The sequence below is a fragment of the Lasioglossum baleicum genome, unplaced genomic scaffold, assembly GCF_051020765.1.
Source record: "Lasioglossum baleicum unplaced genomic scaffold, iyLasBale1 scaffold0039, whole genome shotgun sequence".
NCBI classification, from domain to species: Eukaryota; Metazoa; Arthropoda; class Insecta; order Hymenoptera; family Halictidae; genus Lasioglossum; species Lasioglossum baleicum.
In genome coordinates, this window is record NW_027469099.1 from 767,521 (window position 1) to 839,609 (window position 72,089).

Sequence of the window (72,089 nt, forward strand, 5' to 3'; positions counted from 1 at the left end):
CCTTGTCCTCACTGGAATTTATTTGATTTGTTGTGGTAGTGATTGAATTTAATTGCGGATGTAAATTTCCGAAATTGATTTCAAATCCCGCTGCCGGTTTTGATTGTGTATTATTGCATCTGATTATTCGATTGGATTCATTTATTATATGATACTTGAAATATTTTTTTTGCTGTGTAATTTTGCTGTGGAACGCACCTCGAGCTGAGAATAACTAGCAACGCGATCAGTTGTCTCATGCGCAATTCTGCTCAAGGAGAATGGTAAACTGTTCTCTGTAAGAGGAGATTGGGCATGCGATTTCGGTGAGAGGTTTCTAGTAGATTCCATGATGTTCGGGGTGGAAATGAACAATTTTGACTTCATTGATTACACTGTCCAACACCAAATTTTATTTCAATATACTGTTGGGTCCTTCTTATAGAGTTTTTTGCGCTGATTCCGAATCTGGTTTTAATTTTTTTCCTATACGTCCAGTTTTTGAGAAAATGGAGTTTTAAAAAAAGACATATTTTTCAACTTTAAACAAATATTGCGATGTTATTATAAAAGATATTGAATTGTTGTTTACGACGAGCCTGCGTACAATTTTTGTCCCGGGTGGACCACGTTTCGCGCGGCCGAGCGTGGCCCGGCGGTATCGCTTGTAAATACCCGGAGTCGCTATCGTTTCGCTAAGAAACGAGAAACGACGTGACACTGCATACCGCCGTTTCCTCAAACTGTGTGTTCATAACTGGCACTGGGAGGATCGCAGTGCCACCACTGCGAGGAGGCCCAGGACTCTGCGCGGCATACGCTGGAAGAATGTCCAGCGTGGTCGGCGCCGGGCAGAGACCTAAGGGGCGTTATTGGGATGGACCTCTTGTTGCCGGTCGTGGTCGAACACATGATCGGCAGCGGGAGGTCAAGAGCAGCGTTTGCCTCCTTCTGCGAGATTGTGATAACGCAGAAGGAGGCAGCGGGGAGGGAGAGGGAATCCGACCCCCTCTCCGCCAGGAGGCTAACATCGGCGGGGCAACCCCGACGAGGCCGACGGCCCCTGTAAGGGGCCGCAGACGTAATGGCGGCGGTGGGACTACTTAGTACTTCCACCGCCGCCAAGGGGGGCTGGCCGTTAAGGCGCCCCCGGGGTGGGCAGGTCGCGGGGGGCGAGGTGGAGCAATAATCCCCTTCCCCCCTCTACAAAGATGCGACCTGCCGGTCGACCCCCCTCCTTTTATTTTATAATATTTCATTTTATTCTATATATATTTTATATTCTATATTATAAATTTTATCTTTATCTTTTATTCCCCTTTATTTTGCCCCCCTTCTTATGTTTGTTGTGTTTTGTCCATTGTATTTATTCACTTATTATTATTTATTTATTTATTGACTTTTATTTTATCTATTTTATCTATACACGTTTTCATTTATTGATTTTATCTTTTATTTTATCGTATTTTAAGTTTTATGCGATTCGACCAGGGGGGTGGGACGGGAGGAGGGGACAGACGCGAGCTGGAACTCGCCTCTGTCCCCTCCTTGTCGCGTGAGGAAAAAAATACAATGCAGCGTGTACGAGTATTTGCACATGTATACAAATCGGATGGCGCGGTAACAAAAATTCTAAATTATACAGCACTAGTTGCAGCAATGCATGCGCATAAGTTAAATTACCTGCATACCGCCGTTTCCTCAAACTGTGTGTTCATAACTGGCACTGGGAGGATCGCAGTGCCACCACTGCGAGGAGGCCCAGGACTCTGCCCTGCATACGCTGGAAGAATGTCCAGCGTGGTCGGCACCGCGCAGAGACCTAAGGGGCGTTATTGGGATGGACGTCTCGTTGCCGGTCGTGGTCGACCACATGATCGGCAGCGAGAGGTCAAGAGCAGCGTTTGCCTCCTTCTGCGAGATTGTGATAACGCAGAAGGAGGCAGCGGAGAGGGAGAGGAAAGCCGACCCCCTCTCCGCCAGGAGGCTAGCATCGGCGGGGCAACCCCGACGAGTCCGACGGCCCCCTGTAAGGGGCCGCAGACGTAATGGCGGCGGTGGGACTACTTAGTACTTCCACCGCCGCCAAGGAGGGCTGGCCGTTAAGGCGCCCCCGGGGTGGGCAGGTCGCGGGGGGCGAGGTGGAGCAATAATCCCCTCCCCCCCTCTACAAAGATGCGACCTGCCGGTCGACCCCCCTCCTTTTATTTTATAATATTTCATTTTATTCTATATATATTTTATATTCTATATTATAAATTTTATCTTTATCTTTTATTCCCCTTTCTTTTGCCCCCCTTCTTATGTTTGTTGTGTTTTGTCCATTGTATTTATTTACTTATTATTATTTATTTATTGACTTTTATTTTATCTATTTTATCTATACACGTTTTCATTTATTGATTTTATCTTTTATTTTATCGTATTTTAAGTTTTATGCGATTCGACCAGGGGGTGGGACGGGGGGAGGGGACAGACGCGAGCCGGAACTCGCCTCTGTCCCCTCCTTGTCGCGTGCGGAAAAAAAACAATGCAGCGTGTACGAGTATTGGCACATGTATACAAATCGGATGGCGCGGTAACAAAAATTCTAAATTATACAGCACTAGTTGCAGCAATGCATGCTCATAAGTTAAATTACCTGCATACCGCCGTTTCCTCAAACTGTGTGTTCATAACTGGCACTGGGAGGATCGCAGTGCCACCACTGCGAGGAGGCCCAGGACTCTGCGCGGCATACGCTGGAAGAATGTCCAGCGTGGTCGGCACCGCGCAGAGACCTAAGGGGCGTTATTGGGATGGACCTCTCGTTGCCGTTCGTGGTCGACCACATGATCGGCAGCGAGAGGTCAAGAGCAGCGTTTGCCTCCTTCTGCGAGATTGTGATAACGCAGAAGGAGGCAGCGGAGAGGGAGAGGAAAGCCAACCCCCTCTCCGCCAGGAGGCTAGCATCGGCGGGGCAACCCCGACGAGGCCGACGGCCCCCTGTAAGGGGCCGCAGACGTAATGGCGGCGGTGGGACTACTTAGTACTTCCACCGCCGCCAAGGGGGACTGGCCGTTAAGGCGCCACCGAGGTGGGCAGGTCGCGGGGGGTGAGGTGGAGCAATAATCCCCTCCCCACCTCTATAAAGATGCGACCTGCCGGTCGACCCCCCTCCTTTTATTTTATAATATTTCATTTTATTCTATATATATTTTATATTCTATATTATAAATTTTATCTTTATCTTTTATTCCCCTTTATTTTGCCCCCCCTTGTTATGTTTGTTGTGTTTTGTACATTGTATTTATTTACTTATTATTATTTATTTATTTATTGACTTTTATTTTATCTATTTTATCTATACACGTTTTCATTTATTGATTATATCTTTTATTTTATCGTATTTTAAGTTTTATGCGATTCGACCAGGGGGGCGGGACGGTGGGAGGGGACAGACGCGAGCCGGAACTCGCCTCTATCCCCTCCTTGTCGCGTGCGGAAAAAAATACAATGCAGCGTGTACGAGTATTTGCACATGTATAAAAGTCGGATGGCGCGGTAACAAAAATTCTAAATTATACAGCACAAGTTGCAGCAATGCATGCGCATAAGTTAAATTACCTGCATACCGCCGTTTCCTCAAACTGTGTGTTCATAACTGGCACTGGGAGGATCGCAGTGCCACCACTGCGAGGAGGCCCAGGACTCTGCGCGGCATACGCTGGAAGAATGTCCAGCGTGGTCGGCACCGCGCAGAGACCTAAGGGACGTTATTGGGATGGACCTCTCGTTGCCGGTCGTGGTCGACCACATGATCAGCAGCGAGAGGTCAAGAGCAGAGTTTGCCTCCTTCTGCGAGATTGTGATAACGCAGAAGGAGGCAGCGGAGAGGGAGAGGAAAGCCGACCCCCTCTCCGCCAGGAGGCTAGCATCGGCGGGGCAACCCCGACGAGTCCGACGGCCCCCTGTAAGGGGCCGCAGACGTAATTGCGGCGGTGGGACTACTTAGTACTTCCACCGCCGCCAAGGAGGGCTGGCCGTTAAGGCGCCCCCGGGGTGGGCAGGTCGCGGGGGGCGAGGTGGAGCAATAATCCCCTCCCCCCCTCTACAAAGATGCGACCTGCCGGTCGACCCCCCTCCTTTTATTTTATAATATTTCATTTTATTCTATATATATTTTATATTCTATATTATAAATTTTATCTTTATCTTTTATTCCCCTTTATTTTGCCCCCCTTCTTGTGTTTGTTGTGTTTTGTCCATTGTATTTATTTACTTATTATTATTTATTTATTTATTGACTTTTATTTTATCTATTTTATCTATACACGTTTTCATTTATTGATTTTATCTTTTATTTTATCGTATTTTAAGTTTTATGCGATTCGACCAGGGGGTGGGACGGGGGGAGGGGACAGACGCGAGCCGGAACTCGCCTCTGTCCCCTCCTTGTCGCGTGCGGAAAAAAAACAGTGCAGCGTGTACGAGTATTGGCACATGTATACAAATCGGATGGCGCGGTAACAAAAATTCTAAATTATACAGCACTAGTTGCAGCAATGCATGCGCATAAGTTAAATTACCTGCATACCGCCGTTTCCTCAAACTGTGTGTTCATAACTGGCACTGGGAGGATCGCAGTGCCACCACTGCGAGGAGGCCCAGGACTCTGCGCGGCATACGCTGGAAGAATGTCCAGCGTGGTCGGCACCGCGCAGAGACCTAAGGGGCGTTATTGGGATGGACCTCTCGTTGCCGTTCGTGGTCGACCACATGATCGGCAGCGAGAGGTCAAGAGCAGCGTTTGCCTCCTTCTGCGAGATTGTGATAACGCAGAAGGAGGCAGCGGAGAGGGAGAGGGAAGCCGACCCCCTCTCCGCCAGGAGGCTAACATCGGCGGGGCAACCCCGACGAGGCCGACGGCCCCCTGTAAGGGGCCGCAGACGTAATGGCGGCGGTGGGACTACTTAGTACTTCCACCGCCGCCAGGGGGGGCTGGCCGTTAAGGCGCCCCCGAGGTGGGCAGGTCGCGGGGGGCGAGGTGGAGCAATAATCCCCTCCCCCCCCTCTACAAAGATGCGACCTGCCGGTCGACCCCCCTCCTTTTATTTTATAATATTTCATTTTATTCTATATACATTTTATATTCTATATTATAAACTTTATCTTTATCTTTTATTCCTCTTTATTTTGCCACCCCTTCTTATGTTTGTTGTGTTTTGTACATTGTATTTATTTCTTATTATTATTTATTTATTTATTGTCATTTATTTTATCTATTTCATCTATACACGTTTTAATTTATTGATTTTATCTTTTATTTTATCATATTTTTAAGTTTTATGCTGGTCGACCAGGGGGGCGGGACGATGGGAGGGGAGAGACGCGAGCCGGAACTCGCCTCTGTCCCCTCCTTGACGCGTGCGGAAAAAAATACAATGCAGCGTGTACGAGTATGTGCTGTGACGTGGCAAGATTGCCTACGTCACTCGAACTTCCATAACGGAAGACCGGGCCACCCTTTGGTCATGCATCGCGATAAGGGCCGCTGCGAGCGCTCTCCCTGGGCACGAGTGAGACCCAAAAAGGCGCATTCTAATGTTTTGAATGTCGCGCCAAATTGCGCGACGGGAGTTTACAGGACCATATCCGGGTCCCAGGCGGGATCCGGAAATTCTACTTTCATCGCAGAAGCAACGAGCCTCGAGGATGAGCACCTCGAGGCAGGCGGAAGGCAGGATCCCGAAAGGAAATAACGAGAGATCGTCAAGGCCCAGGACTGTCAACCTGGAGGCGCCGACGAGGGCATCCGCTGCTGAGACGATCAACTACTCTGCCCTGTCGTCGCCTCGTCCGGGAAGAAGCAGCAGAGCAACCGGATTGGCTGACGCCGATCGTCTCCTCGGGAAGCGGCCAATCGGAAGACAGCGCTGCCGGATATGCCGTGAGACGCCGGAAGCCGAACGCCGTCGTCTGGGATTCGTCAACGCGAAATTCCGCATTAGCGATAGGTCGAGACGTTGCGCGAAGGAAGTAGAATCGAAAAGTGGGGGACGCCCTGCTTCCGCGTACCCGAGCTGCCGCGTGAACGATCACTGCGTCTTTGGAATCGTTAACGGACAGTTGTCGCTTTGAACGATTGCTTATCATTCTTGTATTTTGCGCCTGCTGAGACCAAGGGACCTAGAGATTCGCTGCCGCTCAGCTATCGCTGAATTACCAGTGGTAAGCGCCGATCAGGCTTTCGATATTAATTAGTCGTGAATTTCGTGTTGGCTCGGGTAGCGCGGCGAGGTTAGGTATTCGTGTCGCGAGAGTTAACGGCAAACGAGGCGGACGATATTTGGGTGACACTATTGGTGTCGAATCACGAATCCTTCGTATTGTGAAGGATATCGTTGTCGCGGTACGAATCCGGTCGGATAGCGGGGGGCCGCGTGGCCGCCTTATGGCGGTTGTACGACGCCGATCTAAACGCGAAGTCGCGGATTCGGGATACTATCGCCGCCGCCGTTAATTCTAATTAACCTGCGCTCGTTCCACGGTGTGAAGCCGTCGCGTGTTCGATTCGTGGTCGTAAATTCTGTTCGATCGACGCAAGTCCGAGAGAAATCGCGAATTCCATCTGAGTTCGGCCGGAAATCGGCCTTCGAGGCCTTCCGCGTCGCGAAGTTCCTATCGCTGCCGAATTCTTCGCGAGTTTGTAAAGTACGGGAGAAACAGCGCGTGCGATTTCCATCAGTCGCGATAATACGCGCCGGCTACTTTGTATTCGCTGCCGAGTCGTCGGCAGCCCAGTCGAATCGTTTAATAAACATCTTGCTAGCCGAAACATTGTTTATTCCTTGTGTGAAAACCTTCCCGTCGCGGGGAACGTCTCGTGTTCTCCCGACGTAGAATCCTGCGCCCTCGCGAGAGCTATTCAGAATTCGTTTGCTACGTCACAGTCTCGAGAGTCCAACCGCGTTACGCTTTCGTGTTTAGATTACGATTCTTTCGTGTGACACCTTCAGGTGTCTGGCGCCCGAAATTGCATCCGGTTTGATTTTCAAATAAAGAGACTGTGAGCGTATTTTGTCCCGAGAGGACCACGCATCGCGCGGCCGAGCGTGGCCCGGCGTCTCGCCTGTAAATTCTCGGTGTCGCTATTCATCGTTCGACCATCCATACGAAAAGTTAAGAAAGCGACGTGACAAATTTGGCGCCCGAACAGGGACCTCTCACAGTAAATTTAACCTGTGTGAGGGATTTTGGGATACTTTTGTGTTAGGGATACGTCGAAGACGCGAGGCTCGCACAAGGAAAGTTTATTTTCTCAATCGCTGCCGTTCGAGCAGATTTCGGACGCGATCGGTACCGAGACGGCGAACACGCGTTGAAAAACTTGTTTACGACAGCCACTAGCTATTACGAGCCAACGAGCATTGAATTGATTATTGTGTACTCTTGCCATTACTATTGTTTTGATTATTGTGTATTATTGCCATTTCGATTGTTCTAATTATGGTATGCCACTGAACAATCTTTCCGACAACCGAGATTGAATGTCGTTCCGATCACTGAATTCGAAGAAAGATTGTTGATTTTGAAAAGTTATGATTCTATTATATTTCATACGAGGCATTCAAGGGTATTTCCAAAGACATTGATTGAATTGTTGTGCCGATCAGTGATTCCGAGGAAGTATTCTTACTTTAATAAATTATTATTGAAAACTTTTTCATTGCTGCCTTCAAACCTTACCGAATTATTATTGGAAAATTTTTTTTTCTTTCTGTGGTTCTCAACAGTTGATGGAATTGAATGGCTCTGGTAAAATTTTGAACCGAGAACCCCCTAATATAAAATTTTGAACAGTGGCTTATAATTTTTTTTAATTGTTGCACTTGTGATATTTTTACTCTGGTTATTATTTATTGCTCTTTGATATTTATGAATTGTTATTGCTTTTATGTTTTTCTGTTGTTCTTCTCTCTGTTCTATTTATTCTGTCTGTTTTATTCTCGTTGTTACTTCTATTTATTCTCTAATTTATTGCAATTTCTTGTTTTTGCCGTCCTTCTGTTAATTTAATTCTTCTAGTCCTTTTGTTTTGTAGTCTCAGTGTGTCGAGTTTAAATTCAATTGTACAAATTAGTCTTATTATTTGTTATTGTTTATTTACTTTGTTGATTTTGAATTGTACATAATTTTTTTTTCTCGGATCGATTTTGAAATTTCTCCTTGCTACTCTCTGTTACTTCTTTTCCTAAGATTCGTCTTTTCCTTTTCTCTTCAATTTCGATGCTACATTTTTAAAGTTGTGCAACAATTGCTCGTCATTAATTTTTTTTTGCTGCCGAATACTAACTTTGGTTTCATTACTGATTTCTGATCATTTAAATTGTGTTCGGTGACTGCGGTACCAGCCCTGCGTTTACGCGTGGAGGGTGGTCCCAGGAACCATATTATTTATTGTTTGGTTGTCAATGGTGATGGAAGGTACCCTTTGAGTACTGGTGCTGTCGTACCCTGTCGTGTTGTTGAAACTACCTCCCCAAATTATTCGCTGCCTTGAATTATCGAAGCCGGTTGCGAAAATATTATTCGCTGCCCTGGCTTATTGTCGCTAGTTACGAAAAAGTATTTGCTGCCCTGATTTATTGTTGTATTTTCGCGAAGAATAAGTCGCTGCCTTGACGAAGGAGTGATTTAGCATACCGAGAGTCGCTTAAGGGCGATACGGGAAATAGGGTAGGCAATAACGGTAAAAGTTCGAAAGATTTCGTTGTTATTGTTTTGCGAGGGTCAAAAATTTATGACTGTACAAAAGCTGGGGACGGCTAAATTCCCAATAACGTTTCGCTGCCGGGAAAGCCAGGTCATTCGAGAGTCCCCGGCCGAGATAGGAGTTCCTTTGTTCGTTAGAGAGGTTTAGCGGGGCCATATGGTCGAGACACCCGGTCAGGGCCATAAGGGCTAACATAAACAGTTCGCGTTTACAATCTTAATAACGAAAAGAACTGAGTCGTATTTGGGAAGCTATGGATACTACGTTAAAACCAGACAGCGAAGATCAGTGGGACTACCATTCCCTTTTTGATGATGATACCGAGGAAAATGCCGTTAATTTGAATACGCCGGATTCGGAAGAAGAGGGGGCCGCGAGTGACCGATCACGTCCGCGTAACGTTAAACTCACGGTGCCCATGTTGAAGAACGGGAAACTCGCGCCACCCCCGCCTAATACAAAACGGAATTCTTCGCTGCCGGGCACCTCCAGAGGTTCTCAGGGTCCCCCTCAAACTCGGACATACCAGGAAATGTACTGTCGGGGCACACCGATTTCGGAAATAATTAGAAGATGGCAAATAAAGTTCAAAGGAGCGCCCGGAGAGGACTCGGAAGCCTTTCTGGAGCGACTCTCAAGACGTCGCCGGTATGGCAACATACCGGACGAATACTTGCTTCGCTGCCTGTTAGAATGTTTTGAAGGCACCGCGGCCCACTGGTACGAGGTGAGGGAGACCAAATTCCGAACTTGGAACGATTTTACCTCCGCGTTTCGAAAATTTTTCGGGGACCCGGAATACCCAGACACGCTGTTAAGAAATATTAAAGACCGCGCACAGGGCGAAAACGAGCCATTAAGGGACTATATAATCAGCATGCGCGGAATGTTCGAGCGATTAGATCCACCGTGGCGAGAGGAGAAAATGATTAGGAGAACGTATTGGGGCGCGAAACCTATTTTGCGACAAGCCATAGCTATTAGCACGATAGAGTCATTCGATCATTTGGAGGAAGCTTTAATTGAGGCCGAGAAAGAATCCGACGTAGAAAAACTAAAAAGAAATCCGAAACCCTCCGAAATGGCACATCCGACATTTGCCTATGATCCGAATCGGTATAGTTCCCAGAAACCGCAAGGGAGAGGGAAAACCGGAGACGTCGAATTCTTGAATGCAATTGCGCCCACAAGTGAAGGGGAGGGGCAAGATACCCGCAATCTCGCACCCCAAAATACTCACGCTGGGACAGCAAAACGGGACTTTTCAGCTTCGCGCGCGAATTATTCAGCTGCCGGGCGAAATAGGAACGATGCCTACCGCGTAGAAACGAGGGGAAGGTGGTCGCAACCCTCGCCTTCGCGCCAAACGACAACTCCAGCTACCGGAGACGGGCCAAAATCACCGTCACGCGACAAACAACGTGTGAGGGTGAAATCCGAAATGGAATGTTGGAATTGTCGAAAAATAGGGCATAGATCACGAGATTGCCGGGAGGAACCCCGGGTGCACTGTTATCAATGCGGAGCCCCGGAAGTAACGGTAAAAACCTGCCGAAGATGTAATCGATATTCGGGAAATGGATGGAGGGGTCGCTCAACAAGGCCGGAGAGACCACCCCCGAAATAGTATCGGCCCGCGTGAAAACAAACGAGGAAAGATCGAAACCGCCGTTATTAACCATTAAAGCTTCTATTGATTCGCTGCCGGTAGACGCCCTGATAGACTCGGGTTCGTCTATTACGTTCATTAGTCGAGAAGTAATAGAACAGCTTAATAGCGCTGCCGTCAAGGTGGAAAACACGGAAAAACCGTGTTACTTTCTCCTCGCCACGGGGACAATTGATAAGGCTCAAGAAAAAGCTCAATTTCGCGTAAGAATAGGAACCAAGGAACAGAAAATCTCGGCCAGAGTGTTAGATAATCTCGTGACTCCTCTCTTATTAGGAACGGATGCGATTGCATTATTTGGAATAGTCGCGGAATTTCACAATGCCACTTGGTATTTTGCGTCTAATCCGGAGGAAAAATTCCCCTTCGACGACCCAAACCCAACCACCGTATGCTGCGGCTTACAGACTTTGGTAGCTACTGAAAAACAACAATTGGAAACCTTCCTCCAGACTGAGTTGCCAGAATTCGAGAAAATGAAAGGCTTGACCGATTTGATCAGCCACAAAATAGACGTGGGGGACCACCCGCCAATTAAACAGAGATATTATGCCGTCTCTCCTAAAGTTCAGGAGGCAATTTATAAGGAGGTGGATACCCTATTGGCAGACGGCATAATTGAACCATCTAATAGTGGCTGGTCAAGTCCCATAGTCATGGTCAAGAAACCAAACGGAAAATACAGATTCTGCTTGGATTTTAGGAAAGTCAACGAAGTCTCGAGGAAGGATGCTTATCCGCTGCCGTTAATGACCCAGATCTTAGACAAACTGCGAACGGCAAGGTACATCTCAACCCTAGATTTGAGTCAAGCGTATTTTCAAATTCCACTCGAACAGAATAGTCGCGAAATCACAGCTTTCACAGTGCCCGGGAAAGGTCTGTTTCAATTTCGTCGCATGCCGTACGGTCTCACGGGAGCACCAGCAACCTTCCAACGGTTGCTGGATCGATTAATAGGGCCAGAGATGGAGCCCCACGTATTCGCGTATTTAGATGACATAATAATAGTAACGAAAACTTTTGACGAACATTTGGAATGGTTAAAACTCGTGCTGGATCGTATAAAGGCTGCCGGCCTTATAATAAACCCGGACAAATGTGAATTCTGCCGCACCGAGGTCCGTTACTTAGGGTTCGTAGTAAGCAAGGAAGGGTTGAAAGTAGATTCGGAAAAGATCCAACCTATTCTGACATATCCAGTGCCGAAAAACATTAAACAAGTGCGGCGATTCTTGGGCATGGCCTCCTGGTACAGGCGGTTTATTCCAGGATTCGCAACACTAGCAGAACCTTTAAACAACCTTTTGCGAAAGAATCGGGAATGGGTATGGAAGGACGGACAACAATCCGCCTTCGAAACCCTAAGGGATATGATCGCTGCCGCCCCAACTCTTTCTTGTCCGGATTTTTCGTTGCCGTTCACCTTGCAAACGGATGCAAGTACAGTCGGATTAGGTGCAGTCTTGACTCAAGAAATCGAGGGAATCGAGAAAGTAATTGCCTTCGCAAGTAGATCACTTACGCTGCCGGAAAGGAAATACTCAGCTACAGAGCTGGAGTGCCTTGCAATAGTCTGGTCAGTAGAGAAATTTAGAGCTTATCTAGAGGGTTATAAATTTACGGTAATAACAGATCATAATAGCCTGCGCTGGTTGAGGAAATTACAGAGCCCATCGGGTCGTTTAGCGAGATGGGCCTTGCAACTTTTAGAGTACGACTTTCAAGTCGTGTATCGGCAAGGTGCCCTAAATAGAGTGCCGGATGCACTATCACGTGCTTTCGAGGGTGTCGAAGGAGAATTAGAAGTCGCTGCCGTAATTAAACCAAAATGGTACGAAGGGAAATTCGCGGAAATAGAGAGCAACCCTGACAAATTTAGAGACTGGTGCATTAGAAGCGGGGAATTATATTATCGGAGGACAGACCCACTCATTGCGGAGACGTTGGGTCAAGATACCAATGAGTGGAAATTGGTGATCCCGGAGGAGCGCAGGACCGAGATTTTGCAAGAGGCCCATGACGGCCCACAAGCAGGACATTTGGGAATAGAGAAAACGTATCATAGAGTAGCGACTAGGTATTACTGGCCCGGCATGTATCGGACCACCGTGGAATATGTGAGACGCTGCACAACCTGTCAGCTAACGAAAGTGGAGCAAACACTCCCTTCCGGGCTGATGGGTCGGCGCCATATTAACATGCCGTGGTCAGTGGTCGCTGCCGATATAATGGGTCCTTTTCCGTCAAGCAAATCCGGTCATGCGTACCTCCTGGTGATGCAAGATCTGTTTACAAAATGGATCGAGTGCGCCCCGCTTCGACGTGCAACAGGACCAAAAATTGCAGAAGCTCTAGAAAATTTGATATTTGCGCGATGGGGTACACCCGATGTACTCCTGACAGATAACGGCACTGAGTTTGCTAACAAATGCCTACATCAGCTCGCCGAAGAGTATGGCATTCATATTACGACAACCCCTCCGTACCATCCGCAGGCAAATCCGGTGGAAAGAATAAATCGCATCCTAAAAACAATGATAGTTGCGTTCTTAGAGAGGGATCATAGAGAGTGGGATATCAATCTATCGAAATTCAGATTCGCGTATAATACGGCTTATCATTCCGTATTGCAAACGTCCCCAGCCTTTTTAAACTTCGGGCGAGATCCGCGACCATTTAGATGCGTGCGTGCGGACAACGAACCACCAGTAGAGATGTTAGTAGAACCGACCGATCATTGGAAGGGTAGGGTAGCTCAGCTACAAACCTTGCGAAATTGGGTGATAGAAAATTTAGAGAGTGCCTATAATACACAGGCAAAATATTATAATTCGCGGCATTTGGATAAAGAATTTGAGGTAGGAGATAAAGTAGTAAAACGACAGCGAGCACTTTCGTCAGCAGCTCAACATTTTGCGGCAAAACTGGTCCCCAAGTTCAGTGGACCAGTAATAATTACGAAAAAGATATCCCCAGTAGTATACTGCCTTGCTACCGAAGACGGCCGAGACTTGGGGAAAGTTCACATAAGTGACATAAAAGCGTACCTTCCATCACACGCCACAAGCACACAAGACTAATGTGCTCAAGTTTTCCCCTACAGAGTTAAAATCGCATTCGCTGCCGTAACGAGGAGCGGCAAAGTCAAGTTGCTGCCGAAGGAGAACGAAAATGGAGCTGCCGGACATCCTAAAAGAAGCCCTACAGCAACTGGAGGAGACCCAAGATACACAAGGGGTCAAACAGTTCCTGAGGAAGCATCTCGAGGGAACTAACACAAGATCGGTGGCTACTCAGACCAGGCAAAACTATTTAGTAATCCCGGGTAGAGCACGCAATTGCCCACCTGAAGAGGAGGTGTGCATATCACAAGAAGACAGCTCGAGCTCTTCGTTTTTCTCACTAGAAGAGCCACTAGAGACCGAACAAAAAGGTTTAGACGATACCCTCGATGACATCCCTGAGGATATACTAAGTGAATCGAAAGAAACAATCGTGATCGCTGCCGAATCCATCCAAGACGATCAGGAGGAAACAATTGCAAGTACGGCCGTAAAGCGGAATATAGCCGAAGAGGAAGCCACTGTACCAGCTGCCGGAGAGCATCAAACAAAAGAAGAAGATACCATCGTAATCGCTGCCGAAGAGTGGGACTCCACCAAGGAGGAGGCCACAATTATTATTGCCGAAGATGTAGACTCCACCAAGGAGGAGGCCACAATTGTTATTGCCGAAGATTTGGACTCCACCAAGGAGGAGGCCACAATTATTATTGCCGAAGATTTGGACTCCACCAAAGAGGAGGCCACAATTGGTACTGCCGAAGATTTGGACTCAACAGAGGAGGAGGTCACAATTATAGCTGCCGTAGAGGAAAACATAAATAATCAGCTAATAGGATTATGGACACCCGGACGGATGCTAGAGATCGGGGAGAAAAATGCAAAAGAAGCTAACGACTTTGAGTACGTGCACAGACATGGTATAGAAAGATTGAGACAAGAGGAGGAAGTAGAAAAAGAAAGGAAGCAGCTAGTAGAGCAAAACCGGCAAACATTTACAGGTATAAAAATAGTGAGCCCCATTATACCACGGAGGCCGAAGCAAGCAACTATACCAAATAAACAAGTACATTGGAAGGAAAGGACAGCCAACAGAGACCATTCGCCGCCGATAAGACCATTTAATTTAACCCCGCTGCCGAGATATGGAGAGCCACCCCTCTTAACGAGGGAACCACGATTGACAAGGGAACAGCCAAGAAAAGAAAGGGAAATCGAATTGATCGATAGACAGAGAGGCTGCTGGAGATGCGGAAGAAGAGGACATAGCCACAGGTATTGCAACGCACCAGCGTCGGAATACTGCTTCCGATGTGGCCGAGGAGGCTACACAATCAAAACTTGCCCAAAATGCGGCCCAGAATGGAAAGAAGGAGGCCCGCATCATCCTTGGGGGTATAAAGAATAAAGTCGATAAAGATAATGCGCTGCCGATAGTACAATGTTACTAATTTATTTAGAATACTGAGTCAATCCATAAAAAGTCAAGTTTAGTACGCTGCCGAGGTGATTTCCTCCGTCCATGGATTAGCCAGATAAGTTATATTAGAAAATGAAAGAGAATTAAAGTTTTTTTTGTTTTGTTTGTGTCGCTGCCGAGAAGGCAGACCTACACTCAACGTATTGTTATTGTATTAACATTTGCTGCCAAGAAAGGGGCGGTAAGATAATAAGTTCCTATGTTAGCACGTAATTTTGTATTAGCAACCGACCAAAGAGATTAGATTAAAGAATCGTTGCCGAAACAGGAGTACCAATTATTATAGGAACCCAATACCCATTCCAATAGTCGCGAATAACGGTCGTTTACGGAAAAATTTTGCGAGCCATTTGGTTAAAAGAAATACCGGTCGTCGAAGGATCCTCGCCCGCAATGGTGTACAACAATTAGTAAGTATTTCGTGTAACGGGGTAAGGTAGCGAATACATGTTGGGGTAAGGGGAAGTAGTTTTGTGATATTGGATGGAACGAGTCAAGGGAGAACGTCCGCTACCCAGCCCGCGAAAGCCTGATTGGTGGCTGCCACCGGTATGGCCCGGTCTCCCCGAGGGGGGGAGGAGTTGTGACGTGGCAAGATTGCCTACGTCACTCGAACTTCCATAACGGAAGACCGGGCCACCCTTTGGTCAAGCATCGCGATAAGGGCCGCTGCGAGCGCTCTCCCTGGGCACGAGTGAGACCCAAAAAGGCGCATTCTAATGTTTTGAATGTCGCGCCAAATTGCGCGACGGGAGTTTACAGGACCATATCCGGGTCCCAGGCGGGATCCGGAAATTCTACTTTCATCGCAGAAGCAACGAGCCTCGAGGATGAGCACCTCGAGGCAGGCGAAAGGCAGGATCCCGAAAGGAAATAACGAGAGATCGTCAAGGCCCAGGACTGTCAACCTGGAGGCGCCGACGAGGGCATCCGCTGCTGAGACGATCAACTACTCTGCCCTGTCGTCGCCTCGTCCGGGAAGAAGCAGCAGAGCAACCGGATTGGCTGACGCCGATCGTCTCCTCGGGAAGCGGCCAATCGGAAGACAGCGCTGCCGGATATGCCGTGAGACGCCGGAAGCCGAACGCCGTCGTCTGGGATTCGTCAACGCGAAATTCCGCATTAGCGATAGGTCGAGACGTTGCGCGAAGGAAGTAGAATCGAAAAGTGGGGGACGCCCTGCTTCCGCGTACCCGAGCTGCCGCGTGAACGATCACTGCGTCTTTGGAATCGTTAACGGACAGTTGTCGCTTTGAACGATTGCTTATCATTCTTGTATTTTGCGCCTGCTGAGACCAAGGGACCTAGAGATTCGCTGCCGCTCAGCTATCGCTGAATTACCAGTGGTAAGCGCCGATCAGGCTTTCGATATTAATTAGTCGTGAATTTCGTGTTGGCTCGGGTAGCGCGGCGAGGTTAGGTATTCGTGTCGCGAGAGTTAACGGCAAACGAGGCGGACGATATTTGGGTGACACTATTGGTGTCGAATCACGAATCCTTCGTATTGTGAAGGATATCGTTGTCGCGGTACGAATCCGGTCGGATAGCGGGGGGCCGCGTGGCCGCCTTATGGCGGTTGTACGACGCCGATCTAAACGCGAAGTCGCGGATTCGGGATACTATCGCCGCCGCCGTTAATTCTAATTAACCTGCGCTCGTTCCACGGTGTGAAGCCGTCGCGTGTTCGATTCGTGGTCGTAAATTCTGTTCGATCGACGCAAGTCCGAGAGAAATCGCGAATTCCATCTGAGTTCGGCCGGAAATCGGCCTTCGAGGCCTTCCGCGTCGCGAAGTTCCTATCGCTGCCGAATTCTTCGCGAGTTTGTAAAGTACGGGAGAAACAGCGCGTGCGATTTCCATCAGTCGCGATAATACGCGCCGGCTACTTTGTATTCGCTGCCGAGTCGTCGGCAGCCCAGTCGAATCGTTTAATAAACATCTTGCTAGCCGAAACATTGTTTATTCCTTGTGTGAAAACCTTCCCGTCGCGGGGAACGTCTCGTGTTCTCCCGACGTAGAATCCTGCGCCCTCGCGAGAGCTATTCAGAATTCGTTTGCTACGTCACAGTCTCGAGAGTCCAACCGCGTTACGCTTTCGTGTTTAGATTACGATTCTTTCGTGTGACACCTTCAGGTGTCTGGCGCCCGAAATTGCATCCGGTTTGATTTTCAAATAAAGAGACTGTGAGCGTATTTTGTCCCGAGAGGACCACGCATCGCGCGGCCGAGCGTGGCCCGGCGTCTCGCCTGTAAATTCTCGGTGTCGCTATTCATCGTTCGACCATCCATACGAAAAGTTAAGAAAGCGACGTGACAGTGCACATGTATAAAAATCGGATGGCGCGGTAACAAAAATTCTAAATCATACAGCACAAGTTGCAGCAATGCATGCGCATAAGTTAAATTACCTGCATACCGCCGTTTCCTCAAACTGTGTGTTCATAACTGGCACTGGGAGGATCGCAGTGCCACCACTGCGAGGAGGCCCAGGACTCTGCGCGGCATACGCTGGAAGAATGTCCAGCGTGGTCGGGGCCGCGCAGAGACCTAAGGGGCGTTATTGGGATGGACCTCTCGTTGCCGGTCGTGGTCGACCACATGATCGGCAGCGAGAGGTCAAGAGCAGCGTTTGCCTCCTTCTGCGAGATTGTGATAACGCAGAAGGAGGCAGCCGTCGAGGGAGAGGGAATCCGACCCCCTCTCCGCCAGGAGGCTAACATCGGCGGGGCAACCCCGACGAGGCTGACGGCCCCTGTAAGGGGCCGCAGACGTAATGGCGGCGGTGGGACTACTTAGTACTTCCACCGCCGCCAAGGGGGGCAAGCCGTGAAGGCGCCACCGAGGTGGGCAGGTCGCGGGGGGCGAGGTGGAGCAATAATCCCCCCCTCTACAAAGATGCGACCTGCCGGTCGACCGCCCTCCTTTTATTTTATAATATTTCATTTTATTCTATATATATTTTATATTCTATATTATAAATTTTATCTTTATCTTTTATTCCCCTTTATTTTGCCCCCCCTTCTTATGTTTGTTGTGTTTTGTCCATTGTATTTATTTACTTATTGTTATTTATTTATTTATTGACTTTTATTTTATCTATTTTATCTATAGACGTTTTCATTTATTGATTTTATCTTTTATTGTATCGTATTTTAAGTTTTATGCGGGTCGACCAGGGGGATGGGAAGGGGGGAGGGGACAGACGCTAGCCGGAACTCGCCTCTGTCCCCTCCTTGTCGCGTGCGGAAAAAAATACAATGCAGCATGTACGAGTATTTGCACATGTATAAAAATCGGATGGCGCGGTAACAAAAATTCTAAATTATACAGCACTAGTTGCAGCAGTGCATGCGCATAAGTTAAATTACCTGCATACCGCCGTTTCCTCAAACTGTGTGTTCATAACTGGCACTGGGAGGATCGCAGTGCCACCACTGCGAGGAGGCCCAGGACTCTGCGCGGCATACGCTGGAAGAATGTCCAGCGTGGTCGGCACCACGCAGAGACCTAAGGGGCGATATTGGGATGGACCTCTCGTTGCCGGTCGTGGTCGACCACATGATCGGCAGCGAGAGGTCAAGAGCAGCGTTTGCCTACTTCTGTGAGATTGTGATAACGCAGAAGGAGGCAGCGGAGAGGGAGAGGAAAGCCGACCCCCTCTCCGCCAGGAGGCTAGCATCGGCGGGGCAACCCCGACGAGTCCGACGGTCCCCTGTAAGGGGCCGCAGACGTAATGGCGGCGGTGGGACTACTTAGTACTTCCACCGCCGCCAAGGGGGGCTGGCCGTTAAGGCGCCCCCGAGGTGGGCAGCGCGCGGGGGGCGAGGTGGAGCAATAATCCCCTCCCCCCTCTACAAAGATGCGACCTGCCGGTCGACCCCCCCCTTTTATTTTATAATATTTCATTTTATTTTATATACATTTTATATTCTATATTATAAATTTTATCTTTATCTTTTATTCCCCTTTATTTTGCCCCCCCTTCTTATGTTTGTTGTGTTTTGTCCATTGTATTTATTTACTTATTGTTATTTATTTATTTATTGACTTTTATTTTATCTATTTTATCTATAGACGTTTTCATTTATTGATTTTATCTTTTATTGTATCGTATTTTAAGTTTTATGCGGGTCGACCAGGGGGGCGGGAAGGGGGGAGGGGACAGACGCGAGCCGGAATTCGCCTCTGTCCCCTCCTTGTCGCGTGCGGAAAAAAATACAATGCAGCGTGTACGAGTATTTGCACATGTATACAAATCGGATGGCGCGGTAACAAAAATTCTAAATTATACAGCACTAGTTGCAGCAATGCATCCGCATAAGTTAAATTACCTGCATACCGCCGTTTCCTCAAACTGTGTGTTCATAACTGGCACTGGGAGGATCGCAGTGCCACCACTGCGTGGAGGCCCAGGACTCTGCGCGGCATACGCTGGAAGAATGTCCAGCGTGGACGGCGCCGCGCAGAGACCTAAGGGGCGTTATTGGGATGGACCTCTCGTTGCCGGTCGTGGTTGAACACATGATCGGCAGCGAGAAGTCAAGAGCAGCGTTTGCCTCCTTCTGCGAGAGTGTGATAACGCAGAAGGAGGCAGCGGAGAGGGAGATTGAAGCCGACCCCCTCACCCCCAGGAGGCTAGCATCGGCGGGGCAACCCCGACGAGGCCGACGGCCCCCTGTAAGGGGCCGCAGACGTAATGGCGGCGGTGGGACTACTTAGTACTTCCACCGCCGCCAAGGGGGGCTGGCCGTTAAGGCCCCCCCGAGATGGGCAGGTCGCGGGGGGCGAGGTGGAGCAATAATCCCCTCCCCCCTCTACAAAGATGCGACCTGCCGGTCTACCCCCCTCCTTTTATTTTATAATATGTCATTTTATTCTATATATATTTAATATTCTATATTATAAATTTTATCTTTATCTTTTATTCCCCTTTATTTTGCCCCCCTTCTTATGTTTGTTGTGTTTGGTCCATTGTATTTATTTACTTATTATTATTTATTTATTTATTGACTTTTATTTTATCTATTTTATCTATACACGTTTTCATTTATTGATTTTATCTTTTATTTTATGGTATTTTTAAGTTTTATGCGGGTCGACCAGGGGGGTGGAACGGGGGGAGGGGATCGACGCGAGCCGGAACTCGCCTCTGTCCCCTCCTTGTCGCGTGCGGAAAAAAATACAATGCAGCGTGTACGAGTATTTGCACATATAAAAAAATCGGATGGCGCGGTAACAAAAATTCTAAATTATACAGCACAAGTTGCAGCAATGCATACGCATAAGTTAAATTACCTGCATACCGCCGTTTCCTCTAAGTGTGTGTTCAAAACTGGCACTGGGAGGATCGCAGTGCCACCACTGCGAGGAGGCCCAGGACTCTGCGCGGCATACGCTGGAAGAATGTCCAGCGTGGACGGCGCCGCGCAGAGACCTAAGGGGCGTTATTGGGATGGACCTCTCGTTGCCGGTCGTGGTTGAACACATGATCGGCAGCGAGAAGTCAAGAGCAGCGTTTGCCTCCTTCTGCGAGAGTGTGATAACGCAGAAGGAGGCAGCCGTGAGGGAGAGGGAAGCCGACCCCCTCACCCCCAGGAGGCTAGCATCGGCGGGGCAACCCCGACGAGGCCGACGGCCCCCTGTAAGGGGCCGCAGACGTAATGGCGGCGGTGGGACTACTTAGTACTTCCACCGCCGCCAAGGGGGGCTGGCCGTTAAGGCCCCCCCGAGATGGGCAGGTCGCGGGGGGCGAGGTGGAGCAATAATCCCCTCCCCCCTCTACAAAGATGCGACCTGCCGGTCTACCCCCCTCCTTTTATTTTATAATATGTCATTTTATTCTATATATATTTAATATTCTATATTATAAATTTTATCTTTATCTTTTATTCCCCTTTATTTTGCCCCCCTTCTTATGTTTGTTGTGTTTGGTCCATTGTATTTATTTACTTATTATTATTTATTTATTTATTGACTTTTATTTTATCTATTTTATCTATACACGTTTTCATTTATTGATTTTATCTTTTATTTTATGGTATTTTTAAGTTTTATGCGGGTCAACCAGGGTGGTGGAACGGGGGGAGGGGATCGACGCGAGCCGGAACTCGCCTCTGTCCCCTCCTTGTCGCGTGCGGAAAAAAATACAATGCAGCGTGTACGAGTATTTGCACATATAAAAAAATCGGATGGCGCGGTAACAAAAATTCTAAATTATACAGCACAAGTTGCAGCAATGCATACGCATAAGTTAAATTACCTGCATACCGCCGTTTCCTCAAAGTGTGTGTTCAAAACTGGCACTGGGAGGATCGCAGTGCCACCACTGCGAGGAGGCCCAGGACTCTGCGCGGCATACGCTGGAAGAATGTCCAGCGTGGACGGCGCCGCGCAGAGACCTAAGGGGCGTTATTGGGATGGACCTCTCGTTGCCGGTCGTGGTTGAACACATGATCGGCAGCGAGAAGTCAAGAGCAGCGTTTGCCTCCTTCTGCGAGAGTGTGATAACGCAGAAGGAGGCAGCGGAGAGGGAGAGGGAAGCCGACCCCCTCACCCCCAGGAGGCTAGCATCGGCGGGGCAACCCCGACGAGGCCGACGGCCCCCTGTAAGGGGCCGCAGACGTAATGGCGGCGGTGGGACTACTTAGTACTTCCACCGCCGCCAAGGGGGGCTGGCCGTTAAGGCCCCCCCGAGATGGGCAGGTCGCGGGGGGCGAGGTGGAGCAATAATCCCCTCCCCCCTCTACAAAGATGCGACCTGCCGGTCTACCCCCCTCCTTTTATTTTATAATATGTCATTTTATTCTATATATATTTAATATTCTATATTATAAATTTTATCTTTATCTTTTATTCCCCTTTATTTTGCCCCCCTTCTTATGTTTGTTGTGTTTGGTCCATTGTATTTATTTACTTATTATTATTTATTTATTTATTGACTTTTATTTTATCTATTTTATCTATACACGTTTTCATTTATTGATTTTATCTTTTATTTTATGGTATTTTTAAGTTTTATGCGGGTCGACCAGGGGGTTGAACGGGGGGAGGGGATCAACGCGAGCCGGAACTCGCCTCTGTCCCCTCCTTGTCGCGTGCGGAAAAAAATACAATGCAGCGTGTACGAGTATTTGAACATATAAAAAAATCGGATGGCGCGGTAACAAAAATTCTAAATTATACAGCACAAGTTGCAGCAATGCATACGCATAAGTTAAATTACCTGCATACCGCCGTTTCCTCAAAGTGTGTGTTCAAAACTGGCACTGGGAGGATCGCAGTGCCACCACTGCGAGGAGGCCCAGGACTCTGCGCGGCATACGCTGGAAGAATGTCCAGCGTGGACGGCGCCGCGCAGAGACCTAAGGGGCGTTATTGGGATGGACCTCTCGTTGCCGGTCGTGGTTGAACACATGATCGGCAGCGAGAAGTCAAGAGCAGCGTTTGCCTCCTTCTGCGAGAGTGTGATAACGCAGAAGGAGGCAGCGGAGAGGGAGAGGGAAGCCGACCCCCTCACCCCCAGGAGGCTAGCATCGGCGGGGCAACCCCGACGAGGCCGACGGCCCCCTGTAAGGGGCCGCAGACGTAATGGCGGCGGTGGGACTACTTAGTACTTCCACCGCCGCCAAGGGGGGCTGGCCGTTAAGGCCCCCCCGAGATGGGCAGGTCGCGGGGGGCGAGGTGGAGCAATAATCCCCTCCCCCCTCTACAAAGATGCGACCTGCCGGTCTACCCCCCTCCTTTTATTTTATAATATGTCATTTTATTCTATATATATTTAATATTCTATATTATAAATTTTATCTTTATCTTTTATTCCCCTTTATTTTGCCCCCCTTCTTATGTTTGTTGTGTTTGGTCCATTGTATTTATTTACTTATTATTATTTATTTATTTATTGACTTTTATTTTATCTATTTTATCTATACACGTTTTCATTTATTGATTTTATCTTTTATTTTATGGTATTTTTAAGTTTTATGCGGGTCGACCAGGGGGGTGGAACGGGGGGAGGGGATCGACGCGAGCCGGAACTCGCCTCTGTCCCCTCCTTGTCGCGTGCGGAAAAAAATACAATGCAGCGTGTACGAGTATTTGCACATATAAAAAAATCGGATGGCGCGGTAACAAAAATTCTAAATTATACAGCACAAGTTGCAGCAATGCATACGCATAAGTTAAATTACCTGCATACCGCCGTTTCCTCAAAGTGTGTGTTCAAAACTGGCACTGGGAGGATCGCAGTGCCACCACTGCGAGGAGGCCCAGGACTCTGCGCGGCATACGCTGGAAGAATGTCCAGCGTGGACGGCGCCGCGCAGAGACCTAAGGGGCGTTATTGGGATGGACCTCTCGTTGCCGGTCGTGGTTGAACACATGATCGGCAGCGAGAAGTCAAGAGCAGCGTTTGCCTCCTTCTGCGAGAGTGTGATAACGCAGAAGGAGGCAGCGGAGAGGGAGAGGGAAGCCGACCCCCTCACCCCCAGGAGGCTAGCATCGGCGGGGCAACCCCGACGAGGCCGACGGCCCCCTGTAAGGGGCCGCAGACGTAATGGCGGCGGTGGGACTACTTAGTACTTCCACCGCCGCCAAGGGGGGCTGGCCGTTAAGGCCCCCCCGAGATGGGCAGGTCGCGGGGGGCGAGGTGGAGCAATAATCCCCTCCCCCCTCTACAAAGATGCGACCTGCCGGTCTACCCCCCTCCTTTTATTTTATAATATGTCATTTTATTCTATATATATTTAATATTCTATATTATAAATTTTATCTTTATCTTTTATTCCCCTTTATTTTGCCCCCCTTCTTATGTTTGTTGTGTTTGGTCCATTGTATTTATTTACTTATTATTATTTATTTATTTATTGACTTTTATTTTATCTATTTTATCTATACACGTTTTCATTTATTGATTTTATCTTTTATTTTATGGTATTTTTAAGTTTTATGCGGGTCGACCAGGGGGGTGGAACGGGGGGAGGGGATCGACGCGAGCCGGAACTCGCCTCTGTCCCCTCCTTGTCGCGTGCGGAAAAAAATACAATGCAGCGTGTACGAGTATTTGCACATATAAAAAAATCGGATGGCGCGGTAACAAAAATTCTAAATTATACAGCACAAGTTGCAGCAATGCATACGCATAAGTTAAATTACCTGCATACCGCCGTTTCCTCAAAGTGTGTGTTCAAAACTGGCACTGGGAGGATCGCAGTGCCACCACTGCGAGGAGGCCCAGGACTCTGCGCGGCATACGCTGGAAGAATGTCCAGCGTGGACGGCGCCGCGCAGAGACCTAAGGGGCGTTATTGGGATGGACCTCTCGTTGCCGGTCGTGGTTGAACACATGATCGGCAGCGAGAAGTCAAGAGCAGCGTTTGCCTCCTTCTGCGAGAGTGTGATAACGCAGAAGGAGGCAGCGGAGAGGGAGAGGGAAGCCGACCCCCTCACCCCCAGGAGGCTAGCATCGGCGGGGCAACCCCGACGAGGCCGACGGCCCCCTGTAAGGGGCCGCAGACGTAATGGCGGCGGTGGGACTACTTAGTACTTCCACCGCCGCCAAGGGGGGCTGGCCGTTAAGGCCCCCCCGAGATGGGCAGGTCGCGGGGGGCGAGGTGGAGCAATAATCCCCTCCCCCCTCTACAAAGATGCGACCTGCCGGTCTACCCCCCTCCTTTTATTTTATAATATGTCATTTTATTCTATATATATTTAATATTCTATATTATAAATTTTATCTTTATCTTTTATTCCCCTTTATTTTGCCCCCCTTCTTATGTTTGTTGTGTTTGGTCCATTGTATTTATTTACTTATTATTATTTATTTATTTATTGACTTTTATTTTATCTATTTTATCTATACACGTTTTCATTTATTGATTTTATCTTTTATTTTATGGTATTTTTAAGTTTTATGCGGGTCGACCAGGGGGTTGAACGGGGGGAGGGGATCAACGCGAGCCGGAACTCGCCTCTGTCCCCTCCTTGTCGCGTGCGGAAAAAAATACAATGCAGCGTGTACGAGTATTTGCACATATAAAAAAATCGGATGGCGCGGTAACAAAAATTCTAAATTATACAGCACAAGTTGCAGCAATGCATACGCATAAGTTAAATTACCTGCATACCGCCGTTTCCTCAAAGTGTGTGTTCAAAACTGGCACTGGGAGGATCGCAGTGCCACCACTGCGAGGAGGCCCAGGACTCTGCGCGGCATACGCTGGAAGAATGTCCAGCGTGGACGGCGCCGCGCAGAGACCTAAGGGGCGTTATTGGGATGGACCTCTCGTTGCCGGTCGTGGTTGAACACATGATCGGCAGCGAGAAGTCAAGAGCAGCGTTTGCCTCCTTCTGCGAGAGTGTGATAACGCAGAAGGAGGCAGCGGAGAGGGAGAGGGAAGCCGACCCCCTCACCCCCAGGAGGCTAGCATCGGCGGGGCAACCCCGACGAGGCCGACGGCCCCCTGTAAGGGGCCGCAGACGTAATGGCGGCGGTGGGACTACTTAGTACTTCCACCGCCGCCAAGGGGGGCTGGCCGTTAAGGCCCCCCCGAGATGGGCAGGTCGCGGGGGGCGAGGTGGAGCAATAATCCCCTCCCCCCTCTACAAAGATGCGACCTGCCGGTCTACCCCCCTCCTTTTATTTTATAATATGTCATTTTATTCTATATATATTTAATATTCTATATTATAAATTTTATCTTTATCTTTTATTCCCCTTTATTTTGCCCCCCTTCTTATGTTTGTTGTGTTTGGTCCATTGTATTTATTTACTTATTATTATTTATTTATTTATTGACTTTTATTTTATCTATTTTATCTATACACGTTTTCATTTATTGATTTTATCTTTTATTTTATGGTATTTTTAAGTTTTATGCGGGTCGACCAGGGGGGTGGAACGGGGGGAGGGGATCGACGCGAGCCGGAACTCGCCTCTGTCCCCTCCTTGTCGCGTGCGGAAAAAAATACAATGCAGCGTGTACGAGTATTTGCACATATAAAAAAATCGGATGGCGCGGTAACAAAAATTCTAAATTATACAGCACAAGTTGCAGCAATGCATACGCATAAGTTAAATTACCTGCATACCGCCGTTTCCTCAAAGTGTGTGTTCAAAACTGGCACTGGGAGGATCGCAGTGCCACCACTGCGAGGAGGCCCAGGACTCTGCGCGGCATACGCTGGAAGAATGTCCAGCGTGGACGGCGCCGCGCAGAGACCTAAGGGGCGTTATTGGGATGGACCTCTCGTTGCCGGTCGTGGTTGAACACATGATCGGCAGCGAGAAGTCAAGAGCAGCGTTTGCCTCCTTCTGCGAGAGTGTGATAACGCAGAAGGAGGCAGCGGAGAGGGAGAGGGAAGCCGACCCCCTCACCCCCAGGAGGCTAGCATCGGCGGGGCAACCCCGACGAGGCCGACGGCCCCCTGTAAGGGGCCGCAGACGTAATGGCGGCGGTGGGACTACTTAGTACTTCCACCGCCGCCAAGGGGGGCTGGCCGTTAAGGCCCCCCCGAGATGGGCAGGTCGCGGGGGGCGAGGTGGAGCAATAATCCCCTCCCCCCTCTACAAAGATGCGACCTGCCGGTCTACCCCCCTCCTTTTATTTTATAATATGTCATTTTATTCTATATATATTTAATATTCTATATTATAAATTTTATCTTTATCTTTTATTCCCCTTTATTTTGCCCCCCTTCTTATGTTTGTTGTGTTTGGTCCATTGTATTTATTTACTTATTATTATTTATTTATTTATTGACTTTTATTTTATCTATTTTATCTATACACGTTTTCATTTATTGATTTTATCTTTTATTTTATGGTATTTTTAAGTTTTATGCGGGTCGACCAGGGGGGTGGAACGGGGGGAGGGGATCGACGCGAGCCGGAACTCGCCTCTGTCCCCTCCTTGTCGCGTGCGGAAAAAAATACAATGCAGCGTGTACGAGTATTTGCACATATAAAAAAATCGGATGGCGCGGTAACAAAAATTCTAAATTATACAGCACAAGTTGCAGCAATGCATACGCATAAGTTAAATTACCTGCATACCGCCGTTTCCTCAAAGTGTGTGTTCAAAACTGGCACTGGGAGGATCGCAGTGCCACCACTGCGAGGAGGCCCAGGACTCTGCGCGGCATACGCTGGAAGAATGTCCAGCGTGGACGGCGCCGCGCAGAGACCTAAGGGGCGTTATTGGGATGGACCTCTCGTTGCCGGTCGTGGTTGAACACATGATCGGCAGCGAGAAGTCAAGAGCAGCGTTTGCCTCCTTCTGCGAGAGTGTGATAACGCAGAAGGAGGCAGCGGAGAGGGAGAGGGAAGCCGACCCCCTCACCCCCAGGAGGCTAGCATCGGCGGGGCAACCCCGACGAGGCCGACGGCCCCCTGTAAGGGGCCGCAGACGTAATGGCGGCGGTGGGACTACTTAGTACTTCCACCGCCGCCAAGGGGGGCTGGCCGTTAAGGCGCCCCCGGGGTGGGCAGCGCGCGGGGGGCGAGGTGGAGCAATAATCCCCTCCCCCCTCTACAAAGATGCGACCTGCCGGCCGACCCCCCTCCTTTTATTTTATAATATTTCATTTTATTTTATATACATTTTATATTCTATATTATAAATTTTATCTTTATCTTTTATTCCCCTTTATTTTGCCCCCCCTTCTTATGTTTGTTGCGTTTTGTCCATTGTATTTATTCACTTAATATTATTTATTTATTGACTTTTATTTGATATATTTTATCTATACACGTTTTCATTTATTGATTTTATCTTTTATTTTATCGTATTTTAAGTTTTATGCGATTCGACCAGGGGGGTGGGACGGGGGGACGGGACAGACGCGAGCCAGAACTCGCCTCTGTCCCCTCCTTGTCGCGTGCGGAAAAAAATACAATGCAGCGTGTACGAGTATTTGCACATATATAAAAATCGGAAGGCGCGGTAACAAAAATTCTAAATTATACAGCACAAGTTGCAGCAATGCATGCGCATAAGTTAAATTACCTGCATACCGCCGTTTCCTCAAACTGTGTGTTCATAACTGGCACTGGGAGGATCGCAGTGCCACCACTGCGAGGAGGCCCAGGACTCTTCGCGGCAGACGCTGGAAGAATGTTCAGTGTGGTCAGCGCCGCGCAGAGACCTAAGGGGCGTTATTGGGATGGACGTCTCGTTGCCGGTCGTGGTCGACCACATGATCGGCAGCGAGAGGTCAAGAGCAGCGTTTGCCTCCTTCTGCGAGATTGTTATAACGCAGAAGGAGGCAGCAGGGAGGGAGAGGGAAGCCGACCCCCTCACCGCCAGGAGGCTAGCATCGGCGGGGCAACCCCGACGAGGCCGACGGCCCCCTGTAAGGGGCCGCAGACGTAATGGCGGCGGTGGGACTACTTAGTACTTCCACCGCCGCCAAGGGGGGCTGGCCGTTAAGGCGCCCCCGAGGTGGGCAGGTGGCGGGGGGCGAGGTGGAGCAATAATCCCCTCCCCCCCTCTATAAAGATGCGACCTGCCGGTCGACCCCCCTCCTTTTATTTTATAATATTTCATTTTATTCTATATATATTTTATATTCTATATTATAAATTTTATCTTTATCTTTTATTCCCCTTTATTTTGCCCCCCCTTCTTATGTTTGTTGTGTTTGGTCCATTGTATTTATTTACTTATTATTATTTATTTATTTATTGACTTTTATTTTCTCTATTTTATCTATACACGTTTTCATTTATTGATTTTATCTTTTATTTTATCGTATTTTAAGTTTTATGCGGGTCGACCAGGGGGGCGGGACGGTGGGAGGGGACAGACGCGAGCCGGAACTCGCCTCTGTCCCCTCCTTGACGCGTGCGGAAAAAAATACAATGCAGCGTGTACGAGTATTTGCACATGTATAAAAATCGGATGGCGCGGTAACAAAAATTCTAAATCATACAGCACAAGTTGCAGCAATGCATGCGCATAAGTTAAATTACCTGCATACCGCCGTTTCCTCAAACTGTGTGTTCATAACTGGCACTGGGAGGATCGCAGTGCCACCACTGCGAGGAGGCCCAGGACTCTGCGCGGCATATGCTGGAAGAATGTCCAGCGTGGTAGGCACAGCGCAGAGACCTAAGGGGCGTTATCGGGATGGACCTTTCGTTGCCGGTCGTGGTCGACCACATGATCGGCAGCGAGAGGTCAAGAGCAGCGTTTTGCCTCCTTCTGCGAGATTGTGATAACGTAGAAGGAGGCAGCGGAGAGGGAGAGGGAAGCCGACCCCCTCTCCGCCAGGAATCTAGCATCGGCGGGGCAACCCCGACGAGGCCGACGGCCCCCAGTAAGGGGCCGCAGACGTAATGGCGGCGGTGGGACTACTTAGTACTTCCACCGCCGCCAAGGGGGGCTGGCCGTTAAGGCGCCCCCGGGGTGGGCAGGTCGCGGGGGGTGAGGTGGAGCAATAATCCCCTCTCCGCCTCTACAAAGATGCGACCTGCCGGTCGACCCCCCTCCTTTTATTTTATATTTCATTTTGTGCTATATATATTTTATATTCTATATTATAAATTTTATCTTTATCTTTTATTCCCCTTTATTTTGCCACCCCTTCTTATGTTTGTTGTGTTTTGTCCATTGTATTTATTTACTTATTATTATTTATTTATTTATTGACTTATATTTTATCTATTTTATCTATACACGTTTTCATTTATTGATTTTATCTTTTATTTTATCGTATTTTTAAGTTTTATGCGGGTCGACCAGAGGGGTGGGACGGGGTGAGGGGACAGACGCGAGCCGGAATTCGCATCTGTCCCCTCCTTGTCGCGGGCGGAAAAAAATACAATGCAGGGTGTACGAGTATTTGCACATGTATAAAAATCGGATGGCGCGGTAACAAAAATTCTAAATTATACAGCACAAGTTGCAGCAATGCATACGCATAAGTTAAATTAAATGCATACCGCCGTTTCCTCAAAGTATGTGTTCAAAACTGGCACTGGGAGGATCGCAGTGCCACCACTGCGAGGAGGCCCAGGACTCTGCGCGGCATACGCTGGAAGAATGTCCAGCGTGGTAGGCACAGCGCAGAGACCTAACGGGCGTTATCGGGATGGACCTTTCGTTGCCGGTCGTGGTCGACCACATGATCGGCAGCGAGAGGTCAAGAGCAGCGTTTGCCTCCTTCTGCGAGATTGTGATAACGTAGAAGGAGGCAGCGGAGAGGGAGAGGGAAGCCGACCCCCTCACCGCCAGGAGTCTAGCATCGGCGGGGCAACCCCGACGAGGCCGACGGCCCCCAGTAAGGGGCCGCAGACGTAATGGCGGCGGTGGGACTACTTAGTACTTCCACCGCCGCCAAGGGGGGCTGGCCGTTAAGGCGCCCCCGGGGTGGGCAGGTCGCGGGGGGTGAGGTGGAGCAATACTCCCCTCTCCGCCTCTACAAAGATGCGACCTGCCGGTCGACCCCCCTCCTTTTATTTTATAATATTTCATTTTATTCTATATATATTTTATATTCTATATTATAAATTTTATCTTTATCTTTTATTCCCCTTTATTTTGCCACCCCTTCTTATGATTGTTGTGTTTTGTCCATTGTATTTATTTACTTATTATTATTTATTTATTTATTGACTTTTATTTTATCTATTTTATCTATACACGTTTTCATTTATTGATTTTATCTTTTATTTTATCGTATTTTTAAGTTTTATGCGGGTCGACCAGAGGGGTGGGACGGGGGGAGGGGACAGACACGAGCCGGAATTCGTCTCTGTCCCCTCCTTGTCGCGGGCGGAAAAAAATACAATGCAGCGTGTACGAGTATTTGCACATGTATAAAAATCGGATGGCGCGGTAACAAAAATTCTAAATTATACAGCACAAGTTGCAGCAATGCATACGCATAAGTTAAATTACCTGCATACCGCCGTTTCCTCAAACTGTGTGTTCATAACTGGCACTGGGAGGATCGCAGTGCCACCACTGCGAGGAGGCCCAGGACTCTGCGCGGCATACGCTGGAAGAATGTCCAGCGTGGTCGGCACCGCGCAGAGACCTAAGGGGCGTTATCGGGATGGACCTTTCGTTGCCGGTCGTGGTCGACCACATGATCGGCAGCGAGAGGTCAAGAGCAGCGTTTGCCTCCTTCTGCGAGATTGTGATAACGCAGAAGGAGGCAGCGGAGAGGGAGAGGGAAGCCGACCCCCTCTCCGCAAGGAGTCCAGCATCGGCGGGGCAACCCCGACGAGGCCGACGGCCCCCTGTAAGGGGCCACAGACGTAATGACGGCGGTGGGACTACTTAGTACTTCCACCGCCGCCAAGGGGGGCTGGCCGTTAAGGCGCCCCCGGGGTGGGCAGGTCGCCGGGGGCGAGGTGGAGCAATAATCCCCACTCCGCCTCTACACAGATGCGACCTGCCGGTCGACCCCCCTCCTTTTACTTTATAATATTTCATTTTATTCTATATATATTTTATATTCATTATTATAAATTTTATCTTTATCTTTTATTCCCCTTTATTTTGCCACCCCTTCTTATGTTTGTTGTGTTTTGTCCATTGTATTTATTTACTTATTATTATTTATTTATTTATTGACTTTTATTTTATCTATTATATCTATACACGTTTTCATTTATTGATTTTATCTTTTATTTTATGGTATTTTTGAGTTTTATGCGGGTCGACCAGAGGGGCGGAACGGGGGGAGGGGATCGACGCGAGCCGGAACTCGCCTCTGTCCCCTCCTTGTCGCGTGCGGAAAATAATACAATGCAGCGTGTACGAGTATTTGCACATATAAAAAAATCGGATGGCGCGGTAACAAAAATTCTAAATTATACAGCACAAGTTGCAGCAATGCATACGCATAAGTTAAATTACCTGCATACCGCCGTTTCCTCAAACTGTGTGTTCATAACTGGCACTGGGAGGATCGCAGTGCCACCACTGCGAGGAGGTCCAGGACTCTGCGCGGCATACGCTGGGAGAATGTCCAGCGTGGTAGGCACAGCGCAGAGACCTAACGGGCGTTATCGGGATGGACCTTTCGTTGCCGGTCGTGGTCGACCACATGATCGGCAGCGAGAGGTCAAGAGCAGCGTTTGCCTCCTTCTGCGAGATTGTGATAACGTAGAAGGAGGCAGCGGAGAGGGAGAGGGAAGCCGACCCCGTCACCGCCAGGAGTCTAGCATCGGCGGGGCAACCCCGACGAGGCCGACGGCCCCCAGTAAGGGGCCGCAGACGTAATGGCGGCGGTGGGACTACTTAGTACTTCCACCGCCGCCAAGGGGGGCTGGCCGTTAAGGCGCCCCCGGGGTGTGCAGGTCGCGGGGGGCGAGGTGGAGCAATGATCCCCTCCCCGCCTCTACAAAGATGCGACCTGCCGGTCGACCCCCCTCCTTTTATTTTATAATATTTCATTTTATTCTATATATATTTTATATTCTATATTATAAATTTTATCTTTATTTTTTATTCCCCTTTATTTTGCCACCCCTTCTTATGATTGTTGTGTTTTGTCCATTGTATTTATTTACTTATTATTATTTATTTATTTATTGACTTTTATTTTATCTATTTTATCTATACACGTTTTCATTTATTGATTTTATCTTTTATTTTATCGTATTTTTAAGTTTTATGCGGGTCGACCAGAGGGGTGGGACGGGGGGAGGGGCAGACACGAGCCGGAATTCGCCTCTGTCCCCTCCTTGTCGCGGGCGGAAAAAAATACAATGCAGCGTGTACGAGTATTTGCACATGTATAAAAATCGGATGGCGCGGTAACAAAAATTCTAAATTATACAGCACAAGTTGCAGCAATGCATACGCATAAGTTAAATTACCTGCATACCGCCGTTTCCTCAAAGTGTGTGTTCAAAACTGGCACTGGGAGGATCGCAGTGCCACCACTGCGAGGAGGCCCAGGACTCTGCGCGGCATACGCTGGAAGAATGTCCAGCGTGGTAGGCACAGCGCAGAGACCTAACGGGCGTTATCGGGATGGACCTTCCGTTGCCGGTCGTGGTCGACCACATGATCGGCAGCGAGAGGTCAAGAGCAGCGTTTGCCTCCTTCTGCGAGATTGTGATAACGCAGAAGGAGGCAGCGGAGAGGGAGAGGGAAGCCGACCCCCTCTCCGCCAGGAATCTAGCATCGGCGGGGCAACCCCGACGAGGCCGACGGCCCCCAGTAAGGGGCCGCAGACGTAATGGCGGCGGTGGGACTACTTAGTACTTCCACCGCCGCCAAGGGGGGCTGGCCGTTAAGGCGCCCCCGGGGTGGGCAGGTCGCGGGGGGTGAGGTGGAGCAATAATCCCCTCTCCGCCTCTACAAAGATGCGACCTGCCGGTCGACCCCCCTCCTTTTATTTTATAATATTTCATTTTATTCTATATATATTTTATATTCTATATTATAAATTTTATCTTTATCTTTTATTCCCCTTTATTTTGCCCCCCCTTCTTATGTTTGTTGTGTTTGGTCCATTGTATTTATTTACTTATTATTATTTATTTATTTATTGACTTTTATTTTATCTATTTTATCTATACACGTTTTCATTTATTGATTTTATCTTTTATTTTATCGTATTTTAAGTTTTATGCGGGTCGACCAGGGGGGCGGGACGGTGGGAGGGGACAGACGCGAGCCGGAACTCGCCTCTGTCCCCTCCTTGACGCGTGCGGAAAAAAATACAATGCAGCGTGCACGAGTATTTGCACATGTATCAAAATCGGATGGCGCGGTAACAAAAATTCTAAATTATACAGCACAAGTTGCAGCAATGCATGCGCATAAGTTAAATTACCTGCATACCGCCGTTTCCTCAAACTGTGTGTTCATAACTGGCACTGGGAGGATCGCAGTGCCACCACTGCGAGGAGGCCCAGGACTTTGAGCGGCATACCCTGGAAGAATGTCCAGCGTGGTCGGCACGGCGCAGAGACCTAAGGGGCGTTATTGGGATGGACCTCTCGTTGCCGGTACGTGGTCGACCACATGATCGGTAGCGAGGGGTCAAGAGCAGCGTTTGCCTCCTTCTGCGAGATTGTGATAACGCAGAAGGAGGCAGCGGAGAGGCAGAGGGAAGCGGACCCCCTCTCCGCCAGGAGTCTAGCATCGGCGGGGCAACCCCGACGAGGCCGACGGCCCCCTGTAAGGGGCCGCAGACGTAATGGCGGCGGTGGGACTACTTAGTACTTCCACCGCCGCCAAGGAGGGCTGGCCGTTAAGGCGCCCCCGGGGTGGGCAGGTCGCGGGGGGCGAGGTGGAGCAATAATCCCCTCTCCGCCTCTACAAAGATGCGACCTGCCGGTCGACCCCCCTCCTTTTATTTTATAATATTTCATTTTATTCTATATATATTTTATATTCTATATTATAAATTTTATCTTTATCTTTTATTCCCCTTTATTTTGCCACCCCTTCTTATGTTTGTTGTGTTTTGTCCATTGTATTTGTTTACTTATTATTATTTGTTTATTTATTGACTTTTATTTTATCTATTTTATCTATACACGTTTTCATTTATTGATTTTATCTTTTATTTTATCGTATTTTTAAGTTTTATGAGGGTGGACCAGGGGGGTAGGACGGGGGGAGGGGTCCGACACGAGCCGGAATTCGCCTCTGTCCCCTCCTTGTCGCGGGCGGAAAAAAATACAATGCAGCGTGTACGAGTATTTGCACATGTATAAAAATCGGATGGCGCGGTAACAAAAATTCTAAATTATACAGCACAAGTTGCAGCAATGCATACGCATAAGTTAAATTACCTGCATACCGCCGTTTCCTCAAACTGTGTGTTCATAACTGGCACTGGGAGGATCGCAGTGCCACCACTGCGAGGAGGCCCAGGACTTTGAGCGGCATACCCTGGAAGAATGTCCAGCGTGGTCGGCACGGCGCAGAGACCTAAGGGGCGTTATTGGGATGGACCTCTCGTTGCCGGTACGTGGTCGACCACATGATCCGCAGCGAGAGGTCAAGAGCAGCGTTTGCCTCCTTCTGCGAGATTGTGATAACGCAGAAGGAGGCAGCCGAGAGGGAGAGGGAAGCGGACCCCCTCTCCGCCAGGAGTCTAGCATCGGCGGGGCAACCCCGACGAGGCCGACGGCCCCCTGTAAGGGGCCGCAGACGTAATGACGGCGGTGGGACTACTTAGTACTTCCACCGCCGCCAAGGGGGGCTGGCCGTTAAGGCGCCCCCGGGGTGGGCAGGTCGCCGGGGGCGAGGTGGAGCAATAATCCCCACTCCGCCTCTACACAGATGCGACCTGCCGGTCGACCCCCCTCCTTTTACTTTATAATATTTCATTTTATTCTATATATATTTTATATTCATTATTATAAATTTTATCTTTATCTTTTATTCCCCTTTATTTTGCCACCCCTTCTTATGTTTGTTGTGTTTTGTCCATTGTATTTATTTACTTATTATTATTTATTTATTTATTGACTTTTATTTTATCTATTTTATCTATACACGTTTTCATTTATTGATTTTATCTTTTATTTTATGGTATTTTTAAGTTTTATGCGGGTCGACCAGGGGGGTGGAACGGGGGGAGGGGATCGACGCGAGCCGGAACTCGCCTCTGTCCCCTCCTTGTCGCGTGCGGAAAAAAATACAATGCAGCGTGTACGAGTATTTGCACATATAAAAAAATCGGATGGCGCGGTAACAAAAATTCAAAATTATACAGCACAAGTTGCAGCAATGCATGCGCATAAGTTAAATTACCTGCATACCGCCGTTTCCTCAAACTGTGTGTTCATAACTGGCACTGGGAGGATCGCAGTGCCACCACTGCGAGGAGGCCCAGGACTTTGAGCGGCATACCCTGGAAGAATGTCCAGCGTGGTCGGCACGGCGCAGAGACCTAAGGGGCGTTATTGGGATGGACCTCTCGTTGCCGGTACGTGGTCGACCACATGATCGGCAGCGAGAGGTCAAGAGCAGCGTTTGCCTCCTTCTGCGAGATTGTGATAACGCAGAAGGAGGCAGCGGAGAGGGAGAGGGAAGCCGACCCCCTCTCCGCCAGGAGGCTAACATCGGCGGGGCAACCCCGACGAGGCCAACGGCCCCCTGTAAGGGGCCGCAGACGTAATGGCGGCGGTGGGACTACTTAGTACTTCCACCGCCGCCAAGGAGGGCTGGCCGTTAAGGCGCCCCCGGGGTGGGCAGGTCGCGGGGGGCGAGGTGGAGCAATGATCCCCTCCCCGCCTCTACAAAGATGCGACCTGCCGGTCGACCCCCCTCCTTTTATTTTATAATATTTCATTTTATTCTATATATATTTTATATTCTATATTATAAATTTTATCTTTATTTTTTATTCCCCTTTATTTTGCCACCCCTTCTTATGATTGTTGTGTTTTGTCCATTGTATTTATTTACTTATTATTATTTATTTATTTATTGACTTTTATTTTATCTATTTTATCTATACACGTTTTCATTTATTTATTTTATCTTTTATTTTATCGTATTTTTAAGTTTTATGCGGGTCGACCAGAGGGGTGGGACGGGGGGAGGGGACAGACACGAGCCGGAATTCGCCTCTGTCCCCTCCTTGTCGCGGGCGGAAAAAAATACAATGCAGCGTGTACGAGTATTTGCACATGTATAAAAATCGGATGGCGCGGTAACAAAAATTCTAAATTATACAGCACAAGTTGCAGCAATGCATACGCATAAGTTAAATTACCTGCATACCGCCGTTTCCTCAAACTGTGTGTTCATAACTGGCACTGGGAGGATCGCAGTGCCACCACTGCGAGGAGGCCCAGGGCTTTGAGCGGCATACCCTGGAAGAATGTCCAGCGTGGTCGGCACGGCGCAGAGACCTAAGGGGCGTTATTGGGATGGACCTCTCGTTGCCGGTACGTGGTCGACCACATGATCGGTAGCGAGAGGTCAAGAGCAGCGTTTGCCTCCTTCTGCGAGATTGTGATAACGCAGAAGCAGGCAGCGGAGAGGCAGAGGGAAGCGGACCCCCTCTCCGCCAGGAGTCTAGCATCGGCGGGGCAACCCCGACGAGGCCGACGGCCCCCTGTAAGGGGCCGCAGACGTAATGGCGGCGGTGGGACTACTTAGTACTTCCACCGCCGCCAAGGAGGGCTGGCCGTTAAGGCGCCCCCGGGGTGGGCAGGTCGCGGGGGGCGAGGTGGAGCAATAATCCCCTCTCCGCCTCTACAAAGATGCGACCTGCCGGTCGACCCCCCTCCTTTTATTTTATAATATTTCATTTTATTCTATATATATTTTATATTCTATATTATAAATTTTATCTTTATCTTTTATTCCCCTTTATTTTGCCACCCCTTCTTATGTTTGTTGTGTTTTGTCCATTGTATTTGTTTACTTATTATTATTTGTTTATTTATTGACTTTTATTTTATCTATTTTATCTATACACGTTTTCATTTATTGATTTTATCTTTTATTTTATCGTATTTTTAAGTTTTATGAGGGTGGACCAGGGGGGTAGGACGGGGGGAGGGGTCCGACACGAGCCGGAATTCGCCTCTGTCCCCTCCTTGTCGCGGGCGGAAAGAAATACAATGCAGCGTGTACGAGTATTTGCACATGTATAAAAATCGGATGGCGCGGTAACAAAAATTTTAAATTATACAGCACAAGTTGCAGCAATGCATACGCATAAGTTAAATTACCTGCATACCGCCGTTTCCTCAAACTGTGTGTTCATAACTGGCACTGGGAGGATCGCAGTGCCACCACTGCGAGGAGGCCCAGGACTCTGCGCGGCATACGCTGGAAGAATGTCCAGCGTGGTCGGCACCGCGCAGAGACCTAAGGGGCGTTATCGGGATGGACCTTTCGTTGCCGGTCGTGGTCGACCACATGATCGGTAGCGAGAGGTCAAGAGCAGCGTTTGCCTCCTTCTGCGAGATTGTGATAACGCAGAAGGAGGCAGCGGAGAGGCAGAGGGAAGCGGACCCCCTCTCCGCCAGGAGTCTAGCATCGGCGGGGCAACCCCGACGAGGCCGACGGCCCCCTGTAAGGGGCCGCAGACGTAATGACGGCGGTGGGACTACTTAGTACTTCCACCGCCGCCAAGGGGGGCTGGCCGTTAAGGCGCCCCCGGGGTGGGCAGGTCGCCGGGGGCGAGGTGGAGCAATAATCCCCACTCCGCCTCTACACAGATGCGACCTGCCGGTCGACCCCCCTCCTTTTACTTTATAATATTTCATTTTATTCTATATATATTTTATATTCATTATTATAAATTTTATCTTTATCTTTTATTCCCCTTTATTTTGCCACCCCTTCTTATGTTTGTTGTGTTTTGTCCATTGTATTTATTTACTTATTATTATTTATTTATTTATTGACTTTTATTTTATCTATTTTATCTATACACGTTTTCATTTATTGATTTTATCTTTTATTTTATGGTATTTTTAAGTTTTATGCGGGTCGACCAGGGGGGTGGAACGGGGGGAGGGGATAGACGCGAGCCGGAACTCGCCTCTGTCCCCTCCTTGTCGCGTGCGGAAAAAAATACAATGCAGCGTGTACGAGTATTTGCACATATAAAAAAATCGGATGGCGCGGTAACAAAAATTCTAAATTATACAGCACAAGTTGCAGCAATGCATGCGCATAAGTTAAATTACCTGCATACCGCCGTTTCCTCAAACTGTGTGTTCATAACTGGCACTGGGAGGATCGCAGTGCCACCACTGCGAGGAGGCCCAGGACTTTGAGCGGCATACCCTGGAAGAATGTCCAGCGTGGTCGGCACGGCGCAGAGACCTAAGGGGCGTTATTGGGATGGACCTCTCGTTGCCGGTACGTGGTCGACCACATGATCGGCAGCGAGAGGTCAAGAGCAGCGTTTGCCTCCTTCTGCGAGATTGTGATAACGCAGAAGGATGCAGCGGAGAGGGAGAGGGAAGCCGACCCCCTCTCCGCCAGGAGGCTAACATCGGCGGGGCAACCCCGACGAGGCCAACGGCCCCCTGTAAGGGGCCGCAGACGTAATGGCGGCGGTGGGACTACTTAGTACTTCCACCGCCGCCAAGGAGGGCTGGCCGTTAAGGCGCCCCCGGGGTGGGCAGGTCGCGGGGGGCGAGGTGGAGCAATAATCCCCTCTCCGCCTCTACAAAGATGCGACCTGCCGGTCGACCCCCCTCCTTTTATTTTATAATATTTCATTTTATTCTATATATATTTTATATTCTATATTGGAGGACTTCCGTTTCCGGTCGTATGAGAGGTTGATGAGCATAATTGATTGAGCGAGATTTCCGTGTGTAAGAGTGGAGTGAAAAGAGTGTGAGTGGAGAAAAGTGTGGGGAGGGGTGAGTAGGGTGTAGGGATAGGTGGGAGAGAAAGGGCCAAGGGTGAGGGAGTCGGAGAAAGAGTAGTAGGGAAGGGAAAAGTGAGTGGGGGTAAGAGGTTAGGTTCGCGTGGCAGTTGACAGGTGGGCGCGGGAAAAGAGAACAGGAGTGAAGGTGGCGCTACCTAGAGGGAGGTAGAGATACTAGGGGACAGATAGAATAGGAAGCGGGAAGTTTGAAAAGGTATAGGAGGAGAAAAAGAAAGAACCATAGAAGAAAATGAATGAGAGAAGAGGGGAAGACAAGGGGGAGGTGAGGGAGGTAGATAAAGAAGAGAAAGGTAGAATAGGGAAGATTAGGAAGGAAGTTAACATAGAGCGGTGGTTTAGCAGTGAAAGTATAGACAGCGTGGGGAGGAAAAGGGGGATAGGGGAAGTAGAAGGTAAGGGGGAGGATGAGAAAGCGGTTTTCAAAAGGAGTGATACGACAAAAAGGTCACCACAAGAAGACAAAAGGGAAGAGGAAGGGGCATTTAAGGGAATAGAGGAAATGTTAAGAGGGTTAATGGGGGAGGTGAGGAGATTGAGGGAAGAGGTGAAGGGGGAGAGAGAGGAAGGGAAAAGGTTGATAGAGGAATGGAGAAGGGAAAGGGAGAAGTGGAGGGAGGAGAGAAGGGAGGAAGAGGCAAATAGGGAAAAGATAAAGGAATGGATAGGAAGCATAGAGGGAAGGGTAGAAAAAGTAGAGGGGAGAATAGAAGAAATGACGAGGGGGAAAAAAGAAGTGGGAAATAAAGATAGCGAAAGAGGGATAGGAGGAGGATTAGGAGAAGACGATAGGAGGAGAATTAGGAGAATAGAAATCATACAAGATAGGAGAGAAAGAGAGGAGAAGAGGAATAATATAATAATTAGAAGGATACAGATAGAAGGAAAAGATTTGAAAGAAGAAGTAAAAAAGGTATGGGAATCAATGGGAGTCAAAGATGAGGGAATAAAAGAGATAGGGAAGTTAGGGAAGGTAGGCAAGGATGGGAGTGGGATGGTAAGGGTCAAAATGGTAGATATGGAACAAAAAAGGAAAGTAATGCAAAGAAAGGGAAATTTGAAAGGTAGGAAAGAATGGTTAGATGCCGACCTAACGGAGGAAGAAAGGAGGGCCAGGTGGAATATAGAAAGGGAAGCGCAGAATGAGAGAGTGAAAGGAAAGAACGTACAGGTGGGATACATGAAAATGTGGGTGAATGGAAGGATCAAGAGATGGAATGAAATAGAGGAAGATTGGTTTGAAGAGCAGGGTAACGGGGAAGGGGGGAGGGGAAATGGGAGGGAGAGAGGGGAGGGGGAAAGAGGAAAAGCACAGGGTACAAGTTAGTGTTTTGGAATGTGGCAGGGATGGGGAATAAGGATGCAGAATTCTGGAAAGATTTGGAGGAATGGGATGTAATGGTATTAATGGAAACATGGGTAGAAGAAAAGGGGTGGAAACAGATAAAGAATAGGTTGCCAAGAGGATATATATGGGAAACACAATGGGCGAAGAGAGTAGAAAAAAGGGGGAGGGCAAAAGGGGGTATGTTAATGGGAGTGAGAAAAGAGATAGAAATAGAAAGAGAAGAAGGGGGAATAAGAGAGGGGTTGATGACAGTTAAGGTGAAGTTAGAAGAAGAATGGTGGGAGGTGATAGGAGTTTATGTAAATGGAGACTTGGAAAAGAAGCTAGAGCAATTAAGTGATTGGATGGAGGGGAGGAAAACAGGCGAAAAGGTGATTATAGGGGGGGATTTTAATGCGAGGACGGGAAGGGAAGGGGGGGAAGTAGGAGAGGAGGAAGAGGAGAAAGAGGGGAGGGGGAGTAGGAAGTCTAAAGATGAGAAGGTAAACGGGGAAGGAAAGAATCTATGCAGGTATATAGGAGAGAGAGGATGGGGGATTTTGAATGGGAATGTGAAAGGGGATGAAGAGGGGGAATGGACTTATGTAGGGGCGAGAGGGAATTCAGTAATAGATTATGTGTTAGGGAATGAGGGAACAAGAGAAGGGGTAGAAAGGTTGGAGATAGGGGAAAGGGTGGACTCAGATCATCTACCACTGATAGTGTGGATGAAAGGGAAAAGAGGGGGGAAGAAGAGGAAAGATTGGGGAGGGAGTGGGAAAATAAGGGGGTACTGGACAGAAGAAGAGGGGAAAGAATTCAGAGAAAGATTTGGGGAGAGAGGGCAGGGGGAGGGGGGAGTAGAAGAAGAATGGAAAGGACTAAGGGAAAAAATAAAAGAGACAGTGGGGGCTATGGGGAAAAAAGAAAAAGGTAGGAGAAGAGGTTGGTGGGATGAGGAATGCATAGAAGAAAAAAGGAAGGTGAGGGAGGAATTGAGGGAATGGAAAAAGAAGGGGGGGAGGGTAAGAAATATAAAGAAAGGAAGAGGGCATATAGAATGTTGTGCGAGGAGAAGAAGAGAATAGAGAGGGAAAAATGGGAGAGAGAGGTAGAGAATATAAGAACAGAGAGACAGGTATGGAAAGTAGTGAATAGGGAAAGGAGAAGGGAAAAGAGAATAGAGGAAGGAATAAAGATGGACGAATGGGACAATCACTTTAAAAATGTATTAGGAGGAGTATCATGGCGGGTGAGAATAGGGGGAGTCGATAGAAGAGGGAAGGATGAAGAGGAGGAAATTAAAAAGTGGGAGGTAGCCAGGGTAATAAAGGGATTAAAGGAAGGGAAAGCAGCCGGGGGGACGGGATTCCAAATGAAGTGTGGAGGCATGGAAGGAAAGAATTAGAGGAGGGGATATGGAATATATGTAATAAGGTTTGGAAGGGGGAGGGATGGCCGGAGGACTGGACAGAGGGTATTGTAGTACCAATAGCCAAGAAGGGAGACAGTAGGGAAGTAAAGAATTATAGAGGAGTGACTCTCACGCAAACGGCATACAAGATTTATGCAGCGGTACTAGCAGAAAGATTGAGGGAAGAGGTTGAGGAAAAAGAGATGCTGCCTGCAAGTCAGACAGGTTTCAGGAAGGGGTTAGGTTGTATAGACAACACTTATGTTTTAAATTATCTGATAAACAGGCAGGTGAAGCGGAAAAAAGGGAGGCTAGCAATATTATTTATAGATCTGAAAGCGGCGTTTGACTCCGTGGATAGGGAGACCTTAGTAAGGGCGATGAGAAAAAGGGGGGTGAGAGAAGGGCTGGTGGGGAGATGCCAGGAAATGTTAAGAGAAACGAAAAATAAAGTGAGAGTGGGGGAGGAGGTAGGGGAAAGTTTTTGGACGGAAAGGGGGGTCAGACAAGGGTGTCCGCTGAGCCCACTGTTGTTTACCTTATTGATAGCAGACATAGATGAGGAACTAGAAAAGGGAAGATGGGGGGAGTAAGGTTAGGGGATAGAAAGGTATACACGTTGGCATACGCAGATGATATAGCCATGTTGGCAGAGGATGAGGAAGGGATGAGGGGGATGATAAGAACACTAGAAAGATATTTAGAGGGGAAAAAGTTGCAACTGAATGCGGAGAAATCGAAGGTGATGAGATGTAGAAAGGGTGGGGGGAGATGGAAAAAAGTGACATGGAGGTGGAAGGGCAAAGCGGTTGAGGAGGTAGGGGAATATAGGTACCTAGGGTACACATTATCTAGGGATGGGGGGCAAAAGGCACATGTGGAGGACAGGATAAGGAAAGGGGCAGCGATAATGGGACAAGTATGGGGAATAGGAAAAAGAAGATTTGGAAAGGACTGGGGTAGGAGAATTTGGCTATTTGATAAATTAGTATGGGCGGTAATTAATTACGGGGTAGAAATATGGGGGTGGAAAGAGAGGGAAGGCATAGAAAAGTTACAGGAGAGGTACCTAAAATGGGTATTAGGAGTGGGGAGGACAACACCGGGATACATGGTAAGGGAGGAGCTGCAAAGGGAACTGTTAAGAGGAAGGGCGGGATTGGGGGCGTGGGGTTACGAGAAAAAGCTAGCGGAAGGAAAAGGGGGGGAATTGGCAAGGATATGTTGGGGACAGATTAGGAGAAGAGACAGAAAGGGAGGGATAAGGGATGGATGGGAAAAGGAGCGAGGGGATTTCTTTGAAGAAAAGGGGTGGGATACGGAGGAGATGAACAAGTGGTTAGAGGAGAGAAAAGAAAAGATAAGCGAGGAAATTATAAAAAGGGAAAAGAAAAGGCAAAAAGAGGAAAGATGGGAAAGAATAGCAAACTCAAGATCTAATAAATGGTATGGGATGGTAAAGGGAGAGGGGTTACCGGGTTATTTGAAAAAGGGATGGGGGGAGAGCAGATGGCAAAGGGTGGCAAAATTCAGATTAGGAAATGAAATGAGGGGGGATAGATACTGGTTGGAGGATGAGCTGAGAGTGTGTAGAGTGTGTGGATGGGAAAAAGAGACGTGGGACCATGTGTGGGAAGTGTGCATGAGAGTGGACGAGGAGAATGGATGGCAGGAGAGAATGTGTGAGGTGTTGGATGACGAGGGAAATGGGGAAGAGTGGATGAGGAAGGTGGAAGATTGGAGAGAGAATGTGAATGAAAGGAGGGGAATGGGAGAGGTACGGACGGAAAAGGAAGGCCGAAAACAAGAATGAATAAAATATTATACATTATAGGTTTTATATGTGCATATTATATCATATTAGAAAGAATGTGTAGTACACATATATATGTATGTATATGCATGTAAATATATATATGTGTGTGTATATATATATGTATATGTGTATATGTATGCGGAATATATTGTGACTCTTGCTCTCCCTCTCTCTATAGCGATAGCGTATAGGTTAAGATAGATATAAGTTAGTTGATAAGTTAGAAGAATAAGAAAAAATTTGTAAGAAAGAAAGAATGAGTGATTGAGATAGAGGAATGATAGAAGAATTGTAACCTTAAGGGGAAACAATAAAGATATACATACATATTCTATATTATAAATTTTATCTTTATCTTTTATTCCCCTTTATTTTGCCACCCCTTCTTATGTTTGTTGTGTTTTGTCCATTGTATTTATTTACTTATTATTATTTATTTATTTATTGACTTTTATTTTATCTATTTTATCTATATACACGTTTTCATTTATTGATTTTATCTTTTATTTTATCGTATTTTTAAGTTTTATGCGGGTCGACCAGGGGGGTGGGACGGGGGGAGGGGACAGACACCAGCCGGAACTCGCCTCTGTCCCCTCCTTGTCGCATGCGGAGAAAAATACAATGCAGCGTGTACGAGTATTTGCACATGTATAAAAATCGGATGGCGCGGTAACCAAAATTCTAAATCATACAGCACAAGTTGCAGCAATGCATGCGCATAAGTTAAATTACCTGCATACCGCCGTTTCCTCAAACTGTGTGTTCATAACTGGCACTGGGAGGATCGCAGTGCCACCACTGCGAGGAGGCCCAGGACTCTGCGCGGCATACGCTGGAAGAATGTCCAGCGTGGTCGGCACCGCGCAGAGACCTAAGGGGCGTTATCGGGATGGACCTTTCGTTGCCAGTCGTGGTCGACCGCATGATCGGCAGCGAGAGGTCAAGAGCAGCTTTTGCCTCCTTCTGCGAGATTGTGATAACGCAGAAGGAGGCAGCGGAGAGGGAGAGGGAAGCCGACCCCCTCTCCGCCAGGAGTCTAGCATCGGCGGGGCAACCCAGACGAGGCCGACGGCCCTCAGTAAGGGGCCGCAGACGTAATGGCGGCGGTGGGACTACTTAGTACTTCCAACGCCGCCAAGGGGGGCTGGCCGTTAAGGCGCCCCCGGGGTGGGCAGGTCGCTGGGGGCGAGGTGGAGCAATAATCCCCTCTCCGCCTCTACAAAGATGCGACCTGCCGGTCGACCCCCCTCCTTTTATTTTATAATATTTCATTTTATTCTATATATATTTTATATTCTATATTATAAATTTTATCTTTATCTTTTATTCCCCTTTATTTTGCCACCCCTTCTTATGTTTGTTGTGTTTTGTCCATTGTATTTATTTACTTATTATTATTTATTTATTGACTTTTATTTTATCTATTTTATCTATACACGTTTCCATTCATTGATTTTATCTTTTATTTTATCGTATTTTTAAGTATTATGCGGGTCGACCAGGGGGGTGGGACGGGGGGGGGACAGACGCGAGCCGGAACTCGCCTCTGTCCCCTCCTTGTCGCGTGCGGAAAAAAATACAATGCAGCGTGTACGAGTATTTGCACATGTATAAAAATCGGATGGCGCGGTAACAAAAATTCTAAATTATACAGCACAAGTTGCAGCAATGCATGCGCATAAGTTAAATTACCTGCATACCGCCGTTTCCTCAAACTGTGTGTTCATAACTGGCACTGGGAGGATCGCAGTGCCACCATTGCGAGGAGGCCCAGGACTCTGCGCGGCATACGCTAGAAGAATGTCCAGCGTGGTCGGCACTGCGCAGAGACTTAAGGGGCGTTATCGGGATGGACCTTTCGTTGCCGGTCGTGGTCGACCACATGATCGGCAGCGGGAGGTCAAGAGCAGCGTTTGCCTCCTTCTGCGAGATTGTAATAACGCAGAAGGAGGCAGCGGAAAGGGAGAGGGAAGCCGACCCCCTCTCCGCCAGGAGGTTAGCATCGGCGGGGCAACCCCGACGAGGCCGACGGCCCCCTGTAAGGGGCCGCAGATGTAATGGCGGCGGTGGGACTACTTAGTACTTCCACCGCCGCCAAGGGGGGCTGGCCGTTAAGGCGCCCCCGGGGTGGGTAGGTCGCGGGGGGCGAGGTGGAGCAATAATCCCCACCCCGCCTCTACAAAGATGCGACCAGCCGGTCGACCCCCCTCCTTTCATTTCATAATATTTCATTTTATTCTATATATATTTTATATTCTATATTATAAATTTTATCTTTATCTTTTATTCCCCTTTATTTTGCCACCCCTTCTTACGTTTGTTGTGTTTTGTCCATTGTATTTATTTACTTATTATTATTTATTTATTTATTGGCTTTTGTTTTATCTATTTTATCTATACACCTTTTCATTTATTGATTTTATATTTATTTTATCGTATTTTTAAGTTTTATGCGGGTCGACCAGGGGGGTGGAACGGGGGGAGGGGATAGACGCGAGCCGGAACTCGCCTCTGTCCCCTCCTTGTCGCGTGCGGAAAAAAATACAATGCAGCGTGTACGAGTATTTGCACATATAAAAAAATCGGATGGCGCGGTAACAAAAATTCTAAATTATACAGCACAAGTTGCAGCAATGCATGCGCAGAAGTTAAATTACCTGCATACCGCCGTTTCCTCAAACTGTGTGTTCATAACTGGCACTGGGAGGATCGCAGTGCCACCACTGCGAGGAGGCCCAGGACTTTGAGCGGCAGACGCTAGAAGAATGTCCAGCGTGGTCGGCACCGCGCAGAGGCCTAAGGGGCGTTATCGGGATGGACCTTTCGTTGCCGGTCGTGGTCGACCGCATGATCGGCAGCGAGAGGTCAAGAGCAGCTTTTGCCTCCTTCTGCGAGATCGTGATAACGCAGAAGGAGGCAGCGGAGAGGGAGAGGGAAGCCGACCCCCTCTCCGCCAGGAGTCTAGCATCGGCGGGGCAACCCCGACGAGGCCGACGGCCCCCTGTAAGGGGCCGCAGACGTAATTGCGGCGGTGGGACTACTTAGTACTTCCACCGCCGCCAAGGGGGGCTGGCCGTTAAGGCGCCCCCGCGGTGGGCAGGTCGCGGGGGGCGAGGTGGAGCAATAATCCCCTCCCCGCCTCTACAAAGATGCGACCTGCCGGTCGACCCCCCTCCTTTTATTTTATAATATTTCATTTTATTCTATATATATTTTATATTCTATATTATAAATTTTATATTTATCTTTTATTCCCCTTTATTTTGCCACCCCTTCTTATGTTTGTTGTGTTTTGTCCATTGTATTTATTTACTTATTGTTATTTATTTATTTATTGTCTTTTATTTTATCTATTTTATCTATACACGTTTTCATTTATTGATTTTATCTTTTATTTTATCGTATTTTTAAGTTTTATGCGGGTCGACCAGGGGGGTGGGACGGGGGGGGACCGACGCGAGCCGGAACTCGCCTCTGTCCCCCCCTTGTCGCGTGCGGAAAAAAATACAATGCAGCGTGTACGAGTATTTGCACATGTATAAGAATCGGATGGCGCGGTAACAAAAATTCTAAATTATACAGCACAAGTTGCAGCAATGCATGCGCATAAGTTAAATTACCTGCATACCGCCGTTTCCTCAAACTGTGTGTTCATAACTGGCACTGGGAGGATCGCAATGCCACCACTGCGAGGAGGCCCAGGACTCTGCGCGGCATACGCTGGAAGAATGTCCAGCGTGGTAGGCACCGCGCAGAGACCTAAGGAACGTTATCGGGATGGACCTTTCGTTGCCGATCGTGGTCGACCACATGATCGGCAGCGAGAGGTCAAGAGCATCTTTTGCCTCTTTCTGCGAGATTGTGATAACGCAGAAGGAGGCAGCGGAGAGGGAGAGGGAAGCCGACCCCCTCTCCGCCAGGAGTCTAGCATCGGCGGGGCAACCCCGACGAGGCCGACGGCCCCCAGTAAGGGGCCGCAGACGTAATGGCGGCGGTGGGACTACTTAGTACTTCCACCGCCGCCAAGGGGGGCTGGCCGTTAAGGCGTCCCCGGGGTGGGCAGGTCGCGGGGGGCGAGGTGGAGCAATAATCCCGTCTCCGCCTCTACAAAGATGCGACCTGCCGGTCGACACCCCCCCTTTTATTTTATAATATTTCATTTTATTCTATATATATTTTATATTCTATATTATAAATTTTATCTTTATCTTTTATTCCCCTTTATTTTGCCAGCCCTTCTTATGTTTGTTGTGTTTTGTCCATTGTATTTATTTACTTATTGTTATTTATTTATTTATTGTCTTTTATTTTATCTATTTTATCTATACACGTTTTCATTTATTGATTTTATCTTTTATTTTATCGTATTTTTAAGTTTCTTGCGGGTCGACCAGGGGGGTGGGACGGGGGTGGGACAGACGCGAGCCGGAACTCGCCTCTGTCCCCCCCTTGTCGCGTGCGGAAAAAAATACAATGCCGCGTGTACGAGTATTTGCACATGTATAAAAATCGGATGGCGCTGTAACAAAAATTCTAAATTATACAGCACAAGTTGCAGCAATGCATACGCATAAGTTAAATTACCTGCATACCGCCGTTTCCTCAAACTGTGTGTTCATAACTGGCACTGGGAGGATCGCAGTGCCACCATTGCGAGGAGGCCCAGGACTCTGCGCGGCATACGCTGGAAGAATGTCCAGCGTGGTCGGCACCGCGCAGAGACCTAAGGGGCGTTATCGGGATGGACCTTTCGTTGCCGGTCGTGGTCGACCACATGATCGGCAGCGAGAGGTCAAGAGCAGCTTTTGCCTCCTTCTGCGAGATTGTGATAACGCAGAAGGAGGCAGCGGAGAGGGAGAGGGAAGCCGACCCCCTCTCCGCCAGGAGTCTAGCATCGGCGGGGCAACCCCGACGAGGCCGACGGCCCCCAGTAAGGGGCCGCAGACGTAATGGCGGCGGTGGGACTACTTAGTACTTCCAACGCCGCCAAGGGGGGCTGGCCGTTAAGGCGTCCCCGGGGTGGGCAGGTCGCGGGGGGCGAGGTGGAGCAATAATCCCGTCTCCGCCTCTACAAAGATGCGACCTGCCGGTCGACACCCCCCCTTTTATTTTATAATATTTCATTTTATTCTATATATATTTTATATTCTATATTATAAATTTTATCTTTATCTTTTATTCCCCTTTATTATGCCACCCCTTCTTATGTTTGTTGTGTTTTGTCCATTGTATTTATTTACTTATTGTTATTTATTTATTTATTGTCTTTTATTTTATCTATTTTATCTATACACGTTTTCATTTATTGATTTTATCCTTTATTTTATCGTATTTTTAAGTTTCTTGCGGGTCGACCAGGGGGGTGGGACGGGGGGGGGACAGACGCGAGCCGGAACTCGCCTCTGTCCCCCCCTTGTCGCGTGCGGAAAAAAATACAATGCCGCGTGTACGAGTATTTGCACATGTATAAAAATCGGATGGCGCGGTAACAAAAATTCTAAATTATACAGCACAAGTTGCAGCAATGCATGCGCATAAGTTAAATGACCTGCATACCGCCGTTTCCTCAAACTGTGTGTTCATAACTGGCACTAGGAGGATCGCAGTGCCACCACTGCGAGGAGGCCCCTGGACTCTGCGCGGCATACGCTGGAATAATGTCCAGCGCGGTCGGCACCGCGCAGAGACCTAAGGGGCGTTATCGGGATGGACCTTTCGTTGCCGGTCGTGGTCGACCACATGATCGGCTGCGAGAGGTCAAGAGCATCTTTTGCCTCTTTCTGCGAGATTGTGATAACGCAGAAGGAGGCAGCGGAGAGGGAGAGGGAAGCCGACCCCCTCTCCGCCAGGAGTCTAGCATCGGCGGGGCAACCCCGACGAGGCCGACGGCCCCCAGTAAGGGGCCGCAGACGTAATGGCGGCGGTGGGACTACTTAGTACTTCCACCGCCGCCAAGGGGGGCTGGCCGTTAAGGCGCCCCCGGGGTGGGCAGGTCGCGGGGGCGAGGTGGAGCAATAATCCCCTCTCCGCCTCTACAAAGATGCGACCTGCCGGTCGACCCCCCTCCTTTTAATTTATAATATTTCATTTTATTCTATATATATTTCATATTCTATATTATAAATTTTATCTTTATATTTTATTCCCCTTTATTTTGCCACCCCTTCTTATGTTTGTTGTGTTTTGTCCATTGTATTTATTTACTTATTATTATTTATTTATTGACTTTTATTTTATCTATTTTATCTATACACGTTTCCATTCATTGATTTTATCTTTTATTTTATCGTATTTTTAAGTTTTATGCGGGTCGACCAGGGGGTTGGAACGGGGGGAGGGGATAGACGCGAGCCGGAACTCGCCTCTGTCCCCTCCTTGTCGCGTGCGGAAAAAAATACAATGCAGCGTGTACGAGTATTTGCACATGTATAAAAATCGGATGGCGCGGTAACAAAAATTCTAAATTATACAGCACAAGTTGCAGCAATGCATACGCATAAGTTAAATTACCTGCATACCGCCGTTTCCTCAAACTGTGTGTTCATAACTGGCACTGGGAGGATCGCAGTGCCACCACTGCGAGGAGGCCCAGGACTCTGCGCGGCATACGCTGGAAGAATGTCCAGCGTGGTCGGCACCGCGCAGAGACCTAAGGGGCGTTATCGGGATGGACCTTTCGTTGCCGGTCGTGGTCGACCACATGATCGGCAGCGAGAGGTCAAGAGCAGCTTTTGCCTCCTTCTGCGAGATTGTGATAACGCAGAAGGAGGCAGCGGAGAGGGAGAGGGAAGCCGACCCCCTCTCCGCCAGGAGTCTAGCATCGGCGGGGCAACCCAGACGAGGCCGACGGCCCTCAGCAAGGGGCCGCAGACGTAATGGCGGCGGTGGGACTACTTAGTACTTCCAACGCCGCCAAGGGGGGCTGGCCGTTAAGGCGCCCCCGGGGTGGGCAGGTCGCTGGGGGCGAGGTGGAGCAATAATCCCCTCTCCGCCTCTACAAAGATGCGACCTGCCGGTCGACCCCCTCCTTTTATTTTATAATATTTCATTTTATTCTATATATATTTTATATTCTATATTATAAATTTTATCTTTATCTTTTATTCCCCTTTATTTTGCCACCCCTTCTTATGTTTGTTGTGTTTTGTCCATTGTATTTATTTACTTATTATTATTTATTTATTGACTTTTATTTTATCTATTTTATCTATACACGTTTCCATTCATTGATTTTATCTTTTATTTTATCGTATTTTTAAGTTTTATGCGGGTCGACCAGGGGGGTGGGACGGGGGGGGGGGACAGACGCGAGCCGGAACTCGCCTCTGTCCCCTCCTTGTCGCGTGCGGAAAAAAATACAATGCAGCGTGTACGAGTATTTGCACATGTATAAAAATCGGATGGCGCGGTAACAAAAATTCTAAATTATACAGCACAAGTTGCAGCAATGCATGCGCATAAGTTAAATTACCTGCATACCGCCGTTTCCTCAAACTGTGTGTTCATAACTGGCACTGGGAGGATCGCAATGCCACGACTGCGAGGAGGCCCAGGACTCTGCGCGGCATACGCTGGAAGAATGTCCAGCGTGGTAGGCACCGCGCAGAGACCTAAGGGGCGTTATCGGGATGGACCTTTCGTTGCCGGTCGTGGTCGACCACATGATCGGCAGTGAGAGGTCAAGAGCAGCTTTTGCCTCCTTCTGCGAGATTGTGATAACGCAGAAGGATGCAGCGGAGAGGGAGAGGGAAGCCGACCCCCTCTCCGCCATGAGTCTAGCATCGGCGGGGCAACCCCGACGAGGCCGACGGCCCCCTGTAAGGGGCCGCAGACGTAATGGCGGCGGTGGGACTACTTAGTACTTCCACCGCCGCCGAGGGGGGCTGGCCGTTAAGGCGCCCCCGGGGTGGGCAGGTCGCGGGGGGCGAGGTGGAGCAATAATCCCCTCCCCGCCTCTACAAAGATGCGACCTGCCGGTCGACCCCCCTCCTTTTATTTTGTAATATTTCATTTTATTCTATATATATTTTATATTCTATATTATAAATTTTATCTTTATCTTTTATTCCCCTTTATTTTGCCACCCCTTCTTATGTTTGTTGTGGTTTGTCCATTGTATTTATTTACTTATTATTATTTATTTATTTATTGACTTTTATTTTATCTATTTTATCTATACACGTTTTCATTTATTGATTTTATCTTTTATTTTATCGTATTTTTAAGTTTTATGCGGGACGACCAGGGGGGTGGGACGGGGGGGGACAGACGCGAGCCGGAACTCGCCTCTGTCCCCTCCTTGTCGCGTGCGGAAAAAATACAATGCAGCGTGTACGAGTATTTGCACATGTATAAAAATCGGATGGCGCGGTAACAAATATTCTAAATTATACAGCACAAGTTGCAGCAATGCATGCGCATATGTTAAATTACCTGCATACCGCCGTTTCCTCAAACTGTGTATTCATACCTGGCACTGGGAGGATCGCAGTGCCACCACTGCGAGGAGGCTCAGGACTCTGCGCGGCATACGCTGGAAGAATGTCCAGCGTGGTAGGCACCGCGCAGAGACCTAAGGGGCGTTATCGGGATGGACCTTTCGTTGCCGGTCGTGGTCGACCACATGATCGGCAGCGAGAGGTCAAGAGCAGCTTTTGCCTCCTTCTGCGAGATTGTGATAACGCAGAAGGATGCAGCGGAGAGGGAGAGGGAAGCCGACCCCCTCTCCGCCAGGAGTCTAGCATCGGCGGGGCAACCCCGACGAGGCCGACGGCCCCCAGTAAGGGGCCGCAGACGTAATGGCGGCGGTGGGACTACTTAGTACTTCCAACGCCGCCAAGGTGGGCTGGCCGTTAAGGCGCCCCCGGGGTGGGCAGGTCGCTGGGGGCGAGGTGGAGCAATAATCCCCTCTCCGCCTCTACAAAGATGCGACCTGCCGGTCGACCCCCCTCCTTTTATTTTATAATATTTCATTTTATTCTATATATATTTTATATTCAATATTATAAATTTTATCTTTATCTTTTATTCCCCTTTATTTTGCCACCCCTTCTTATGTTTGTTGTGTTTTGTCCATTGTATTTATTTACTTATTATTATTTATTTATTGACTTTTATTTTATCTATTTTATCTATACACGTTTCCATTCATTGATTTTATCTTTTATTTTATCGTATTTTTAAGTTTTATGCGGGTCGACCAGGGGGGCGGGACGGGGGGGGGACAGACGCGAGCCGGAACTCGCCTCTGTCCCCTCCTTGTCGCGTGCGGAAAAAAATACAATGCAGCGTGTACGAGTATTTGCACATGTATAAAAATCGGATGGCGCGGTAACAAATATTCTAAATTATACAGCACAAGTTGCAGCAATGCATGCGCATATGTTAAATTACCTGCATACCGCCGTTTCCTCAAACTGTGTATTCATACCTGGCACTGGGAGGATCGCAGTGCCACCACTGCGAGGAGGCCCAGGACTCTGCGCGGCATACGCTGGAAGAATGTCCAGCGTGGTCGGCACCGCGCAGAGACCTAAGGGGCGCTATCGGGATGGACCTTTCGTTGCCGGTCGTGGTCGACCACATGATCGGCAGCGAGAGGTCAAGAGCAGCTTTTGCCTCCTTCTGCGAGATTGTGATAACGCAGAAGGAGGCAGCGGAGAGGGAGAGGGAAGCCGACCCCCTCTCCGCCAGGAGTCTATCATCGGCGGGGCAACCCCGACGAGGCCGACGGCCCCCAGTAAGGGGCCGCAGACGTAATGGCGGCGGTGGGACTACTTAGTACTTCCAACGCCGCCAAGGGGGGCTGGCCGTTAAGGCGTCCCCGGGGTGGGCAGGTCGCGGGGGGCGAGGTGGAGCAATAATCCCGTCTCCGCCTCTACAAAGATGCGACCTGCCGGTCGACCCCCCCCTTTTATTTTATAATATTTCATTTTATTCTATATATATTTTATATTCTATATTATAAATTTTATCTTTATCTTTTATTCCCCTTTATTTTGCCACCCCTTCTTATGTTTGTTGTGGTTTGTCCATTGTATTTATTTACTTATTATTATTTATTTATTTATTGACTTTTATTTTATCTATTTTATCTATACACGTTTTCATTTATTGATTTTATCTTTTATTTTATCGTATTTTTAAGTTTTATGCGGGACGACCAGGGGGGTGGGACGGGGGGGGACAGACGCGAGCCGGAACTCGCCTCTGTCCCCTCCTTGTCGCGTGCGGAAAAAAATACAATGCAGCGTGTACGAGTATTTGCACATGTATAAAAATCGGATGGCGCGGTAACAAAAATTCTAAATTATACAGCACAAGTTGCAGCAATGCATACGCATAAGTTAAATTACCTGCATACCGCCGTTTCCTCAAACTGTGTGTTCATAACTGGCACTGGGAGGATCGCAGTGCCACCACTGCGAGGAGGCGCAGGACTCTGCGCGGCATACGCTGGAAGAATGTCCAGCGTGGTCGGCACCGCGCAGAGACCTAAGGGGCGTTATCGGGATGGACCTTTCGTTGCCGGTCGTGGTCGACCACATGATCGGCAGCGAGAGGTCAAGAGCAGCTTTTGCCTCCTTCTGCGAGATTGTGATAACGCAGAAGGATGCAGCGGAGAGGGAGAGGGAAGCCGACCCCCTCTCCGCCAGGAGTCTAGCATCGGCGGGGCAACCCCGACGAGGCCGACGGCCCCCAGTAAGGGGCCGCAGACGTAATGGCGGCGGTGGGACTACTTAGTACTTCCAACGCCGCCAAGGTGGGCTGGCCGTTAAGGCGCCCCCGGGGTGGGCAGGTCGCTGGGGGCGAGGTGGAGCAATAATCCCCTCTCCGCCTCTACAAAGATGCGACCTGCCGGTCGACCCCCCTCCTTTTATTTTATAATATTTCATTTTATTCTATATATATTTTATATTCAATATTATAAATTTTATCTTTATCTTTTATTCCCCTTTATTTTGCCACCCCTTCTTATGTTTGTTGTGTTTTGTCCATTGTATTTATTTACTTATTATTATTTATTTATTGACTTTTATTTTATCTATTTTATCTATACACGTTTCCATTCATTGATTTTATCTTTTATTTTATCGTATTTTTAAGTTTTATGTGGGTCGACCAGGGGGGTGGGACGGGGGGGGGGACAGACGCGAGCCGGAACTCGCCTCTGTCCCCTCCTTGTCGCGTGCGGAAAAAAATACAATGCAGCGTGTACGAGTATTTGCACATGTATAAAAATCGGATGGCGCGGTAACAAAAATTCTAAATTATACAGCACAAGTTGCAGCAATGCATACGCATAAGTTAAATTACCTGCATACCGCCGTTTCCTCAAACTGTGTGTTCATAACTGTCACTGGGAGGATCGCAGTGCCACCACTGCGAGGAGGCGCAGGACTCTGCGCGGCATACGCTGGAAGAATGTCCAGCGTGGTCGGCACCGCGCAGAGACCTAAGGGGCGTTATCGGGATGGACCTTTCGTTGCCGGTCGTGGTCGACCACATGATCGGCAGCGAGAGGTCAAGAGCAGCTTTTGCCTCCTTCTGCGAGATTGTGATAACGCAGAAGGATGCAGCGGAGAGGGAGAGGGAAGCCGACCCCCTCTCCGCCAGGAGTCTAGCATCGGCGGGGCAACCCCGACGAGGCCGACGGCCCCCAGTAAGGGGCCGCAGACGTAATGGCGGCGGTGGGACTACTTAGTACTTCCAACGCCGCCAAGGTGGGCTGGCCGTTAAGGCGCCCCCGGGGTGGGCAGGTCGCTGGGGGCGAGGTGGAGCAATAATCCCCTCTCCGCCTCTACAAAGATGCGACCTGCCGGTCGACCCCCCTCCTTTTATTTTATAATATTTCATTTTATTCTATATATATTTTATATTCAATATTATAAATTTTATCTTTATCTTTTATTCCCCTTTATTTTGCCACCCCTTCTTATGTTTGTTGTGTTTTGTCCATTGTATTTATTTACTTATTATTATTTATTTATTGACTTTTATTTTATCTATTTTATCTATACACGTTTCCATTCATTGATTTTATCTTTTATTTTATCGTATTTTTAAGTTTTATGCGGGTCGACCAGGGGGGTGTGACGGGGGGGGGACAGACGCGAGCCGGAACTCGCCTCTGTCCCCTCCTTGTCGCGTGCGGAAAAAAATACAATGCAGCGTGTACGAGTATTTGCACATGTATAAAAATCGGATGGCGCGGTAACAAATATTCTAAATTATACAGCACAAGTTGCAGCAATGCATGCGCATATGTTAAATTACCTGCATACCGCCGTTTCCTCAAACTGTGTATTCATACCTGGCACTGGGAGGATCGCAGTGCCACCACTGCGAGGAGGCCCAGGACTCTGCGCGGCATACGCTGGAAGAATGTCCAGCGTGGTCGGCACCGCGCAGAGACCTAAGGGGCGCTATCGGGATGGACCTTTCGTTGCCGGTCGTGGTCGACCACATGATCGGCAGCGAGAGGTCAAAAGCAGCTTTTGCCTCCTTCTGCGAGATTGTGATAACGCAGAACGAGGCAGCGGAGAGGGAGAGGGAAGCCGACCCCCTCTCCGCCAGGAGTCTATCATCGGCGGGGCAACCCCGACGAGGCCGACGGCCCCCAGTAAGGGGCCGCAGACGTAATGGCGGCGGTGGGACTACTTAGTACTTCCAACGCCGCCAAGGGGGGCTGGCCGTTAAGGCGTCCCCGGGGTGGGCAGGTCGCGGGGGGCGAGGTGGAGCAATAATCCCGTCTCCGCCTCTACAAAGATGCGACCTGCCGGTCAACCCCCCCCTTTTATTTTATAATATTTCATTTTATTCTATATATATTTTATATTCTATATTATAAATTTTATCTTTATCTTTTATTCCCCTTTATTTTGCCACCCCTTCTTATGTTTGTTGTGGTTTGTCCATTGTATTTATTTACTTATTATTATTTATTTATTTATTGACTTTTATTTTATCTATTTTATCTATACACGTTTTCATTTATTGATTTTATCTTTTATTTTATCGTATTTTTAAGTTTTATGCGGGACGACCAGGGGGGTGGGACGGGGGGGGACAGACGCGAGCCGGAACTCGCCTCTGTCCCCTCCTTGTCGCGTGCGGAAAAAAATACAATGCAGCGTGTACGAGTATTTGCACATGTATAAAAATCGGATGGCGCGGTAACAAAAATTCTAAATTATACAGCACAAGTTGCAGCAATGCATACGCATAAGTTAAATTACCTGCATACCGCCGTTTCCTCAAACTGTGTGTTCATAACTGGCACTGGGAGGATCGCAGTGCCACCACTGCGAGGAGGCGCAGGACTCTGCGCGGCATACGCTGGAAGAATGTCCAGCGTGGTCGGCACCGCGCAGAGACCTAAGGGGCGTTATCGGGATGGACCTTTCGTTGCCGGTCGTGGTCGACCACATGATCGGCAGCGAGAGGTCAAGAGCAGCTTTTGCCTCCTTCTGCGAGATTGTGATAACGCAGAAGGATGCAGCGGAGAGGGAGAGGGAAGCCGACCCCCTCTCCGCCAGGAGTCTAGCATCGGCGGGGCAACCCCGACGAGGCCGACGGCCCCCAGTAAGGGGCCGCAGACGTAATGGCGGCGGTGGGACTACTTAGTACTTCCAACGCCGCCAAGGTGGGCTGGCCGTTAAGGCGCCCCCGGGGTGGGCAGGTCGCTGGGGGCGAGGTGGAGCAATAATCCCCTCTCCGCCTCTACAAAGATGCGACCTGCCGGTCGACCCCCCTCCTTTTATTTTATAATATTTCATTTTATTCTATATATATTTTATATTCAATATTATAAATTTTATCTTTATCTTTTATTCCCCTTTATTTTGCCACCCCTTCTTATGTTTGTTGTGTTTTGTCCATTGTATTTATTTACTTATTATTATTTATTTATTGACTTTTATTTTATCTATTTTATCTATACACGTTTCCATTCATTGATTTTATCTTTTATTTTATCGTATTTTTAAGTTTTATGTGGGTCGACCAGGGGGGTGGGACGGGGGGGGGGACAGACGCGAGCCGGAACTCGCCTCTGTCCCCTCCTTGTCGCGTGCGGAAAAAAATACAATGCAGCGTGTACGAGTATTTGCACATGTATAAAAATCGGATGGCGCGGTAACAAAAATTCTAAATTATACAGCACAAGTTGCAGCAATGCATACGCATAAGTTAAATTACCTGCATACCGCCGTTTCCTCAAACTGTGTGTTCATAACTGGCACTGGGAGGATCGCGGCATACGCTGGAAGAATGTCCAGCGTGGTCGGCACCGCGCAGAGACCTAAGGGGCGTTATCGGGATGGACCTTTCGTTGCCGGTCGTGGTCGACCACATGATCGGCAGCGAGAGGTCAAGAGCAGCTTTTGCCTCCTTCTGCGAGATTGTTATAAGGCAGAAGGATGCAGCGGAGAGGGAGAGGGAAGCCGACCCCCTCTCCGCCAGGAGTCTAGCATCGGCGGGGCAACCCCGACGAGGCCGACGGCCCCCAGTAAGGGGCCGCAGACGTAATGGCGGCGGTGGGACTACTTAGTACTTCCAACGCCGCCAAGGGGGGCTGGCCGTTAAGGCGTCCCCGGGGTGGGCAGGTCGCGGGGGGCGAGGTGGAGCAATAATCCCGTCTCCGCCTCTACAAAGATGCGACCTGCCGGTCGACCCCCCCCTTTTATTTTATAATATTTCATTTTATTCTATATATATTTTATATTCTATATTATAAATTTTATCTTTATCTTTTATTCCCCTTTATTTTGCCACCCCTTCTTATGTTTGTTGTGTTTTGTCCATTGTATTTTTTTACTTATTGTTATTTATTTATTTATTGTCTTTTATTTTATCTATTTTATCTATACACGTTTTCATTTATTGATTTTATCTTTTATTTTATCGTATTTTTAAGTTTCTTGCGGGTCGACCAGGGGGGTGGGACGGGGGGGGAACAGACGCGAGCCGGAACTCGCCTCTGTCCCCTCCTTGTCGCGTGCGGAAAAAAATACAATGCAGCGTGTACGAGTATTTGCACATGTATAAAAATCGGATGGCGCGGTAACAAAAATTCTAAATTATACAGCACAAGTTGCAGCAATGCATGCGCATAAGTTAAATTACCTGCATACCGCCGTTTCCTCAAACTGTGTGTTCATAACTGGCACTGGGAGGATCGCAGTGCCACCACTGCGAGGAGGCCCCTGGACTCTGCGCGGCATACGCTGGAATAATGTCCAGCGTGGTCGGCACCGCGCAGAGACCTAAGGGGCGTTATCGGGATGGACCTTTCGTTGCCGGTCGTGGTCGACCACATGATCGGCAGTGAGAGGTCAAGAGCAGCTTTTGCCTCCTTCTGCGAGATTGTTATAAGGCAGAAGGATGCAGCGGAGAGGGAGAGGGAAGCCGACCCCCTCTCCGCCAGGAGTCTAGCATCGGCGGGGCAACCCCGACGAGGCCGACGGCCCCCAGTAAGGGGCCGCAGACGTAATGGCGGCGGTGGGACTACTTAGTACTTCCAACGCCGCCAAGGGGGGCTGGCCGTTAAGGCGTCCCCGGGGTGGGCAGGTCGCGGGGGGCGAGGTGGAGCAATAATCCCGTCTCCGCCTCTACAAAGATGCGACCTGCCGGTCGACCCCCCCCTTTTATTTTATAATATTTCATTTTATTCTATATATATTTTATATTCTATATTATAAATTTTATCTTTATCTTTTATTCCCCTTTATTTTGCCACCCCTTCTTATGTTTGTTGTGTTTTGTCCATTGTATTTTTTTACTTATTGTTATTTATTTATTTATTGTCTTTTATTTTATCTATTTTATCTATACACGTTTTCATTTATTGATTTTATCTTTTATTTTATCGTATTTTTAAGTTTCTTGCGGGTCGACCAGGGGGGTGGGACGGGGGGGGACAGACGCGAGCCGGAACTCGCCTCTGTCCCCTCCTTGTCGCGTGCGGAAAAAAATACAATGCAGCGTGTACGAGTATTTGCACATGTATAAAAATCGGATGGCGCGGTAACAAAAATTCTAAATTATACAGCACAAGTTGCAGCAATGCATGCGCATAAGTTAAATTACCTGCATACCGCCGTTTCCTCAAACTGTGTGTTCATAACTGGCACTGGGAGGATCGCAGTGCCACCACTGCGAGGAGGCCCCTGGACTCTGCGCGGCATACGCTGGAATAATGTCCAGCGTGGTCGGCACCGCGCAGAGACCTAAGGGGCGTTATCGGGATGGACCTTTCGTTGCCGGTCGTGGTCGACCACATGATCGGCAGTGAGAGGTCAAGAGCAGCGTTTGCCTCTTTCTGCGAGATTGTGATAACGCAGATGGAGGCAGCGGAGAGGGAGAGGGAAGCCGACCCCCTCTCCGCCAGGAGTCTAGCATCGGCGGGGCAACCCCGACGAGGCCGACGGCCCCCTGTAAGGGGCCGCAGACGTAATGGCGGCGGTGGGACTACTTAGTACTTCCACCGCCGCCAAGGGGGGCTGGCCGTTAAGGCGCCCCCGGGGTGGGCAGGTCGCGGGGGGTGAGGTGGAGCAATAATCCCCTCCGCGCCTCTACAAAGATGCGACCTGCCGGTCGACCCCCCTCCTTTTATTTTGTAATATTTCATTTTATTCTATATATATTTTATATTCTATATTATAAATTTTATCTTTATCTTTTATTCCCCTTTATTTTGCCACCCCTTCTTATGTTTGTTGTGTTTTGTCCATTGTATTTATTTACTTATTATTATTTATTTATTTATTGACTTTTATTTTATCTATTTTATCTATACACGTTTTCATTTATTGATTTTATCTTTTATTTTATCGTATTTTTAAGTTTTATGCGGGACGACCAGGGGGGTGGGACGGGGGGGACAGACGCGAGCCGGAACTCGCCTCTGTCCCCTCCTTGTCGCGTGCGGAAAAAAATACAATGCAGCGTGTACGAGTATTTGCACATGTATAAAAATCGGATGGCGCGGTAACAAAAATTCTAAATTATACAGCACAAGTTGCAGCAATGCATACGCATAAGTTAAATTACCTGCATACCGCCGTTTCCTCAAACTGTGTGTTCATAACTGGCACTGGGAGGATCGCAGTGCCACCACTGCGAGGAGGCGCAGGACTCTGCGCGGCATACGCTGGAAGAATGTCCAGCGTGGTCGGCACCGCGCAGAGACCTAAGGGGTGTTATCGGGATGGACCTTTCGTTGCCGGTCGTGGTCGACCACATGATCGGCAGCGAGAGGTCAAGAGCAGCTTTTGCCTCCTTCTGCGAGATTGTGATAACGCAGAAGGATGCAGCGGAGAGGGAGAGGGAAGCCGACCCCCTCTCCGCCAGGAGTCTAGCATCGGCGGGGCAACCCCGACGAGGCCGACGGCCCCCAGTAAGGGGCCGCAGACGTAATGGCGGCGGTGGGACTACTTAGTACTTCCAACGCCGCCAAGGTGGGCTGGCCGTTAAGGCGCCCCCGGGGTGGGCAGGTCGCTGGGGGCGAGGTGGAGCAATAATCCCCTCTCCGCCTCTACAAAGATGCGACCTGCCGGTCGACCCCCCTCCTTTTATTTTATAATATTTCATTTTATTCTATATATATTTTATATTCAATATTATAAATTTTATCTTTATCTTTTATTCCCCTTTATTTTGCCACCCCTTCATATGTTTGTTGTGTTTTGTCCATTGTATTTATTTACTTATTATTATTTATTTATTGACTTTTATTTTATCTATTTTATCTATACACGTTTCCATTCATTGATTTTATCTTTTATTTTATCGTATTTTTAAGTTTTATGCGGATCGACCAGTGGGGTGGAACGGGGGGAGGGGATAGACGCGAGCCGGAACTCGCCTCTGTCCCGTCCTTGTCGCGTGCGGAAAAAAATACAATGCTGCGTGTACGAGTATTTGCACATGTATAAAAATCGGATGGCGCGGTAACAAAAATTCTAAATTATACAGCACAAGTTGCAGCAATGCATACGCATAAGTTAAATTACCTGCATACCGCCGTTTCCTCAAACTGTGTGTTCATAACTGGCACTGGGAGGATCGCAGTGCCACCACTGCGAGGAGGCGCAGGACTCTGCGCGGCATACGCTGGAAGAATGTCCAGCGTGGTCGGCACCGCGCAGAGACCTAAGGGGCGTTATCGGGATGGACCTTTCGTTGCCGGTCGTGGTCGACCACATGATCGGCAGCGAGAGGTCAAGAGCAGCTTTTGCCTCCTTCTGCGAGATTGTGATAACGCAGAAGGATGCAGCGGAGAGGGAGAGGGAAGCCGACCCCCTCTCCGCCAGGAGTCTAGCATCGGCGGGGCAACCCCGACGAGGCCGACGGCCCCCAGTAAGGGGCCGCAGACGTAATGGCGGCGGTGGGACTACTTAGTACTTCCAACGCCGCCAAGGTGGGCTGGCCGTTAAGGCGCCCCCGGGGTGGGCAGGTCGCTGGGGGCGAGGTGGAGCAATAATCCCCTCTCCGCCTCTACAAAGATGCGACCTGCCGGTCGACCCCCCTCCTTTTATTTTATAATATTTCATTTTATTCTATATATATTTTATATTCAATATTATAAATTTTATCTTTATCTTTTATTCCCCTTTATTTTGCCACCCCTTCTTATGTTTGTTGTGTTTTGTCCATTGTATTTATTTACTTATTATTATTTATTTATTGACTTTTATTTTATCTATTTTATCTATACACGTTTCCATTCATTGATTTTATCTTTTATTTTATCGTATTTTTAAGTTTTATGTGGGTCGACCAGGGGGGTGGGACGGGGGGGGGACAGACGCGAGCCGGAACTCGCCTCTGTCCCCTCCTTGTCGCGTGCGGAAAAAAATACAATGCAGCGTGTACGAGTATTTGCACATGTATAAAAATCGGATGGCGCGGTAACAAAAATTCTAAATTATACAGCACAAGTTGCAGCAATGCATACGCATAAGTTAAATTACCTGCATACCGCCGTTTCCTCAAACTGTGTGTTCATAACTGGCACTGGGAGGATCGCGGCATACGCTGGAAGAATGTCCAGCGTGGTCGGCACCGCGCAGAGACCTAAGGGGCGTTATCGGGATGGACCTTTCGTTGCCGGTCGTGGTCGACCACATGATCTGCAGCGAGAGGTCAAGAGCAGCTTTTGCCTCCTTCTGCGAGATTGTGATAACGCAGAAGGATGCAGCGGAGAGGGAGAGGGAAGCCGACCCCCTCTCCGCCAGGAGTCTAGCATCGGCGGGGCAACCCCGACGAGGCCGACGGCCCCCAGTAAGGGGCCGCAGACGTAATGGCGGCGGTGGGACTACTTAGTACTTCCAACGCCGCCAAGGGGGGCTGGCCGTTAAGGCGTCCCCGGGGTGGGCAGGTCGCGGGGGGCGAGGTGGAGCAATAATCCCGTCTCCGCCTCTACAAAGATGCGACCTGCCGGTCGACCCCCCCCTTTTATTTTATAATATTTCATTTTATTCTATATATATTTTATATTCTATATTATAAATTTTATCTTTATCTTTTATTCCCCTTTATTTTGCCACCCCTTCTTATGTTTGTTGTGTTTTGTCCATTGTATTTTTTTACTTATTGTTATTTATTTATTTATTGTCTTTTATTTTATCTATTTTATCTATACACGTTTTCATTTATTGATTTTATCTTTTATTTTATCGTATTTTTAAGTTTCTTGCGGGTCGACCAGGGGGGTGGGACGGGGGGGGACAGACGCGAGCCGGAACTCGCCTCTGTCCCCCCCTTGTCGCGTGCGGAAAAAAATACAATGCCGCGTGTACGAGTATTTGCACATGTATAAAAATCGGATGGCGCGGTAACAAAAATTCTAAATTATACAGCACAAGTTGCAGCAATGCATGCGCATAAGTTAAATTACCTGCATACCGCCGTTTCCTCAAACTGTGTGTTCATAACTGGCACTGGGAGGATCGCAGTGCCACCACTGCGAGGAGGCCCCTGGACTCTGCGCGGCATACGCTGGAATAATGTCCAGCGTGGTCGGCACCGTGCAGAGACCAAAGGGGCGTTATCGGGATGGACCTTTCGTTGCCGGTCGTGGTCGACCACATGATCGGCAGCGAGAGGTCAAGAGCATCTTTTGCCTCCTTCTGCGAGATTGTGATAACGCAGAAGGAGGCAGCGGAGAGGGAGAGGGAAGCCGACCCCCTCTCCGCCAGGAGTCTAGCATCGGCGGGGCAACCCCGACGAGGCCGACGGCCCCCAGTAAGGGGCCGCAGACGTAATGGCGGCGGTGGGACTACTTAGTACTTCCAACGCCGCCAAGGGGGGCTGGCCGTTAAGGCGTCCCCGGGGTGGGCAGGTCGCGGGGGGCGAGGTGGAGCAATAATCCCCTCCCCGCCTCTACAAAGATGCGACCTGCCGGTCGACCCCCCCCCCTTTTATTTTATAATATTTCACTTTATTCTATAAATATTTTATATTCTATATTATAAATTTTATCTTTATCTTTTATTCCCCTTTATTTTGCCACCCCTTCTTATGTTTGTTGTGTTTTGTCCATTGTATTTTTTTACTTATTGTTATTTATTTATTTATTGTCTTTTATTTTATCTATTTTATCTATACACGTTTTCATTTATTGATTTTATCTTTTATTTTATCGTATTTTTAAGTTTTATGCGGGTCGACCAGGGGGGTGGGACGGGGGGGGGCCGACGCGAGCCGGAACTCGCCTCTGTCCCCCCCTTGTCGCGTGCGGAAAAAAATACAATGCAGCGTGTACGAGTATTTGCACATGTATAAAAATCGGAAGACGCGGTAACAAATACTAAATTATACAGCACAAGTTGCAGCAATGCATGCGCATAAGTTAAATTACCTGCATACCGCCGTTTCCTCAAACTGTGTGTTCATAACTGGCACTGGGAGGATCGCAATGCCACCACTGCGAGGAGGCCCAGGACTCTGCGCGGCATACGCTGGAAGAATGTCCAGCGTGGTAATCACCGCGCAGAGACCTAAGGGGCGTTATCGGGATGGACCTTTCGTTGCCGGTCGTGGTCGACCACATGATCGGCAGTGAGAGGTCAAGAGCAGCGTTTGCCTCTTTCTGCGAGATTGTGATAACGCAGATGGAGGCAGCGGAGAGGTAGAGGGAAGCCGACCCCCTCTCCGCCATGAGTCTAGCATCGGCGGGGCAACCCCGACGAGGCCGACGGCCCCCTGTAAGGGGCCGCAGACGTAATGGCGGCGGTGGGACTACTTAGTACTTCCACCGCCGCCGAGGGGGGCTGGCCGTTAAGGCGCCCCCGGGGTGGGCAGGTCGCGGGGGGCGAGGTGGAGCAATAATCCCCTCCCCGCCTCTACAAAGATGCGACCTGCCGGTCGACCCCCCTCCTTTTATTTTGTAATATTTCATTTTATTCTATATATATTTTATATTCTATATTATAAATTTTATCTTTATCTTTTATTCCCCTTTATTTTGCCACCCCTTCTTATGTTTGTTGTGTTTTGTCCATTGTATTTATTTACTTATTATTATTTATTTATTTATTGACTTTTATTTTATCTATTTTATCTATACACGTTTTCATTTATTGATTTTATCTTTTATTTTATCGTATTTTTAAGTTTTATGCGGGACGACCAGGGGGGTGGGACGGGGGGGACAGACGCGAGCCGGAACTCGCCTCTGTCCCCGCCTTGTCGCGTGCGGAAAAAAATACAATGCAGCGTGTACGAGTATTTGCACATGTATAAAAATCGGATGGCGCGGTAACAAAAATTCTAAATTATACAGCACAAGTTGCAGCAATGCATACGCATAAGTTAAATTACCTGCATACCGCCGTTTCCTCAAACTGTGTGTTCATAACTGGCACTGGGAGGATCGCAGTGCCACCACTGCGAGGAGGCGCAGGACTCTGCGCGGCATACGCTGGAAGAATGTCCAGCGTGGTCGGCACCGCGCAGAGACCTAAGGGGTGTTATCGGGATGGACCTTTCGTTGCCGGTCGTGGTCGACCACATGATCGGCAGCGAGAGGTCAAGAGCAGCTTTTGCCTCCTTCTGCGAGATTGTGATAACGCAGAAGGATGCAGCAGAGAGGGAGAGGGAAGCCGACCCCCTCTCCGCCAGGAGTCTAGCATCGGCGGGGCAACCCCGACGAGGCCGACGGCCCCCAGTAAGGGGCCGCAGACGTAATGGCGGCGGTGGGACTACTTAGTACTTCCACCGCCGCCAAGGGGTGCTGGCCGTTAAGGCGCCCCCGGGGTGGGCAGGTCGCGGGGGGCGAGGTGGAGCAATAATCCCCACCCCGCCTCTACAAAGATGCGACCTGCCGGTCGACCCCCCTCCTTTCATTTCATAATATTTCATTTTATTCTATATATATTTTATATTCTATATTATAAATTTTATCTTTATCTTTTATTCCCCTTTATTTTGCCACCCCTTCTTACGTTTGTTGTGTTTTGTCCATTGTATTTATTTACTTATTATTATTTATTTATTTATTGGCTTTTGTTTTATCTATTTTATCTATACACCTTTTCATTTATTGATTTTATCTTTTATTTTATCGTATTTTTAAGTTTTATGCGCGTCGACCAGGGGGGTGGAACGGGGGGAGGGGATAGACGCGAGCCGGAACTCGCCTCTGTCCCCTCCTTGTCGCGTGCGGAAAAAAATACAATGCAGCGTGTACGAGTATTTGCACATGTATAAAAATCGGATGGCGCGGTAACAAAAATTCTAAATTATACAGCACAAGTTGCAGCAATGCATGCGCATATGTTAAATTACCTGCATACCGCCGTTTCCTCAAACTGTGTGTTCATTACTGGCACTGGGAGGATCGCAGTGCCACCACTGCGAGGAGGCCCAGGACTCTGAGCGGCATACGCTGGAAGAATGTCCAGCGTGGTCGGCACCGCGCAGAGACCTAAGGGGCGTTATCGGGATGGACCTTTCGTTGCCGGTCGTGGTCGACCACATGATCGGCAGTGAGAGGTCAAGAGCAGCGTTTGCCTCTTTCTGCGAGATTGTGATAACGCAGATGGAGGCAGCGGAGAGGGAGAGGGAAGCCGACCCCCTCTCCGCCAGGAGTCTAGCATCGGCGGGCCAACCCCGACGAGGCCGACAGCCCCCTGTAAGGGGCCGCAGACGTAATGGCGGCGGTGGGACTACTTAGTACTTCCACCGCCGCCAAGGGGGGCTGGCCGTTAAGGCGCCCCCGGGGTGGGCAGGTCGCGGGGGGCGAGGTGGAGCAATAATCCCCTCCCCGCCTCTACAAAGATGCGACCTGCCGGTCGACCCCCCTCCTTTTATTTTATAATATTTCATTTTATTCTATATATATTTTATATTCTATATTATAAATTTTATCTTTATCTTTTATTCCCCTTTATTTTGCCACCCCTTCTTATGTTTGTTGTGTTTTGTCCATTGTATTTATTTACTTATTGTTATTTATTTATTTATTGTCTTTTATTTTATCTATTTTATCTATACACGTTTTCATTTATTGATTTTATCTTTTATTTTATCGTATTTTTAAGTTTTATGCGGGTCGACCAGGGGGGTGGGACGGGGGGGGGACCGACGCGAGCCGGAAGTCGCCTCTGTCCCCCCCTTGTCGCGTGCGGAAAAAAATACAATGCAGCGTGTACGAGTATTTGCACATGTATAAAAATCGGATGGCGCGGTAACAAAAATTCTAAATTATACAGCACAAGTTGCAGCAATGCATACGCATAAGTTAAATTACCTGCATACCGCCGTTTCCTCAAACTGTGTGTTCATAACTGGCACTGGGAGGATCGCAATGCCACCACTGCGAGGAGGCCCAGGACTCTGCGCGGCATACGCTGGAAGAATGTCCAGCGTGGTAGGCACCGCGCAGACACCTAAGGGGCGTTATCGGGATGGACCTTTCGTTGCCGGTCGTGGTCGACCACATGATCGGCAGTGAGAGGTCAAGAGCAGCGTTTGCCTCTTTCTGCGAGATTGTGATAACGCAGATGGAGGCAGCGGAGAGGGAGAGGGAAGCCGACCCCCTCTCAGCCAGGAGTCTAGCATCGGCGGGCCAACCCCGACGAGGCCGACGGCCCCCTGTAAGGGGCCGCAGACGTAATGGCGGCGGTGGGACTACTTAGTACTTCCACCGCCGCCAAGGGGGGCTGGCCGTTAAGGCGCCCCCGGGGTGGGCAGGTCGCGGGGGGCGAGGTGGAGCAATAATCCCCTCCCCGCCACTACAAAGATGCGACCTGCCGGTCGACCCCCCTCCTTTTATTTTATAATATTTCATTTTATTCTATATATATTTTATATTCTATATTATAAATGTTATCTTTATCTTTTATTCCCCTTTATTATGCCACCCCTTCTTATGTTTGTTGTGTTTTGTCCATTGTATTTTTTTACTTATTGTTATTTATTTATTTATTGTCTTTTATTTTATCTATTTTATCTATACACGTTTTCATTTATTGATTTTATCTTTTATTTTATCGTATTTTTAAGTTTCTTGCGGGTCGACCAGGGGGGTGGGACGGGGGGGGACAGACGCGAGCCGGAACTCGCCTCTGTCCCCTCCTTGTCGCGTGCGGAAAAAAATACAATGCAGCGTGTACGAGTATTTGCACATGTATAAAAATCGGATGGCGCGGTAACAAAAATTCTAAATTATACAGCACAAGTTGCAGCAATGCATGCGCATAAGTTAAATTACCTGCATACCGCCGTTTCCTCAAACTGTGTGTTCATAACTGGCACTGGGAGGATCGCAGTGCCACCACTGCGAGGAGGCCCCTGGACTCTGCGCGGCATACGCTGGAATAATGTCCAGCGTGGTCGGCACCGCGCAGAGACCTAAGGGGCGTTATCGGGATGGACCTTTCGTTGCCGGTCGTGGTCGACCACATGATCGGCAGTGAGAGGTCAAGAGCAGCTTTTGCCTCCTTCTGCGAGATTGTTATAAGGCAGAAGGATGCAGCGGAGAGGGAGAGGGAAGCCGACCCCCTCTCCGCCAGGAGTCTAGCATCGGCGGGGCAACCCCGACGAGGCCGACGGCCCCCAGTAAGGGGCCGCAGACGTAATGGCGGCGGTGGGACTACTTAGTACTTCCAACGCCGCCAAGGGGGGCTGGCCGTTAAGGCGTCCCCGGGGTGGGCAGGTCGCGGGGGGCGAGGTGGAGCAATAATCCCGTCTCCGCCTCTACAAAGATGCGACCTGCCGGTCGACCCCCCCCTTTTATTTTATAATATTTCATTTTATTCTATATATATTTTATATTCTATATTATAAATTTTATCTTTATCTTTTATTCCCCTTTATTTTGCCACCCCTTCTTATGTTTGTTGTGTTTTGTCCATTGTATTTTTTTACTTATTGTTATTTATTTATTTATTGTCTTTTATTTTATCTATTTTATCTATACACGTTTTCATTTATTGATTTTATCTTTTATTTTATCGTATTTTTAAGTTTCTTGCGGGTCGACCAGGGGGGTGGGACGGGGGGGGACAGACGCGAGCCGGAACTCGCCTCTGTCCCCTCCTTGTCGCGTGCGGAAAAAAATACAATGCAGCGTGTACGAGTATTTGCACATGTATAAAAATCGGATGGCGCGGTAACAAAAATTCTAAATTATACAGCACAAGTTGCAGCAATGCATGCGCATAAGTTAAATTACCTGCATACCGCCGTTTCCTCAAACTGTGTGTTCATAACTGGCACTGGGAGGATCGCAGTGCCACCACTGCGAGGAGGCCCCTGGACTCTGCGCGGCATACGCTGGAATAATGTCCAGCGTGGTCGGCACCGCGCAGAGACCTAAGGGGCGTTATCGGGATGGACCTTTCGTTGCCGGTCGTGGTCGACCACATGATCGGCAGTGAGAGGTCAAGAGCAGCGTTTGCCTCTTTCTGCGAGATTGTGATAACGCAGATGGAGGCAGCGGAGAGGGAGAGGGAAGCCGACCCCCTCTCCGCCAGGAGTCTAGCATCGGCGGGGCAACCCCGACGAGGCCGACGGCCCCCTGTAAGGGGCCGCAGACGTAATGGCGGCGGTGGGACTACTTAGTACTTCCACCGCCGCCAAGGGGGGCTGGCCGTTAAGGCGCCCCCGGGGTGGGCAGGTCGCGGGGGGTGAGGTGGAGCAATAATCCCCTCCGCGCCTCTACAAAGATGCGACCTGCCGGTCGACCCCCCTCCTTTTATTTTGTAATATTTCATTTTATTCTATATATATTTTATATTCTATATTATAAATTTTATCTTTATCTTTTATTCCCCTTTATTTTGCCACCCCTTCTTATGTTTGTTGTGTTTTGTCCATTGTATTTATTTACTTATTATTATTTATTTATTTATTGACTTTTATTTTATCTATTTTATCTATACACGTTTTCATTTATTGATTTTATCTTTTATTTTATCGTATTTTTAAGTTTTATGCGGGACGACCAGGGGGGTGGGACGGGGGGGACAGACGCGAGCCGGAACTCGCCTCTGTCCCCTCCTTGTCGCGTGCGGAAAAAAATACAATGCAGCGTGTACGAGTATTTGCACATGTATAAAAATCGGATGGCGCGGTAACAAAAATTCTAAATTATACAGCACAAGTTGCAGCAATGCATACGCATAAGTTAAATTACCTGCATACCGCCGTTTCCTCAAACTGTGTGTTCATAACTGGCACTGGGAGGATCGCAGTGCCACCACTGCGAGGAGGCGCAGGACTCTGCGCGGCATACGCTGGAAGAATGTCCAGCGTGGTCGGCACCGCGCAGAGACCTAAGGGGTGTTATCGGGATGGACCTTTCGTTGCCGGTCGTGGTCGACCACATGATCGGCAGCGAGAGGTCAAGAGCAGCTTTTGCCTCCTTCTGCGAGATTGTGATAACGCAGAAGGATGCAGCGGAGAGGGAGAGGGAAGCCGACCCCCTCTCCGCCAGGAGTCTAGCATCGGCGGGGCAACCCCGACGAGGCCGACGGCCCCCAGTAAGGGGCCGCAGACGTAATGGCGGCGGTGGGACTACTTAGTACTTCCAACGCCGCCAAGGTGGGCTGGCCGTTAAGGCGCCCCCGGGGTGGGCAGGTCGCTGGGGGCGAGGTGGAGCAATAATCCCCTCTCCGCCTCTACAAAGATGCGACCTGCCGGTCGACCCCCCTCCTTTTATTTTATAATATTTCATTTTATTCTATATATATTTTATATTCAATATTATAAATTTTATCTTTATCTTTTATTCCCCTTTATTTTGCCACCCCTTCATATGTTTGTTGTGTTTTGTCCATTGTATTTATTTACTTATTATTATTTATTTATTGACTTTTATTTTATCTATTTTATCTATACACGTTTCCATTCATTGATTTTATCTTTTATTTTATCGTATTTTTAAGTTTTATGCGGATCGACCAGTGGGGTGGAACGGGGGGAGGGGATAGACGCGAGCCGGAACTCGCCTCTGTCCCGTCCTTGTCGCGTGCGGAAAAAAATACAATGCTGCGTGTACGAGTATTTGCACATGTATAAAAATCGGATGGCGCGGTAACAAAAATTCTAAATTATACAGCACAAGTTGCAGCAATGCATACGCATAAGTTAAATTACCTGCATACCGCCGTTTCCTCAAACTGTGTGTTCATAACTGGCACTGGGAGGATCGCAGTGCCACCACTGCGAGGAGGCGCAGGACTCTGCGCGGCATACGCTGGAAGAATGTCCAGCGTGGTCGGCACCGCGCAGAGACCTAAGGGGCGTTATCGGGATGGACCTTTCGTTGCCGGTCGTGGTCGACCACATGATCGGCAGCGAGAGGTCAAGAGCAGCTTTTGCCTCCTTCTGCGAGATTGTGATAACGCAGAAGGATGCAGCGGAGAGGGAGAGGGAAGCCGACCCCCTCTCCGCCAGGAGTCTAGCATCGGCGGGGCAACCCCGACGAGGCCGACGGCCCCCAGTAAGGGGCCGCAGACGTAATGGCGGCGGTGGGACTACTTAGTACTTCCAACGCCGCCAAGGTGGGCTGGCCGTTAAGGCGCCCCCGGGGTGGGCAGGTCGCTGGGGGCGAGGTGGAGCAATAATCCCCTCCGCGCCTCTACAAAGATGCGACCTGCCGGTCGACCCCCCTCCTTTTATTTTGTAATATTTCATTTTATTCTATATATATTTTATATTCTATATTATAAATTTTATCTTTATCTTTTATTCCCCTTTATTTTGCCACCCCTTCTTATGTTTGTTGTGTTT